This window comes from Carica papaya, chromosome 5 (genome assembly GCF_054855325.1).
Source record: "Carica papaya isolate Zhongbai chromosome 5, ASM5485532v1, whole genome shotgun sequence".
Lineage (NCBI taxonomy): Eukaryota > Viridiplantae > Streptophyta > Magnoliopsida > Brassicales > Caricaceae > Carica > Carica papaya.
The window spans coordinates 18,403,087-18,475,175 of record NC_142313.1 but is presented as its reverse complement, the minus strand read 5'-3'; the positions used below and the strand labels follow the sequence as shown (position 1 = coordinate 18,475,175).

The following is a 72,089-nucleotide window of genomic DNA, read 5'->3' as shown; positions in this document are numbered from 1 at the left end:
ATGTATTGGGTCCGTACACCATTTGTGAGATCCCAAGTGCTAATTAAGGCAAGTAGGAGTCAGATACAAATTCAAAATAACGAGTGCATGATAAAATTTATGTAGGAGAATCAAACCATAACAAATCCCTTACAAATATCGATAATGTTCCAAATACATACAAAAACTGAGGCCAAAAGTGGCTACAAAATATAAAACATAAGGGCCAGTTTTTTCACTATGCTACTGGATTGATCAGAGTGCAGGAACAGCCATGCACTCAGACTTATGGATCCATGGGATCCTCATAGATTTCTAATAGTAGGTCTACCTATGGTTCCTCATTTTTTCCTTCATCTGGGGGGAAATAGAAAGAGTGAATTCTATATGCTCAGTAAGAAAAATAGTATTAAATTAACATCGTAAGATTTCAAAAGTTCATTATTTTATCTTACCGTTTAACTTCCTCGTTTACCTATCTCACCATTATGAAAACCATTTGTTTGATACAAAAATGGTATGTTAGCACAGAAGATCAAATATATATCATGCCAAATAATAGAGAAAATCAAATAAATCATGAAATGCACAGATTTTTCATATCATGCTTTATGAAATCATTACAAACTTCTATCTCTGAGGGCAGGTACAGATTTTCAACTATCCAAGTGGAATGACTAGATCAAATACAAATACGATAATTTGCCCAGACCCACTTCCGGCTGACCAAACTATGATACAATCTATGACCATGATCGTACTAACTATAGTGGCTCTAACATACATCTATAGTCATAACATTACTTGGTCATGGGTGACCCCTACAGATAGTGCGATACCACTATTGTCAAAGGGCATGTCATCATCCACTGGGAGTGGTTCTCTTACATCTTTCTAGACCAGATAAGAGAGGAAAAAATAGATACCCTAAAGGGCAAGGAGAACAGATACCCCTTAGAGATAAAAAATCTAACGAGACACTTGATACAATACGCATGTCAATATAGATACACTACGGATCATACAGGCTTCATTCTACTTTTTTTCTTTTTCTTTTCTTTTTTACTTTTATTATTACGGGTTATATATTACATTTATTACATGCAAATTTATTAAGTATCTATAATTCACATAACATGCTTGAAAAACGAATCAATTCGACTCATTTAAATACAAAGGTATACAAAATAGGCAAAATAAAGATTATATAAAATTTGCTTATCTAACAATACTCTTTAAGACATTGAAAATAATACTAGATTCCTTACCAAAATCTCAATGATTTCTTCTTCACCGTTTTCTTTTCTTTCTCTTTTTCTTTCACTAATCTACTATCTTTCTCTCTCTCTAAACCTTTGAAAAATGAAAGAAATTGAAGTGTGGAAAGAAAGGGAAGAAAGGGTAAATTATAAAATTTTAGAACCGTTGGATTCGTGACAAATGGAAAAATCCAATAAAAAGATAGGAGAAAAAGATGCTCGACACGAAAAATGAGATAGGAGGACCTCCTCCACCTACGGTGGCGGCACACCGCCCAAGGAAGCGGTGGTGCACACCTGAGGTGGCAGTGCTTCAGTCGACGCGTTGCAGGCTAGCCGGCTGGCGCACAGGCTTATTGCTGCATGCGCAGGGCCTAGGACACACACGCAGGTCTTGACCCTGCACCGTGCACGTGGACGGGACGTGCCCGCTGTGCGCATATCCTGTTCGTGTGTGCGTGCAGAGGGGTCGTGCGTACTGACATGCAGATGGGACGTGTGCACTGTATGCACGCCCTGGGCCACTCTGTACCCATGATGCGTACACAGTGCCCAGCACCCACGCGGGCAAACTATCCTCTCGCGGAATTTTTCCCGCAGGTAGTTTTTTCCCATTTTGTTATTTTCTGATTTTTTTTCTAATTTTCCTTTTAATTTAAAAATAAATAAAATAAAAATAAAAATAAAAATAAATCAAAATCATGAATCATAAGAAATGTTAAATAACGTAAATTAATTAAGTTTAAGGCGGCCAAAGGCCTGAATAAATAGAGTTTCTAGATTATTTTAGCACAATGATGGACGGAGCGTTACACCGTTCCTCAGGGTACTCAGTAAGCCTTTCGTCTATAGATTCACATCATCAACCGATCACTAGTCACATATCAATATCACATTTTTACCAATCAATAATAAGTCATGCAAATAGACAACACATAAATAAATCAACAGTAACTCATGCAATTAGACAACACGTAAATCAATAAAACATGATTAAGACATTTATTGCAATCAAATCAACATATGAGGGCAACTTAGTTAGGTAAATTAAATAATTGAAAAAATAATTAAAACTACTAATTTAAAGTACACAATATAACAACAAGCGTTTTAGGTAGTATAGGAGAAAATAAACAACAGGCTATGACAAATATACACTTACCAGTTCTACCTCCACTAGTGACCTGTAATTAATTTTAAAATTTTTTAATTTTGACAAAACACATTATTATTGATTATTAAGCTTCAATTTACCATAACAGGAGAAAAAGGTAAGACATTCTTACTCCGAATTGGTGTTTGAAACACCATACTTTTCACTGCACCTCCTGACGGTCCCTGGGTTTCCTCAATTTTTCCTACAGAAATTAAATATACCCGTCACGTATCCAAAAAAACTCTAAAAGGCCAAAATAGGTGTTTTAAATTTTTTTTAGCCAATTTAGGGTTCCAGCATGGCGCTGCCGCCATGTTTCGGTACCGACTCCATCGCCTACGACAACTGTTTCTCTTGGCCTAACCGTTTTCGGTCGGTTTAGGCTGATTTTGGCCCATTTTGCATAGAAACCTATGAAAAACCAAGTTAAGGAGCCTCTATTGGCCAAATAAAGCAAAACCTGAAACTCTACCAGTAGGAGGGTCTCTGGGTACGGCATGTCTGCCATTCCTCTTTCGCGGCCGAGGTTCTCCTTTGGCTAATCTGCACCAGAAAAAGATGGAGAATACAATGGTAAAAAAAAATGCAAAACGAAAAGTATGAAAGGGGATCATGGGAGAGGGTTTTGGATTTTGGCAACGGTGGCTCGATCGAGCTTTATTCGTATTTTTTGGTTCACCCGTCGGCCTTTTGGCTCCGATATGGGTATAGGGAGATTCAGGATTAAATTTTGAGCGAGGAAAGGAAAAAAAGGTACCTATTCAGCGTCGGTGGTGGCTCCGGTACGGTGACAATGACAGTCGGTTTCTTTTTTAACTGCCCTTCTTCTTCTTCTCCAGCGAGGACTGATGCTGGTAGGGTTAGGGTTTCCTATAGTGCGATGTTTAAATACCCTCACCGAGTCAATTTGGGTCATTCGTGCGGGGACACGTGGTCCTCTCCCATCCGTTGGATCTCTCTTCTTCGAGGAATGAATCTGGGCTGCATGATCAAATTGAATCTAATAGTCTGATAACACCTGAAGGAAAAACGCATATGGGTTGTCTATGTACGGGGATGTAATCTGGGCTGTTGGATTCGTGGGCACACGGATCGCCCCCGTGGCCTCCCACGTGAAATCAATGTCAACGTGTCTGCCACGTGACATGTTTTGAGTCAATATTGCTGCTGACATGGCCGTCTCACATGGCCATATTTTCTTTTTTTATAATTTTACCCCATGTTTTTTAATTTTTTTTTCAAAAACACCCATTTATTCACAGTTTCACCTTTTTTCCTAAAATTATTTTTGATTTCGTCTTTAATTTTATTTTTCTCAAAAACTTAAAATAAAATAAGATTAAATTATTTAAATGTATAATTTTATTAATTGTAAAATTATCTCAAGATAAATTTTCAGGTCCGGGTGTTACAATTCTCTCCCATTAAGAAGAAATTTGGTTCTTCAAATTTGTCACTTTCTCACTAATCAAACAATTGGGGGTACTGAGCTTTGAAGTCCGATTCTAGCTCTCAAGTGGCCTCGTCCCTTGCGTGATTCTACCATAAGACCTTGATGAAGGAAATTTCTCTATTGCGAAGTACTCTGTCCTTCTAGTCTAAAATGTCTACTGGTACCTCATCATAAGACAAATCCTTCTGGAGTGAAAATGGCTTGTGAGATAGGATATGCGAGGGGTATGAGTTGTACTTGCTTAACATAAACACATGAAATATGTTATAGACTCTAGATAGCTCTAGAGGTAGTGCTAGCCTGTAGGCAGACATATCAATCATTTCCAAGGTCTCAAACGGTCTAATGAACTGGAGATTTAATTTTTTTCTTTTACCAAACCTACTGATACCCTTGAAGGGGGTGACCTTAAGAAACACCCAATCACTTTTTTCAAATTCTAAATCTCTCATCCGGGTGTCCGCATAACTTTTTTGCCTATTCTGAGCTATCTGGATGTTCTTCTTGATTTTAACTATCTTTGTTGTGGTCTTCTCTATAAAATCTAGGCCAAACAATTTTTTATCACCTACTTCTTTCCAACAAATTGGTGACCTATAGGGTCGGCCATACAATACCTTATACGAGGTCATGCCGATACTTATTTGGTAACTGTTATTGTAGGCAAACTCTATCAGGGGTAGGTGATCATCCTAATGTCCTCCGAAGTCCAAAACACAAGTTCCTCCAGTGTATGAATTGTTCGTTCTGACAATCCATCGGTTTGAGGGTGGAATATTATGCTGAGAGATAGTTTTATTCCCATTATTTGCTGCAAACTAGACCAAAATCGAGAGGTGAACCATTATATACCACTGTCACCAGAACTTCATGTAGCCTGACTATCTCCCGGATATAAATTCTTACTAATTTGTCTAAAGAGTCAGTCATTTTAATAGCCAAGAAATGAGAGGACATAGTGAGCTAGTCAATAATTACCCAGATAGCATCATGTCTCGAGTGTGTCTTAGGCAACCTTGTTACAAAATCCATAGTGATATGTTCTCATTTCCACTTTGAAATCGGTAATGGCTGAAGTAGCCCACTTGGGTGTTGATGCTCTACCTTAACCTATAGACATACAAGGCACTTTGAGACAAAATCGACGGTTTCTCTTTTCATCCTACTCCACCAAAACCGATATCACATACTTTGATACATTTTAGTACTTCTAGGATGCATGGTAAACTTTGAGCTATAGGCCTCTGTCATGATGTCCATTTTTAGTTTACTTTATCTGGGACACACACCATATCCTATAACCTGAGCAATCCATTGGCAGAGACTCAGAATTCTAGAGTCACTCCTTGTTCTATATCCTTCATAAGTGTTGTTAGGGTAGAATCGGTCAATTGGGCTTATTTTATTATCTAAATCAATTTAGGTTGGACAGTTAGATGAGTTAAGCATGTAACCCTTTGCAAGTCCTGAAGGCATATCTGTTGCGTAGCCCCTATTACCTTGTATTCAGAAATCATTAAGTAAGCCAACATACCTGCACTTTTTTTGCTGAGCACATTGGCTACCACATTGCCCTTGCCCAAGTGATACAAAATCTTACAATTATAGTCCTTGAGGAGCTCTATCTAATGCCTCTAATGCATGTTGAGATTCTTCTAAGTGAATATATATTTTAAGCTCTTATGGTCTGCATAAATCTTAAAATTCTCCCATACAAGTAGTGGCGTCAGGTCTTCAAGGCGTGGATAATGGCAGCGAGTTCTAAGTTGTGGGTGGGGTAATTCTTTTCATTACTTTTTACTTGTCTGGACCAATAGGCTATAACCTTTCCATGTTGCATTAGAACACAACCTAATCCCAAGTAGGAGGCATCACTATATACTGTGTATCCACCTATTCCACTCGGTAGAGCTAAAATGGATGCAGTAGTCAACCACTTCTTGAGTTTTATAAAGCTTCTTTTGCAACTTTTGTTCCAATTAAACTTGACATTCTTATTTGTAAGTCAGGTTAAAAGAACGACTAGGTTAGAAAATCTTTCTCCAAACCTACAGTAATAATCTACCATTGCTAAAAAGTTACGAATCTCCTTAACCGAAGTCATTTTTCTCAACTAATTACTGCTTCAACCTTCTCAGGATTCACTGACACCCCATCCTTTGATATTATATGTCATAGGAAGGTAGTTTGCTCGGGTCAGAACCCACATTTGCTCAATTTTATATACTTTTTTTTCTTAAGAACCTGTAAAACTTGAGTTAAGTGATTAGCATATTCTTCTTTAGTCTTTGAATAGACTAGGATGTCATCAATAAATACAATGACGAATTGATCCAAGAATTGCCTTAAAACCCTTTTCATCAAGTCTATAAAAATGGCTAGTGCATTGGTTAACCCAAATGGCATGACCATGAACTTATAGTGTCTGTACCTAGTTTTAAATGCTGTCTTGAAAATGTCCTCTACCTTAATCTTTACCTAATGGTAACTCAAATGCAAGTCTATCTTGGAGAAAACTTGTTGTAACTGATCGAAAATATCATCAATCCTTGGGAGGGGGTACTTGTTTTTTATTGTGATTTTGTTCAATCCCTTGTAGTCAATACACAACCTCAGGGACCCATTATCTTTATTTATAAATGTGACTTCAGCACCCAAAGAGATATATTGTGTCGGATGAACCCACTATCTTGTAATTCTTTTATCTGTTTCCTCAACTCTTCCATCTCTACACGACTCATGCGGAAAGGGGTAACTAAAATCGGTTGGGTGCTAGGCTAAAAATCTATGGTAAACTCAACTTTCCTATCCATTAACTGTTCAGGTAGTTCATCAGGAAATACATCATGAAATTCTCGAACCATAGAGATATCTTGAATACAAATTTCTTTTTTAGCTTTGCCTAATGTAGAAAAGACAACCGAGTTAGAACGTCATATAAATAATGCAATTGCTATGAATGAATAATATCTAAAAATTTTATTAATTTGTGAATAACTCTTCATTAAAAAAATTGAATACAAGCTTCTTATGGAAACAGTTTATGGTAGCGTCATACGCTGCTAATTAGTTCATCCCCCGTGTCTATTTATATTATGTCTACACTCAATTTTCTATCTACTATTTTTATGATACAAGTTTTGTATGAGACTTCCCCTAGTAGTATCTCTTTTCTAAGAGTAGACACAAACAACACAAAATCAAGATTCTCAGGTAACACATTCAATTTTTTTATAAAAGCATGTGAGACAAAAGAATGTGAAGTATCAGTATCAATCAAAATATGTGCAAGATGATTACAGATAGTGTACATACCCTATATCATGTCCAGGTTAGCTTCAACATCCTACTGGGTGAGGGTGTAAGCTCTGGCCTAGATAGAAGGTCTGGCCTAATTCTGATTTCGTGGGCACTTTCTCGCGTAGTGTTGGGTATTTCCATCTATGCGGCAGATATTATTAAGATGATAGCATGGTCGGTCTCCATGATCCTTACCACAGTACTGACAAGTCCTACTATGTCCTGTTACTAGAGCCTAAGAAGGAGCTTGAGTCACAAGCCTAGGTCTCTTGTTTTACTGAATCAGTACAATAGGTGATGGTCTGCAGTGTGGGACTGGGGGTTTGGAATTTTCCACTGCTGGAGGGAAGATACAAAAGTTCCTCTCTATTAGTTTTGCCTTGGCAGAACTACTGAGTAAGTGCTAAACTTGAATACATACAGCTATTACCTGATTTCAGGATAGAGGCCCCATTTAAATTTCTTCGCCTTTTTGCCTTCATCCATCATACTCTCAGAAGAATACCAGCCTACCTCTAGGAACTTTCGGGCATATTTATCACTGTCATATCATCTTGGACCAAGTGTGCAAACTCCATTTTCTTTAGATGCCGAAGATGCTCTGAGAGATACTCTGCATTGAAGACTACTAGAAACTGTTTTTAAGTGACTAAAATGGGCAAGGTGGCCTGCTTCAGCTGCCACCAGTGACCTGTCTCACCCACGAGCATGTAGGTGGCAAGTACAACCTTCTGTTCGAGAACCACCCTGAGAGTCGCGAATGCCTTCTTTATCTCTGCTAATCAATACTCGGTCTTTTCGAAGGAGAATACTCTTATAAAGGTGAATGAGTTTAGTCTCTCACATCTCTTAATGTAGCCTGGATCCATAATGGGTGGAACTGGGTCCTGTTGAAGAGGGATTGGATTGTGTTGGGGAGGGACCGGCTAGTCCTGTGGCGGCACCTGGTTGTATGGTAGGGGCACCAGATTGTACTATGATGGTGCCGGATGATATGGTGGAGAAGCAGGGCTATATTGGGATGGCACTAGATCTTCTCATTATAGGGGTGACTCAAAATATGGCAGTGGTGGAGGGTCAGACAACTCCCTCCTTTCTTTTCGAGCTTATTGGGTGGAGATAAGTCTCTCCACCATTTCAAAGAGTCGATCGACATCCTCTCGAAGTAACCCATCTTAGGCTGCTCGGTTCAATGGGGGGTCTTCATCTCCTCATATCCTTGTACCTACATTTCACAAGAAAGCATTGAGTGTCAGGTTACATTATAGTATTTTAAATCTTTGTGTAAGAAATGGTTTCGAGGAACGCGACTCTAATACCAACTGTAAAAGCCCAAACCTAAAAGAAATGAAAATATTGAATTATAGCAACTATAAGCAGAGATAATTTAGAATTTATGGTTTACATTTCTTACATAGTAAATTAGAATGCCCAATAAGGTTACGAGAATATTTCTTTCATAACAGTTCATAACAATAAAATAAATTATTAAAATTAACGAGATAGAAATCCTATGGGGTTAACCTCCGCTGGACAACTCTGATAAGCTCTAAGAGGTAACCTTTACTCGCAACTCTCCTGCTGTTAAAAATTTGGGTCTTGGTCTTCTTGATCAGAAATGGTTAAAAAAGAGAATGAGCTACACTAACCCAATAAAAATATCACACTTATCACTGATACGAAAAATTGAAGGTTAGTAAAAAATTATAAAACAACTCATTGAGTCATTACTTTAGATAAATTCATTTAACATAAAAATCGTTTATTCCATACTTACCCGTATGAGTTTCCAAAATCGACTTATAAAAATAATAACTCGAATAACTTTTATGATTTTATATCCAAATGAGCAAGAATAACAACTTACCTATTTATCAGTACCTCTAGAGGTCTATAAGGATCCCTCCTATGCGTGGGCCTAATATTCAAGTTATCGATTAACCAACCGTTCCTATACTCCGTATGGTAATGGACACTAAAACATACCACCGCTTTAATACCCCATCTGGTATAAGGGTAAATTATACCTCCCAACTCCTTCCGATATGAGACTTCTCAATCTCGTTCGACTGAGATAATGTCCACAGTAGAGTTTTTTTTATGTATTGGGTCCGTACACTCTTCCTTAGGGTACCTGGTAAACCTTTCATATATAGATTCATATCATCAGTCGATCCACCAGTCACATACCAACATCACATTTTTATCAATCAATAGTAAGTCATGTAAATAGATAACACGTAAACCAATCAACAGTAAGTCATGCAATTAGACAACCCGCAAATCAAAAAAACATAATTAGGACATTTATTGCAAATAAATCAACAGATGAGGGCAACGCAGTTAGGTAAACTAAATAATTGAGAAAATAATTAAAACTAGTAATTTAAAGCACACAATATAACAGTAAGCATTTTAGGCAGTATAGGAGAAAATAAACAATAGGCTAGGGCAAATATACACTAACCAGTTTCGGCTCCACTAATGACTTGTAATTAATTTTAGAATTTTTTAATTTTTATACAACACAATATTATTAATTATTAAGCTTGAATTTACCATAACAGAGAAAATAGCGAGAGATTCTTATCCCGAATCGGTATCCGAAATACTGTACTTTTCACTGCACCTCTTAGCGGTCTCAGAGTTTCCTAAATTTTTCTTGTAAAAATTAAAAATACCTGTCACGTATCCAAAAATACTCTAAAAGGACAAAATAGCCGTTTTAAAACTTTTCCAGCTAATTTAGGGTTTCGACACGGTGGCGTCGGCTTCGCCACCCATATTGGTGGTTCCTCTCGGCCTGACCATTTTCGGCCGTTATAGGTCGGTTTTGGCCGATTTTGCATGAAAACCTGCGAAAAACTAAGTTAAGGGGCCTCTGTTGGCCAAAAAAGGTAAAAACCAAAACCCTACCAGTAGGAGGGTCTTTGGTGCGGTGGCTCCCCCGTTCCTCCTTCGCGATCGAGGTTCTCCTTCGGCTAACCTGCATCAGAAAAGGACGGAGAATACAACGATAAAAAAATCATGCAAAACGGGAAACAAGAAAGGGTCATCAGAGAGGGTTTTGGAATTTTGCTACAGCGGTTCAGCCAAGCTTTGTTCGTGTTTTTCGGCTCACCCGTAGCCCTTTTGGCTCCGATATGATCATAGAAAAATTCGAGATTGAATTCCAAGCGGGAAGGGGGGAGAAAAAATACTTATTCGACATCGGCGGTGGCTCCGGTACGGCGGCGACGACGGTCGGTTTATTTTTCAGCCGCCCTTCTTATTCTTCTCCGACGAGGACTAGTGTGGATAGGGTTAAGGTTTCCTGAAATGCGATGTTTAAATACTTTCTCCGAGTCGATTTGGGCTATCCGTGTGGGGACACGTGGCCCTCTTCTGTCTGTTGGATCCCTCTTTTTCGGTAAATGAATCTAGGCTGTACGATCGGATTGAATCTGACTGTCCGATCGTGCTTGAAGGAGAAACATATCTGGGCCGTCCATGCGCACGGGATGTGATCTGGGCCGTTGGATTTGTGGGCACATGGATTGCCAGTGTGGCCTCCCACATAGAATCGGTGTACGTGTGTTCGTCATACAACGTGTTCTGAGTCGTCGTTGCTGCTGACATGGCCGTCCCACATGACTGTATTTTTTTATGATTTTACCCCTATTTTTAAATTTTCTTTCAAAAATACCATATTATTCACAGTTTCAACCATTTTTTCCGAATTATTTTCAATTTCGTACATAATTCTATTTTCTTAAAAATTTTCACAAAAACTAAAATAAAATAAGATTAAATTAATTAAATGTATAATTTTATTAATTATAAAATTATTCCGAGCTAAATTTTCGGGACTGGGTATTATAAAATTAAATAAAATTTCATGGATGTATTTGTATGCAAAACTAATATTTTAATTAAAAAATAATTAATGCTATTTTTATACCTAAACATCAAAACTTCTATATAATAATTAATATTAATATTATAGTGCTACTAGAAATTCTCGAAGCCTAATAGATAAGTTAAAATTTAAAATATATGGAAATAATCTCAACTATTAATGAATGTGGGTTAAAACCTTACTAATTAAAAATCTCAAGGTAGAGCTTCATACCATAAGTGCAAATATGTAGCTTGTAATACAAATAAACCTAACTATATATCATGGATGCATGTGAAGCATTGAAAGGTCAACCGAGAACCACATATTTAATTTCAATATAGCACATATTAAGCTGTGATGATTTTGTTTTGGTGGGAATTGGGTTGCCTTCTTCACATGTTTGGATCTAGCCGCTTGAAATTAAGGATGGTCAATTTTACAATTCACAAATTCAGTAAATTTTGGATAATTATAATCTTCAATATCCATAATCTTACTAAAAAGTATTACATTACATAGAAGCTTAAAAAACAATTGAAATCAACTAGAAATGTTAAGGTTTGAAACTTTGGAGCTGAAAATAGGAGAGAAATTATCATAAATTCTTGTACTTGTGCAAGTAATCCTTTTGGGTTTTGTAAGATGAGAATGTCACAGCTGTTTTGTCTTACTAAATTGGTTTTTCTCGGAGGAAGAAGATGGCAATCTCGGGTGTTTACGTTTATATATATGTAGGTAGCATGTTTTGTCTAGGTGGGAGGTTTAGCTGTATACCCAATTCTCTAGTTCTCTTCTTCCCATTTTCCTCCTTCCTATCTCCCATACACATTACTCTCTCTTTCTCCTTCTCTCATCGAATCAAGGCAATATTTGGAAGAGAGAGGTAGACACATGCCATTGGGCTTTTGGCTTTGCTTTCTCTCCCATTTACCCACCTCAATACTCTCTGGACTTTCCTTGCTTCCTTTTTAATCTGCTTCTATCTTCCCAATCCTTTCAACACCTTCTTCACATCAAAGCATAGGGATTTAAGATACAGACTTCAAGATTTAAGGGTTTTGTTGCAAGTCCACAATAGCTTCGTCCTTCTCTTTGACAAAACCCTTTGATTTTACTTTATAATGCATTCGAGCTTGTAGATTTTATTGGCTTTTCAATATCGGATGCATTTGATTTGTATCTTACCAAAGTTTTGATTTCTTCTCATTTGTATATGTGTGTCTAAGCAATTTCTTTGAGGATTAGGGTTTCTTTGTTGCTGGGTTTCTTTCCTGTTTGTCTTCCTTGGATTTAGGTTTTTGAGGTTCAGTTATATACCGATGCTTCTTCAGTTTTTGTAGGATTTAGGAATCGGGTTGAAGGGGGTTGGTGTGTTTCTATATTAAATTTGATTGAGATATGAGCCGTAGGGTTCGGCGAAAAATATCAAGGAAGGGCAAGGATAAGTTGGTTTTGCCAGGTTATCAAGAAATTGAGGATGAGATTTTGAGTTCTGAGGTCAATGGAGTCGTCGATTGGACTAGCTTGCCCGATGATACAGTGATTCAGTTATTTTCTTGTCTGAATTATCGCGACAGAGCAAGCTTGTCATCTACATGTAGGACATGGAGAGCTTTAGGAGCTTCTCCTTGTCTATGGAATTCTTTGGATCTTCGTGCGCACAAATTTGATGTTTCCATAACAGCTTCTCTAGCATCAAGATGTTCCAATCTTCAGAAGCTTAGGTTTCGTGGAGCTGACTCTGCGGATGCAATAATTCATCTTCAAGCTAGAAACTTACGTGAAATAAGTGGTGATTACTGCAGGAAAATAACTGATGCTACTTTATCCGTGATTGTGGCTCGGCATGAGGTTCTTGAGAGCCTCCAGCTTGGGCCAGATTTCTGTGAGAGAATCAGTAGTGATGCAATAAAAGCAATAGCTCTTTGCTGTCCAAACTTGAAGAAACTTCGGCTATCTGGAATAAGAGATGTTTTCGCTGATGCTATCAATGCATTGGCTAGGCATTGTCCAAATCTGACTGACATAGGATTCTTGGACTGTCTGAATGTTGATGAGGTTGCATTAGGAAATGTTGTATCAGTTCGTTTCCTTTCCGTTGCCGGGACATCAAATATGAAGTGGGGGGTTGTTTCACATCTTTGGCACAAGCTGCCTAAATTGACTGGTTTGGATGTTTCAAGAACTGATATTGGTTCCACTGCTGTTTCTAGGTTGTTGGCATCCTCTCAAAGCTTGAAAGTTTTTTGTGCCTTGAATTGCCCTGCTCTTGAAGAGGACAACAGCTTTACTACCAGTAGAAACAAAGGAAAATTGTTACTTGCATTATTTACTGATATTTTTAAAGGACTATCTTCATTATTTGCCGATACCACAAAGAAGGGAAGGAACGTGTTTTTTAATTGGAGGAATTCAAGGAACAAGGACAAAAACATAGATGAGATTATGACTTGGCTTGAATGGATCTTGTCCCATACTCTTCTGCGAACTGCTGAGAGCAATCCACAAGGTCTAGATAATTTCTGGCTAAAGCAAGGGGCTGCACTGTTGCTTAGTTTAATGCAGAGCTCCCAAGAGGATGTTCAAGAGAGGGCAGCCACTGGACTTGCAACTTTCGTTGTTATTGATGATGAAAATGCTAGCATAGATTGTGGAAGAGCGGAGGCAGTTATGCGAGATGGTGGCATTCGCCTTCTTTTGGACCTTGCAAAATCTTGGAGAGAAGGGCTTCAGTCAGAGGCTGCAAAAGTATGCTTATTCTTTTGGGATGGGCAGGGAAAAGGGAGAGGAAATATTTCATTTTATAGCTTGATTTCTGTAGGAAATGAAACATAACTAAATCATTCATTTTGTTAAAACTGTAGGCTATAGCAAACTTGTCTGTGAATGCCAATGTTGCAAAGGCTGTTGCAGAAGAGGGGGGCATCAATATCCTTGCTGGTCTGGCGAGGTCAACAAACAGATTGGTTGCTGAAGAGGCGGCTGGTGGATTATGGAATCTCTCAGTTGGAGAGGAACATAAGGTTAAATAGTTTTTCTACCAATTGCTCTATTCCCACGTGGCATGTCCTCATATTTACTATTCCTTGTAGTAACTCTTATTTATTCTTAAATCAGAGCGCTATTGCTGAGGCTGGTGGTGTGAAAGCATTAGTTGACCTTATATTCAAATGGTCTTCTGGAGGTGATGGTGTTCTGGTAATTTCCTTTTCAGCATGTACTACGTCATGTAATGCTGTCTTTTCTGGAATATATTCGATAAAGTCCTCTTGCTGTGGGATTAACTTAGTGGGTTAATTTCATTTGTGTTTCCAGGAACGTGCAGCCGGTGCATTAGCAAATTTGGCAGCTGATGACAAGTGTAGTATGGAAGTTGCAGTTGCAGGAGGTGTACATGCACTAGTGATGCTTGCTCGAAACTGCAAGATTGAAGGAGTGCAAGAGCAGGTGCTTCCTTACCATCACTTGGGAATTTGTATTATTTCTGCTTTGTGATGTCACCACATGCATTTTATTAAATTTGGTTTTTGGAATATGAAGTAACTTATGATATATCTAAATCTGTTGGAATCGTCGGATTATTACATCTTTGATATATTCACTACATTCTTAAGCTCCTCATGAAAAAGGGTTAATGAAGGCACCCCTGGAGTCACCTCAAAAGTATTTTGCACATTATTAATTAGAAGTTTAGATCACAAGCACACTTCTATTTTTTAAGAAAAAGAGTTTAGATCACAACCATAGTGGTCTTTTTGTAGTTTATATACTGACGTAAGCACTCTCTGGTTCAGGTGACTGGTAGGTCCCATCTTGCTAATGAAATTATGATCTTTATTATTGCGATGAAGAACCTATATAGGTTTTGGATTCTTTTCTGCTTTATAAGATGCGCAAAAAGTAGTTTTCATTTCTGGTATGCATTGTGGAGGAATTCAGGGAACTACATAAATAAAAAAGAACTAAGTTCAGGGAACCATTTATTTCAAAAACAAAATCAGTGAACCACATTACATATAGTTGTACTGGACTATAATTTGTTTTCTCTCTTTCTATGCACATTTACTCTTCTCCATGTGTATATAGTGCATCTATTTGCAGTGTGTTTTTCACTTGATTTTTGTAACTTAATTGAGGTGAATTCTGATATTTCTAGGCTGCTCGTGCCTTGGCCAATTTGGCTGCTCATGGTGATAGTAACAGTAACAACGCTGCTGTTGGACAAGAGGCAGGTGCTCTTGAAGCCCTTGTTCAACTTACACGCTCTCCCCACGAAGGTGTCAGGTAGCTCATAAAAGGTTCTATAACTTGGCTGTTTTCAACTGCCGTTACACGTGTTCAATTAAAATTTTTCTTTCTTTTCGATTAGAAAACACAATTACTGAGCATGTCACGTTTGGTGCAATGAGATGTGGATGGAATGCGTGCAATATGATGTACACCAAACTCTTGTCATCTTTCAATTAAAGCATAATTCAATTTTTCATATTCTTTTTCAGGAACGTGTTTTATGAACTTTTAAGCAGACTACGTTAATTTTCCAAAAAAAAGAGGGGATTGTCTGGTTTTGTCTTGCCCTTTAGACATCTGGACAACTGTCCGTTCCATTGAAGCTGTATTTTCTTCTGATTGCTGAAGATGTGATTTTATGTTGAACAATTAGAGGCTCAGATTTACTGAATCTTTCTTTTATGATTTTATACCTTTTAAGAATAATTATTATCATATCCATTTTTCTTTGTTAGCAACAATTTTACCGTGCACAAGTTAGTTTTTATTGGCAAAGTTATATGTGATGCATAATTCTAGTATCAAATTTTGGTTACAGCTCGGGTTGAGAATATTAATGGAGAGTGTAGGTTTCCTATGAACAAAACAAAGAAGTTAAGTAACAAATTATGCAAATTCTTACTGATGTCCATACACTTTTAGCCACTATATTGTGGGGAAATGACCATGTGCAGTTAATGCCATGAAAAGTGGGCACATGAACATGGCTGGCAAAAATAGGAAGATGGACTCATAAAACAAAATGTACTTAGCCGCATGTCTTACTGGTACCAAACAGTGCTTGGTGATCTTGGCGCTGCTACAAAATGCTGGCTTATTAAGGGTTATGTTTATGGCCAACATAAAAAGTTGGCAAAGGCCCTAAACATAGAAAGATATTCATGTTAAAGCACCGAGTATGGTAATTTAGCGTCCATATGAGATACTTTGAAGGATAATTTTGGGAATTTGGTGGATTTTTTCCTTATCTTTTTTTTACGTTTTTATCATTTTAAGAAACTTTACAATTATTTGCTTTTCTGCATTTAAGATGGAAATCAGATTAAAATATTTGGCTTTAATACTTATGTTTTTGTCTGAGTTCAGATAAAGTTGCATTTTGTAGTTGTCTACTCGTGTTAGTTGAAGTGGATATCTTTGACCTTGAGTTGTGATTTATGACAACCTAGGGTTTGATGGTAATTTATGTTGGATGGATAAAATTAGAGGACTTTGCTTGAGAAGACAGAAGAATAGGAAGGAATTTATAGAGACACGTCAAGGATGGTTGATAGGGAGATAAAAAGAATAAGAGAGGATAGATAAAACAGAAGAACTCTATCCTCTTGGTCACTTGGAAAGATAGGAACAGTAGAGAAATGTTCCCTTCTGCTTCTCTTCTTGACCACTCAAAGGTCGTCTTGACTTTGTCTCCCCTCCAAGACAGTGTTGATTTTGTTGATATGTTTGCTCTCTTCTATTTGAAAGAATTATAAATCTCTACACATGGTTTGCAAACCCTTGGTAACTCTTTAATATTACTTCTTTTCTCTCAAAACAACAAGAAAAAAATGAAGAACTCTTCATATAGAAAATATTATTCAACTCATATTTGTTCAATATCGTCTAAGTTAGTAGCCTTTATATAGGCAGAACTAGAATCAAAGTAGGAAACTCTACCAGTAATAAAATTTTACAACTTTCTACATCTTAATCAAACTCTAAATCTAGCTAATTTCTCCCGAATACTATAAACACTAAATAATAATAATTACAGCAACGTTCCCTAATATTAAAACTATTTTAATATAACTTCATTTTGTTTTGCATCATTTTTCCCCACTATGTGAAACCTCAACCTTGATTTTTGAAGCAACAAAGAATCAACAATTGCAAGGTTGAAACTTGAGACTTCTAACATTTGTACTCTCCATAATGAAATAAAAACTTCTCAATGTTGTAAGTTCTCATATAGGCATGACAAAATCAATAAAAAAATGGAGGCAATGGTGATAGATCATAGAGTTATTTTGGTTAATGAACAATCGAGAACGGAAGCGAAGGGTTACTTTAGCAGGCAGAGTGGAGGCCTAGATTGGATGACATAGACTTTAGAGTTCTTGATGAGACTAGCAGGCTTGAGGCGAGAGATTTCACGGAAGAGATTCATGACAATCTTATGTTGTGCAAGAGGGACAAAGCTCTTGGTCCGGATGACGTCAATATAAGTTTCATTTAGGAGTTTTGGTTAGTTATGAAGGAAGACATAGTGCTTTCAGGAGTTACATGAAGCTAGGTCTTTTGTTTATTCTCTTAATGCTTCTTTCCTGGTTCTTATTACAAAGTTGAGTGGAGCTTGGGACATCAAGGATCTTAGACCCATCAACCTTGTGGGCAATGTTTACAAATTAATTGCAAAGGTTCTTGCGAAAAGGATGGCTAAGATAATTGATAAGGTGATCAGGGACAATCAACATGCTTTTGTGGGCGGTAAACAGATTTTGGATGCAGACTTGATAGCAAATGAAGTAGTCGATGAGCTGATCGATAGAAAGAGAGAAGGGATGTTATGCAAGCTCAATATAGAAAAAGTATATGATCATGTGAATTGGAGTTTTCTTGACTATATGCTTCGTAGGCTGGGTTTTGGTATGAAATGGAGGAGGTGGATGAAGGCATGCATCAATTCTACTTCTTTCGCTGTACTTGTTAATGGAGGCTCTGCATCTTTTTTCAAAGCTTTTAGAGGACTGAGAGAAGGTGATCCAATTTCCCCCTTATTCTTTATAGTGGTGATGGAAGGTCTGAATGGTATGTTGTCTAGAGCTAAGGAGAGAAGACTTCTCAGAGGACTAAAAGCAGGGATAAGGGATCGGCTGGGGGGGGGGGGGGTTAACTCATTTATTTTTTGCTGATGATACTTTGCTTTTTTGTGAACCAAAAAGAAGTGTTTTGTTAAACATCAGATGTATTTCGATGGGCTTCTAAGTGGTTTTAGGGCTTCATATTAACCTAGTCAAGTCTGAATTGGTAAGATTAAGGTCAATAGGTGACGTGGAGAGTTTCAGGGCCCTTGGATACAAACAATTAATTTACCTATCAAGTACTTGGGTTTGCCTCTTGGTGCTAAATCCAAAGAGGTAAGGATGTGAGAATTTGTTGTGTATAGATTTGAGAAGAGATTGGCAGGTTGGAAGAGGGGTCTATTATATAGAGGAGGTAGGTTGACACTTGTCAAGAGTACTCTTGGTAACCTTCCTATTTACTATGTCTTTGTTGCCCATTTTGAAGAGCGTGGTGAAGAAGTTGGAAGCCTTGCAGAACAAATTCTTGTGGGGAGACAAGGAGGAGAGTCAGAGGTGCCATTTAGTGGCCTGGAGTGAAGATCAGAAAGCCTCCTTTTCTTGGTGAGTTAGGTTTGTGTTCTCTATTGGAGATGAATGAAGCTTTACTAGTAAATGGTTTTGGAGATTTTTAACAAAGGAAGATGCATTGTGGAGGAAAATAATTATAGCAAAATTTGGCATTAATGACTTAGGTTGGTTCACCAGAGAGAGTTCAAGACCATATGGTAGAGCATGAGGAAGAAAATTAGCAAAAGGAAAGCCAACTTTTACTAATGTATTAGGTGGAAGGTGGGAAGGGGGAAAAGAGTGAGGTTTTGTGAGGATAAGTGGATGGAAGGGGGGCACTTTGAGAGCATGCTTTTCTCAGATTTATGCAATAGCACAATAGAAAAACATTAAAATTTGTGACTCTCTTGTGAAGAATAGTAGTGGACCGAAGGTTCGGCAGGTCCTTGTTTCGAGATTTCTCAATAATTATGCAATAGCACAATAGAAAAACATTAAAATTTGTGATTCTCTTGTGAAGAATAGTAGTGGAGCGAAGGTTTGGCAGGTCCTTGTTTCGAGATTTCTCAATGATTGGTAGATTGGCGAATATGAGAAGCCACTTCAGAATTTATCTTGCATCTCATTGGATGGTAGCACTGACTTACCTCAATGGTGCCTTACATCCAATGTGTCTTTTTCAGTTAAATCCTTCTACAAAAAGTTGTACAAGTATAGTGATGATGGTACTTGCTTTCCTATCTAGCAGATTTGGAAGATTATAGTTCCTCCTGGATTTCTTTTTTTGCTTGGGAGGCTAGCGGGGAATGTTTTTTAACCATTGACAATATGAAGAAAAGGGGAAAGATTTTGGTTAACATCTGCTTCCTTTGCAAGAGGGATGAGGAAACTTGTAAGCATGTGTTACTGCATTGTCCGGTGGTGTATAAACTATGAACTACGATATACAGACAGTTGGGTATAAGTTGGTTGATGGCGGGTTCGGTGAGGGAAGAAATTTGGACGTGGAATGGTATTAGGGGCCGGAGAAAACAGATGGACATAATTCCGCTCTCTACATTTTGGATTGTTTGGAAGGAAATACATAGGACAGATTTTGAGGGGGGTTGAGGATGTTAATGGTTTTGATATCTTAAAGAATAATGGTTCCAAACCCTTGGCTTTTTGTTACAGGGTCATCCTCTGATTACTTTGGAGGATTTTGCAGAACTCATTGATTAATTAATAGACTTGTGAATGCTGTAAATGCAGCACTTCCTTGGTGCCTTATTAATTTTTTTTTTGAAATAAAAGTTTGAAGTATATTAATGTGTTGGTGCCAAGGGAGTACCACTCACGTACAAAAGATTTACAGGTCAATTAGTATATCTACAATGGAGTCAAAATCATCTAAACTATCAAGGTTGTGTTCTAAATGAATAGAGCCAAAATAGTGAAATTATCTATCCTGGAGAGTAGCAAAATCTACTTTTTTACTCTCAAATGCTCTATTGTTTCTTTCTTTCTAAATAACCCAGAAAATAATTAAAGGAATAAGTCTGAAACATTTATTCCTATGGCTAAGTCCCTCCCAAGCAAGAAGCTTGCTCATTGCCGATCCATCTATAGCCCAGGAGATACCCAAGAGCCCAAAAACCAGAGACCAGAGTTTGTAGGTGACAGGACACCAGAGTAAAAGGTGGTTGCAGGTTTCCGAGCAATTTTTGCTAAGGAAGCATCTGTTGGCCATAATTACATCTCTCTTCATGAGGTTATCCATGGTAAGGATGCGTTCCTTCACTGCTTCCCTAGCAAAAAAAAGAGATCCGAGGAGGAGCATGAGCATGAGCTTTCCAGATTAGTTTTGTAGGGAAGTCCCTCTGCTTGTCAAAACTGTGGCCATCCAAAAATTTGTAAAAGGACTTAACAGAAAAGTCACCATTTTTTCTCAGTTTCCAGCATAACTTCTCATCTTTGTTGCAGAGCGGTAAATAGGCTGAAGTTTGGAAGAGATTTTCATATTCATCCACCTTCCAATCCTACTAGTTTCAATTAACCACCACATTCCAAGCCATGTTACTGCCTTCCCCATATGCCTTCTCAATCAGCATCTTCTTGTCACTGGAAATAGCAAAGATAAGAGGGTACCGAGACTGGAAGTTTTCTGGACCGCACCATACATCTCTCCAGAATGGCACTTTGTTTCCTTTCCCGACAACCCAATTTAAGTGGTTGAGGACAGAATTACTGCATTGCATACAGCTTTTCTAGAGACTCATACTAAGTGCTGCTCTCCAAGATCGAAATATCATATTTATCTTCACCAAATCCTTTGCAGTCAATGACAGATTTCCATAAACAGTTTCTCTCATTCTAGAATTTTCATCCATTTTCCACTTGGTGCCTTATTAATACACGTTACACTTTATATTTTAAAAAAATCGATAAAAGATATATATTGTTTGCGATTCTCAAAATGTGCATTTTGGTGAGAGAAATCTTCATTGTCAGTGAATGTTTCTTCTGCTAAATAAATTGGTCTGCTTGGAGAAACCACAACCTTTTGAAGAATGAGAAGTATCAACTAGAACTTACGTAGATAAGAAGACTTGTATTTATCTTGACATTTTTAAGCACAATCCCCTAGATCTAATTCGTACATAATCTATAACTGACGATTATGATCGATGCAATGATCATTTGGGAGCTTGTGATGACTAGATTTAAACAAAGTATAAGACCATTTAAGAAACTTTAGTGGCTATATTTGAGAGAAGCTTGTTGGGTAGAAGGGCTTTTCTTTCGAAATAGGGAGGCTTGACCCTATAGAATGCATCTTATATTATTTTTTCTTTATTTCCCCTTCCAATCAGTGTGGCAAAATGGCTGGAGTCTCTTTGACGTTGGTCCTTCCTGGGTGAACTGGAGGAATAGAAGTGACTATCTGCTTGCAGTGGACAAGGTTAGGCAACCTACGAACATGGGTGGTATTGGCATTAAACCTCTTATATGTTTCAACAAGGTGCTTCTTTGCACATGGTGGTGGAGATTCATATCTTCGAAAGTTGCCTTTGGTGGAGGCTCTTAAGAGCCAAATCTGTGTTGGATTCAAGGGGTTGGAGCATATAGCCTCCTAGAAGTCCTTATTGGATAGGTCTGTAGAAGAGTATTAGTATGGGGTGGGATGAGCTTATTAGATTTATTAGTTTGAAAGGTGGGGCTGGACATAAGGTGAGATTTTGGATTTGGTGAGCAGTGTGAATGCAGTCTGTAGCAGTATCGATTCCCTATCCTGTATTCTTTTGGTAGACGAACGGGGCCTGTGGTTTATTAATATTTTGTTTGGACATTGGTTAGATAGTGTGGAATGCCAATAATGAGAGAAATTTGAATAATTGGGAAGAATAATATGTTAACCTCCTCCCCACCTCTTCCGTTGCCATGTGGATCCCTTGGGGATAGGCGAACCAATTTAGAAGTTGGGAAGTAATGTCAACGTTAAGTCCTATCTTTGCCTTCCCTGACTCTATTCCATTCATTGCATGGGAAGTTAGAAGAGGATAAATTCTCACCACTAAACCTTTGGAAGAGGGGGCAGATCTTGTGGGTTATTTGGAAGGGGAGAAATAATAGGTCTTTCAAGGATGTTTTTCTTTTTTTCTTTTTGACAGAATTAGAGGTTCTTAGTTATTCAACACATCCATAATCACTGAAACTCAATCAAATACATTTTCTGTAATTGGTTAAATGACACTACGAATTGTAACCAAAAGATAGTTGGATTCCATCCTAAAACTATTCAATTTCCTTTTCCTCCATTTTAGATATTTTTGAAAAAAAAGAAAATCACCTAGTGGTAACTGGCTTGAAAATGACCCAAATTAGCACAAAAACGGGTCAGAAGCAATTTCAAACAGCTCAACATGGTTAGATTGTCTTCGTGCCTGGGTTTGCTTGACTTGATTACTTTACTCGTAACAGTCGACACATAGTCTAACATGCAGCTTTATGGTGATCGAAGAATAATCATTCTTTGGTAGAAGAATTTTAAGCAGGATGTGGTTCAAGATTGGAAGTTTTTTACCTTGAAGCTACTGTAAGCAATCTGTAGTTTTGTGAGAACTACAAGAGTCAGATTTCCAGATGTCATCTCTCTGGTGGGTTTTGGCAGAAATGACAGCAAAGCATGCAAAGGGCCAAACGATCTTTGGTTTTGGCTGCTGAACATGAGGGTTAGGTGGTTGGAAAAAGACAACAGACAACATAAACTTGGATTTAGTTTTTCATTTTCGTTTTTTATGATATCTTTCTTTAAGAATTAACAGTGTAGGGTGAGTGATGAAGAAATCTGTTTTGAGGCACAATGTCGAATTCATAATAATGTTTGCATAATATTCACAATGCTCAGATTTTCCAATTTAACTTGTTTCTTTCATCAACTTCTTCCTGTAACAATTGTTTTTTTGGTTTTTTTTCCTCTTTTGATACTACCGTTTTGTCTACTTGTGAAACAGGCAAGAAGCAGCTGGTGCATTGTGGAATTTATCATTTGATGACAGAAATCGGGAAGCAATTGCAGCAGCTGGTGGTGTTGAGGCCTTGGTATGATGATGCCATTGTTGACTCCATACTTTTATATGATCGGTAATGAGTGGTATGCTTGACACTAATGCTATGTAATAAGAAGGCTTCCAATAATTGCCTTCCTAGATTTGCTTATAGAAAAGTAATATTTTAGATGTCTATTAGAAGGTCCTTTAGATTAGGTGGTGGGTTTTTAAAAGGGGAAAGGTCGTCATGAGTGGCTACTATCTATGTAATAGAACTGTAGAGTTTGTCAAACATCTCCTCCTATGGTTTCTTTTTTTTCCCCCTCTTTCTCTCTATCAGCATTGGTCATTGGTTTATAGTTTGTTGGGGGTGAAGTGGCTAGTGGCTGGCTCAATCAAAGAGGATATATGGGCTTGGAGAGGCATCCATGGGTTAAGCTACAATAGGCACTTGAATATTATTCCTTTGACTACATTGTGGGTAATTTAGAAAGAAAGAAATATTAGTTTTCAGGGTATAGACTTGTCTTTTTATATAATCAAAGATACTTGGTTCCAAATCCTAGGTTTTTTTTTTTCTTTAATTAAGAATCATCCTTTATGCACCTATGAGTATTTAGGGATTTGACTGATGTTATCATATTTGTAACTATTTCCTATATGAGCTTCCACCCCATTGGTGCTCTTTAATACTTTATTCTTTTCTTTAAAAAGAAAAATTAACCGGTAGTTTTAAGTAATACAGTTTCTTATAGGCAAAAATTTGATGGGGCCTCTCCCTAGTTTTATCCATGTCTCATAGCATACTTGTAATTGAAGGTTTTGCTAAGGAAGTGAACCTATATTTAGAATTTCATGTGGAGTAAATCCTTTACTTGCCTTATTATTTGATTTGTATCTCTGAATTACTTATTTCCCTTTCAATTTCCAAAAGGAGCATGGTTATGATTTCTTTGGAGTTTTGGTAGAGGTGACCTCCTGATTTCCTCACATAATGGCCTCTGTTGTATTTGTACACCTAGTCTTCATCTTGAGCCTAGAGCCTTTGGGTGTTTACACCTATAAATCACTTTTTGAGTTCCTCAACAGTAGTGTTATTACCCATATCAATTCTTTGTCCCATTCTTTTGGAAGTTTAATGTCCTCTAAGGTAAGAGTTTTCGATTGAATTCATATTAAATAGGATTAACACTAATGACAATCTTCAAATCTCAGGACCTCATAAAGCTCTCTCTTTCAATGTTTCTATGTGTTTTATAGTTGAATGGTAGTCACATAGAAACATTGTCTTTGTCTCATTTTATCTGCATGATGAGAGAAGTAAGGAGCATAAGATTTTATGCAAATGTGTTGTCTTTCTAAGTTCATGGGTCATTTGACTGCAAATGAATACTAGGAATTTTAAGCATCAATTACAATTGCCTGATATGGCCTGGGATATGGTATTTCTCTTTGCTTCCCATTTGGCAAAGGCTCATGGTCCTTTTTTGGGAGATGTTTTTTTCTTCAAATTTTGAAGATAACAAAGTTTCCGTTTGAGAATAGATGGTTAAGGTGGAAGATTGCCAGGACTTAATTCGTTTATACTAGGGCGAGTCACATGAGGAGGGTTTTACTAGTTTCAAATTGTCCAAAAAGTTGGCCCGTGTGAAGTCACTCCCAAGTCACCGAGGAAATTGATGATCTTAACAAGAAGGAACATGCGGGGGTTTATCAAAGTCTGACAAAGAAAAAAGGCAAGTAGCGAAGGTTTTGCTTGCAAATTACTCACGGAAGTGTTGGCTTGGATGTAGAGATACAATCTTGTGGTTCAAGATGGGGGACAAACTCAACCTTAACAAAATCATTAGGAAACTGAGATCAGAATCCCAAAGGTCTGCTCCAGAGGACCGATTATCAGATGCCCTTTTTGTCTCGTGAACTTCTACTAGAGGTTCTATTCAAGATAAAACATGCCATTTCCATCAGTTGTTTCACATAGTCTGATGCCAACCAATGGAACTTCCTATGCTCATAATATTTCCCACAAGAACTGGTGCCAGATATCCTTTAGCCTCTTGGCCACTTTGATAGGGATCGGAAAAGGAACAAAACGTATATGGGGAGATTAGAGAGACACTTTTGGGTAGATTCAATATGCTCGCTTTAGATATCTGCTTCCATTTGGCTTGTCTCTTCTCAATCTTTTCAACAATTAGATCTCAAATACTTGTCTCCTTAATGGTGTCATTAAGATGCAGGACGGGGTAGTTAACAGTGAATTTGCTGACCTTCTAGCCTGAAATCTTTTCCATTACACTGTAATTCATCTCTGATAAATTGGAACAATCTCTATTTTCCCTTATCAACCATTAGCCCTAATACTTCCTGAAAGCTCAACACTATACATGAGGTATCCGTATCTTGCATGAAAATCCATGACTACTTTTTGGATCTATAAGATATGAATTTTTGAATGAAACTTTGTTATATTCAAAATCTTAAGTATGTGGTATATTTCATACGTGATAATTCAGTACTTGTTCGAGCAACATCTGTTTTGTGTTATTCAGGTTGCTCTTGCACAGTCTTGTTCTAATGCATCCCCAGGTCTTCAAGAGAGGGCAGCTGGTGCTCTTTGGGGATTGTCAGTTTCAGAAGCAAATAGGTACTGTGCTTGTTCTTTTATCTGGGCATGTGGGTGCATGTGTGCATTATTTGTTTGAGATTATATTTTGTACTAAACAATCAATAATATCAGCCTATTAAGTTGTTTTCCTCCTATTAGCATGAATCCTAACACATGCTTGGGCCTAGATAGGGGAGAAGGACTGTCTAATAAGTTGCATGGTTTTAGATTGAAACAATTAACTATAAATTGCGTAGTAGGCATGCCCCCTTAGTTTGTATTTGAGTGTAGTGGACACAAGATTTTGTTTTCTCACTGGACAACATTTATTAGTTTTTTGTTGTGCGTTCATTTCTTTTGAGAGGATGTCTCATTCTTCTATTTTATATTTTCTTCTCCCAATCTTAATACATTCTTCTTTTTTTTAATTAAAAAAAAGTCAAATTTTTTTCAATAAGAAAAAGTAAACTTCTTTATATATATATTTTGGGGTGGGGATGAAGAGAGTTGAGCCTCTTGAGCTAGGTCTTGGATTTACTTGAAGGATGCAACTATCTTTAGATATTTTCTCGATTTATGTAAAATTTTCTGTGCAAGTCTATATGGAATGACTTACATGAGATTCTTGTCTTTACATAAAGTTATATTTACTTTGCATTCCACGGTTACATGCTTATTGTTGAATGGACTTTGTTGGTTTTCAGCATTGCTATCGGACGAGAAGGTGGTGTTGCACCTTTGATTGCGTTGGCACGCTCTGATACTGCAGTGAGTATTTTTCATTTTCCTTGATGATGAGTGTTGTTTTTGGTAGAAAAAAAAAATTTCTGGATATTTTTAATATTATCTTCTAACCTCATTCTTCGATTTATAGTATATACTAGAAGGAAACTTTGCCTTTCAGTTACGAGCAAGTCTCGACAATCTTCTTAAAACTTTTGGTCATTTTTGGTTGGTTAGTCATAACCATGTTGCTTATATCACCAAGATCTTGAAAAGAAGTAATTTGTATTGTGCTAAAAGGTAGTTTAAGGATATTCTCTGACTGTGGGAGAATAGAAAGATTATAGATATTTTATCCACTTGTTCTGTCTAGAAATCAAGTGGTTCTTTAGATCCTTGTGTGAGTTTTTCTGGGACAAAGGCCACAATTCATGCATCTTACACACAAAGGAGAGGATGAGACCTATTGATCCTCTTGGTCTAGAATTTGTTGGAGTTGAGAGGATGACACCAAACATTTGTTCTTTCGAAAAGTAAAAGAGGAAGATGGTTGGTGGGGGTTACAATTGCTGCTGCAGAAGTCTGTGAAATCAAGTTGGAAAAGGGAAAGTAAGTGCAAGCAAAACCTTTTTTGAAGCAACAAGGAGCACAAAACATATTCAAGGTTATGAAAATTAGCTTTGATACCATCAAAGCTTGACGAGTATGTGAAACTCATTAAGAAATCTTGGAATCTACCAACACGATATAGAAATATTTTTAGTTTCTCTAAGAAAATAAAAAATAAAACCTTAATAATTTTATTCTCAAGAGAAAACTCTTTGAACTCTATAACATCCTTGGATGAATGAATGAAATCAATTGGAGTCACATGCGCTTACGGACTTAATCATTCAACTAGTCTCGAAAGAGTGTAAATTTGTGGGTTAACTAATTAGACTGAGAATTAAATCACAAAATCTAATTAGATATCCTAACTAAACTAGCAATTAATAAAATCTTTCATAAAAGAATTATGCATAAATCCCAAATTTAAACCAGAGGAGGTGTAGCCTTGATTTTTTGATAGAATGCTGGTGTTAAGCTTCTGTTTGATGCTTGGCGTGAAAATAAAAGTGAAGTTGCTGGTGATCAGTCTTGTGAGCAGCAGAACTTCAAGGGCTACTAGGTTGTCACATGCCTTAGCTTCGGAACTTTTGATAGGTATAAAGTCGGATAAGACATGTGAATTCAAAATTTAGAGCTACTAGGATTGGAAAATAAGGATGGTGGGCTTCGGTCCTTTTAGAGAAGGCTAGTCCTTTAAAGCCTAGGTATTTTATCCTTGAGAGAGGAAAATGTGGTTGTTGCTCCAATGGACTAGTGACAATCACAAGGCTTGCCCAAGAGAAAAGGGGTTGTTATTAAGGAGCTTGATCCAATGTGAGGGCTATGTTTAGCTTCGTAGGAGTCTTATATTTTTCCAATGTTGGGTTTGGGTCTTCAAGTGGTTGAATGTGGAATTTAAGTCCCAAACTAATCTCTAGGTCAAATGAGATTTGTGGTTTGGGGTTTGTTAAAGAGTTTGTTCGCTAGAGAAATTGAGTCTAGGAGATATTAGACCTGGAATGGCAAGGAGAAGGATGAGTGTTGGTCCAGTGGTCTGGTGGTTAATTGTTGGATTAGACCTGGGAAGATTATGAGTTTTGCAGCATCAATTTCCTAACTTAAACCTTGAGGACAAGGTTGTTTAACAAGGGGAGGGTATTGCCAGCACCAGTAAACCATTGAAGGTTTACTACCAGAGAAAGTGTCAGGGAACATTTAGGTTACTGTTGTGGTTGATTTGACTTGTGTGGATTAGTATTACTGTTGTGTGTGAATTGGTTGTGTGAACTGTTATCCTGTTATGGTTAGTCCTAAGTTGTTTCTATTCTGTTATGCTCTGTTAGAAGTATCACAATGGGATGATGTATGACAATTCAGACTCTGGAACTAAGAAGTCGAATCAACACTAGCTCTTGAAAAGTTCATCTAGATTTCCAAATTATTCTTCTTCTCCCTACTCTATCCAGTTCTCATTTCTCATCTGACTCCCTTCCTCTCTCTGGGTATTCAACTTCTAAATTTAGGTCAGAGTGAATACAGGTCTAAGACTCCTGACTGATGATTTTGTTCACCTGAATACGTAAGATGGTCTACGGGTGCCAAAAGGAGGGAGGGGTTTGAATTTCACCGAAAATAAGTTGAAGAAATAGCTAGCTGAGTGGAAGAGGGTTATAGATCCACCTTTATTGGAAATGTACTCCAATTTGCCAATCTATCTCTTCTCCCTCTTCCATTACCCTAGCTAGGAGAAGAGAGGGAAGCTATATGATGCATTGAGGTGGACTTGAAGGAGCAAAGGAATCATCTAGCTTCTTCAAATTCTATTAAGTAATCTCTTAGTGGTTAGGGATCGGGAATTAGATCTTTGTTGAGTTTTGATTGGTCCGTGTTGGCAAGTGATTATGGAGAATATGAATTGCAAGAATTGTCTTCCACGGGAAGTGATACAAGCAGAGTTTGGCATTTCTCAGAAGGGTTGGAGGTTAAGCCCAGAAGGAGGCTTATTGCTCGTCTTGAGGAGTGAATCAGTAAAAAGTTGGAGTGCAGGGGCTGATATGGTTTGCTTCTGAAATAGAGTGGCTAGTGACTCAATCAATAAGCTTTTGAGAGGTTTGTTGGTGATGGCATGCTCTTGAAGACTTTTTGTTGATGGTATTTTTAGCATTACTAGACTTTTGTTGAGAGTAGAGGTGTGCTAGATTGGGATATTTCCTTTGACTTGGAATATTAATGTTTGGGAGGTTGATGAATTGACTTCCTTGCTAGCCATTCTCCAATGATAGAGATCGACCCATGTGGATGTTGAGGAAGGATTGTTCTTTTACTGTGAAATCGTTCCGTCTCTATTTCTTGGCACAGAATCAGGTTGCAAGTGGGTTTTGTTGGAAGCAAATATGACAGATGCTTTGCCTCGTCCTTTATAGACTTTTCTTTTTCTTGCATGGGAAGCAACTTGGAGCCAGATTCTGACAATTTGCAATGGCAAAATGATGAGAAGACACATAATACAACTAGATACTTTCTTGGTTCAGAGAGAATGAACCCTGTAATCTTTACTTTTTATGGTGTGAAAGCTACAGAAGGCTGCAATCCCTCAATCTTCTTGTTATCATTTGTTCTGTTGGCGGAGGTTCAGTAGCAGACAAGCAGTTGATGTGGATGGTCTGAACATGGATGAAGCTAACCTCTCTCATTCCATTGGTTATTTGTTGGGTCATTTGTAAGGAAGTAGTAGAATAGCTTTTTAGGCATTTAATCTTCTTTTGATATAATGAGAAATAATTGGTTGCATCACCATCATGGTATGATTATTAATCCAAATGTAAGCACTAGTCTAATGAAGAGAAAATGAGTCCAAAAAGTCTACAGGATGGACTCTTCTCTTTGACTGTGTTTGGAGTGCCTTGGCAGCATCATTGTCACAGCTTCTAAATCTGTATTTTGTTCAAAACTCATTATCTTCTTGATGGAAAAGATATTGGGGATTTTGTAGATATTTGTTTCTAAATTTCTTTACATGGGTGTCGCCCCTTGGTGTCTTGTCAATGAATTTTCTTTTTCTTTTCAAAAAATAGTGCTTCCTTCTTAATGGGGTTCTTCTTAGTGGAAGGTGTACATTTCTAAATTTTTAGAAATCTAGCAATGGTATTAATTTTATAAGTTGCTGAGCATGTTGTTACTTTGCGTATATAATTTTTTTCTTTCCTTTAGAAGTGATAGATATAGAGTTTCTATCTAATATTCAGCTCTGATAGACAAAACAACTGTTTGATGATATAATGGCTGAAGCTGTATTTTTGTACATGTCATGTTTGCTTAGTAACATGTATGGGAAGACAGCTCAAAATTGTTTGCATAAGAAAAATAGCAGTTTAATTGTTTTGAGGCCTTCATGGCTTCACCATAGAAGCTATTTATCTGTTTTCAGAGTCATTTCTTGCTCATTACCGCTTTGATTGAGATTTTTTTTTCTAAACATTTAAACTGTGTTTGGTTTATTTCTCATTTAATTTTAATTTTAACCATCATATTAGTCTCAATAAGCATAACTAGAACATAATTTGTTATGTTTGATTTACCATTGTTCCATTTTGAATTCTTTGATGCTGGACTTCCAAACCGTAGTCAAAGGTATAAATTTAGTTTTCACCATTAAAGAATTGAAGGTGGGGATGTGTTAATTCAGCACAGTTAATTATATTCTGACTATGTATACTAATGTGATAATTAGTAATATGAGAATTAGAACTAAGAATTGGCTAGTAATTCAATGTAAAATGAACCAAAAGCTACCTTAATGTTTCCTATAATTTATTGGGTTGCTGACTGCCGATATTCATTTTGAACAATGGTTTTCTTTTTGGAAATAGTGGCTGTTGGAGATTTTGATTGAAAAACGGTGGATGTGGATATCTTTTTGAAACCTGTTTTCATTTATAGAATGAAAACCTGTTACTAAAACTTGAGTAATTCTTACCTGCTTTGGGTTTTCCTCCCACTTCAATCATTTTATTTTCTTGTTTTCATTGTATAATTAAAGAAGTGGTCCAATATAGATTGTTTTTAAGTGTTTTTTGTGATTTTCATCATACAATGCCACTTGATTTCTTGTGTAGCTTTATCTTTGGTTTTTCTCCTTGTATATACTATTTATTTATTTATTTTTTTCGGGGATGAAACTTGTGTGTGCTATTTATATAGTCTTTTCAAGTTCTACTCTGGCATATGAAAACTTAAAGGGAAAAATAGCTGGTGAGGCTGAGGTTCTGCCTGTCTTTGCTGTCAATATGTTTCTTGTGACACTATAACCAAATTTGATCTTTTTGCATGCTATTACTCCCAGGATGTTCATGAAACTGCAGCAGGAGCTCTTTGGAATCTTGCTTTCAACCCTGGAAATGCTCTCCGGATTGTGGAAGAAGGGGGAGTTCCTGCACTTGTCCATCTCTGTTCTTCGTCAGTGTCAAAGATGGCGCGTTTCATGGCTGCATTGGCACTGGCATACATGTTTGATGGGAGGTACTTTATTGCCGCTCCAGTGTGTAATTCTCTGTAGTTCATTTTCCATCTATATTACGGTTAAGCCTTTTTTCATTCATTTGACAACAACTGAATTTGTTATACCTAGTAGGAGGGGATTCAAAAGCTAGAATTAATAGTTCCAGGGCTTGTGATAACACCAGAAGAAGGTATCTAATTTTGTTAGATGGTCTTGTGTCTATGTTTTCTATGATAAGAGAAAGACGGCTTCAGATTTTTGAAGGTCATCCTCGTAAAATTAGAAAGGATCTTAGGAACCTGCTAGATATTTGGCCTTATCTTTTAAATTTTATACTTGTGTACTTAGGTGGCACCTCTGTGACACTTGTTGTCTATAATATCTCTTTTTTACCCAAAAAAAAACACGAGAATAAAGGCTCAACTGCATCATAGTCAATGCAAAATGTAGTTGAACTGATAGTTATGTTGTTTTGAGCAATAAACAGTTTATTACACTTAATTATGGTTTAATTAAAAGAACATCTCTCTTATATTTGAAACACTTTTCTGCATGTATATACTTTGAATTTGCAATTATTTTGCAGAATGGATGAATTTGCTCTGGTAGGGACTTCATCAGAGAGCATGTCAAAGAGTGTGAGCTTAGATGGTGCTAGAAGGATGGCCTTGAAGCACATTGAAGCTTTTGTGCTTACATTTTCTGATCCTCAAGCATTTGCCACAGCTGCAGCATCATCAGCTCCAGCAGCACTAACACAAGTTACTGAGAGAGCTCGCATCCAAGAAGCAGGGCACCTCCGATGCAGGTACCTCTCTCTCTTTCTCTTCCGCTATTTTTTACACAGACACAGATTCATGAAATCTCCATTTGGTTAGCCATCCCAGATAATCACATTTTCTGTGCCAAACGCCCAAGTAGTTTACTGCTCTGACCCTTTGAAGTTTTAAAATGAAATGAATCATTAACCTACAAGATAAGCATCAATGGTATAGTTTACTGATTTTCTACATTTTCTTTGGAAGTACAGTATCAGATCTGGCCTTCTGAATCAGGACAAAAAATTATTTAAAGAAGGGGGCTTGATGTGCACGTTTGTCTAACGTGGTGTATATTTCTTGCATGATTCTTGACATTTATGCTAGAAGAATAATTTAGGATAAACGTGTTATTGAAATCAACTCCGTGGATCATAAAAGATCAGATTTGGAGGTACTAGTGGCATGTGAAATTACCCTCTAGTTTAGCCCGCCTTTTAGTTTGTTATTACATACCTGGATTACATTTCTAAATAAACAAGCACATCAACTAGTACGTGTCAATGCACAAACATGTGCAGTTAGAGCTTCTCACAAGAGCAAAATGTAAATAAATTATGTTTGTTCTGTTTATTCTTACCATATGCGCTTTCTCTGTCTGCTTTCTACACTCTCTTCTTACCATATTCTTGCAAGAATATGTTTATGTATATTTTGGGTCGTTTTTACTTGTAAATCTTCAAAAGGGTAAAGCTACATGTACAAAGTACTCAAAACTTTATGAACTGATGCAGCAGCTGAGGTAGACACTCTTCTTCAATTAAACTAATCAAATAATATCATCACGATAGTTGCAAATTCAGCTTTTTATATAAATTTGTAAAATTCTTAACAGTAGTATTAATCTTTTTCGAATTTTTAGCTCTTTTCCCTGGCAGGATCTATTTTACATGCAACAAAAGGAGTACATTTTGTCAGAAAAGTGCAATGCTGGTAGTTTTTAGCTCTTCCCATTTGAGCAAATATTCACTTTTGTTTCTATATTCCTCAGTGGAGCTGAAATTGGGAGATTTGTGGCGATGCTACGAAATCCTTCTTCTATACTCAAAGCATGTGCTGCTTTCGCTCTTCTCCAGGTAATTAATAACATTGAGTCTCTTCGGATGTCTAAAGCTTGTGTGAGCACATTTCTTATGAAAGGGCAAAGATAGCTGAATTTTTTCTTGAAATAAGCAAAGGTGGCTGAATTGATTGAAGAACTTTCCCTTGGGTATTTTCAAATTGCAGTTTACAATTCCTGGTGGTCGGCATGCCATGCATCATGCTAGCCTTATGCAGAGTGCTGGAGCAGCAAGAGTACTCCGTGCTGCAGCTGCAGCAGCAACTGCCCCAGTTCAAGCTAAGATCTTTGCAAGAATTGTACTCCGCAACCTTGAGCACCACCAAGTTGAACCCTAAAATCAGATCCATCAGGATTACTGTCTCAGAACAGAGCAGGGCCTGATTCATGGAAGTACATTTTTAACCATTCTATTGGTCAGTAGCAGTGCTAGAGAAAATTCTGAAGAATATCTTACACTGTAGCCTCTGTGAGATCTGAGTGCGAGCCCTAGAGAAGAGAAGTTGTTGGATATTTAAAGTGGTTCTGTAACATGCGAAAGGTACTTACAACGAGGCGTTGATGCCAAATCGAATGTCCTCATCAGTTTTCATATTTGTATTCATCATGACAAAAATGTTCTATATAGTCATAAATATTGAAGCTATTTGGGATTGCTAGGCATTATCTGTTTTGTTGTAGTGATTACTACAGGTGAAATTAATAATAATTGTTTTTTTTTATTCATCAACTTGGATGCTGGATGTGTGGTTATCCGGACATCATTGAGGTCATCAAGACTTACACAGAAGTTTCGTTTTCCTTGATTGCATAGTCGAAGTTCTGTACTTGTATTTGCAACGGATGTTTCGATTGGATGGACTGGTAAAGTGTTAGAATCACATATATTACACACACACACAAGCTGGAGGCTAATGCACATTTTTTTGAAATGCACTTTTCTTTTTTTTTTTTTTTTGAAAAGCTGAGAACCTTAAACCATATAGATATCCATACTTCCAAAATGCAGATATATAAATAGCCTTTTAACTCGTAAATATTCACACTTCCAAAAAGCAGAGAGAGAAAAATTGATATCTTGGCACATCCATTATTCAATCTAGTCACACTCCTTTCCCTCCCCTAATTCTGGTAAAGCAAAAAATATGGGAGCAGGATGTTCTGTATAGGCTATGGACCATTGGACTCAGTATTATTAAAGAAAATTTTCTACACTTATGGCCAAGGACTTATCAGATAGCTTTGTTGTCGCAACTCCATGGGGAATTCCTCAAAATTTTTTTGCTCTCTTTCGGCCAGAGAAGGAGGAACTTGGAATGAGATCCATTTTAGATAAATTTGGTAGATTTGGACATTCGCTGGGTCGTATTTTTTGCTTGGAAAGCAGCAATAGAGTGTATCTTAATTCGGGATAAAATTGATGAGGGGAAAGATATGTTTCTCGTGTATATAAAAGATAAAGTCATGTAATTATATGTTTCTCGTATAAATGGGAGATAGAATCGTGTTAGCACATGCTCTTATGGTTTCCATTTGGTTTATCATCTCTGCACTTTTAGCTTACGATAATTTGAGGATTAGTTGGGTGATAGCAGGTCCTGTGAGGGAAGAGATTCGGGCTTCAGATGGTGTATAAAATGATAAGTTATCTTCAAGACTTATTTGGGTGCATACTTCTTGGATAATTTGGAAGGAAAGATATATATATAAAGCAATTTGGTAGATCAAGGACTCATGGTTTCAGACCTTAAATTTTTTTGTCCAAGGGTCATCCTTCTTTATTTTTCGTGAGGATTTATGAGATTTACAAATTTTTTTTTGGTCAAATATATAATGATTCATACATACGTTTCCAATAATCCTTTAGTGAGCAAAACATTTCTGGTCCAAAATTGATGTCTCCGGAGTCCATTTGTGCACCATCTACTTTTTACATATTTAATTAACAAGATATATAAAAAAATTTATACTGCTAATTTTCGGTTATACACTACTGTATAGTTCTTTCATAAAGATTTACAGGAGCAATTTGGAAATTACTTTAAAAGTCTTAAAGAAAATATCAACTCTTTACAAAGATATTTAATGTGTTTGTCAATCCTATATTTGAGTTTTTGTGCCAGGTATAAATATGAGCTTATAAGATTTGAGGCAATCTAATTGGTTGTTATCAGATATTTTTGAAGGTTATGGATATATAGGCAAGCCACTTATGGATCTTTCAAAGAAAACCAAATTTAATTAGAATTAGAAAGTTGAGATAGCATTTAGAAAAACATATGGTCATAAGAACTCCGATTATGATACCACTAAATTTAAATCAACCCAAGAAAACTGGAGCAACATTATTATACATGGGAGACTCATACTTTACTTCACAAAATTGTCAATTATAAAATTAATTTCTTTCAGGTGTATGAAAAAGAGATGTTCAGTATCATATTTATAGTGGTTAAGTAGAGATATTATCTGTAAGACTCCTTACCATTACTAAAATTTTTCAACAAAGCATTAAACATTTGTTATAACAAAAGTTGTACACTTTCGTGCAAATAATTGGACTTGGCTCTAACGGGTAGTTTTACTAGCATAGGCAATAATAAAATTACTACATTAGTAAATGATTTCGAGAAGAGCACATCCATGTAGAAGAAACTCAACGAACTCTTGAAATAACATAAACTAACCAGAAAGACGAGGACAATAGACAAACAATTGAAGTTAATCTAGCTCTCAGATTAGTTCGGAGATGAGTTAAAACTGTGATACAATTCTGTAAATAGGTACTGAATAATGAAAAAAACTTCTATATAAAAAAAAAAAAAAAAGACTGAATATATTATACTATTTAATATAAAATAAAAAATAAAAATAAACTACTTAATGCTCTCTCAAAGACAGATATATTGCATGCATAAGTACTAACACTGATGATTTTGATAATTATCCTAAACACGAGCTAAGTGATTTTTATGATGGTGATGAAGTAATAGAAATGTTTGTTGAAAGACTCCATCAATCCTCGGACAAAGCCACATTCATACTTAACTAAAATGAGTGTTGAAGTACTAAGGAAGATTGATCATCAAGAAGCATTATGGATTTGGGATAGAGGCTATGAAAACTTGCCATGATGTGACTATAAATGGACATTTAGGCATGAAAGGAACTTATGATAGTGTGTTCCTTACCAGGTATCAAGCAGGCAGTTAAATTTGGTGAAGCAAATATGACGCCTACCAGCATTGTAAGGCAGATAAGGTTCCCTACCTATGATTACGTCAGCTCTTGGGTTATCCTCTAACAATCTTGAGCATATATCAACAAGGTTATCATATAATGACTTATAAAATCTAATAACAAAAACACCATTTAATAATGATAGATTGCTTTACAAAATATAAGCATTTCCCAACTCTATAGCAGCCTCCCACAGTGGCTAAAGTAATTACAACTTACTAGATAACATACATAGGTTTCATGATATGCGTTAAGCTAATTATGTGAAATAAACATACAATCTAGTAACTTAATATATTAGGATCTCATAAATACTAGTTACAATTAAGTATGACTTACCATCCTAAATAAGGTGAATAGAAAAAAAAGGCGACTCAATGTACGAAGAACTATCTTCAATGCATGATTATTAGTTATTACGAAACCTTATTTATAATATTAATGGTTAAATCTAGTCGAGTGATGGTATAACTCCACTCGTAATTTGAAGATCTTCATGTTCCCATTTCAAGCCCTCTTTCGTTACCTTACTCCCTATTTTACGATAACAAGGGAGATTCGATCAGTTGCAACCAATATGCCAAATTTCTCAATGAAAGGCTGGCTCTAGGTGAGATGCTCTCCTGGAAGAGCACAACAGAAGCAAACAAAAGAGGTCTTTAAAGGTTGAGGACTTTTTGTAGAGAGGATGGGTTAGGGATAGATACTAGTAACAGAACTCTACCTGAAGTTCTATGAACCTTTTCTTCTAGTTCAGAAAATTGGTAGAGCAGCCTATAAGCTTCAAGTGTCAATAAACATTGAGATTCATCAAGTTTTCCATGTATCACTCTGAGAGAAATGTGGGAGAGACTCTGACAAGCCTATAATGTAGGTCTTATTTAAATGGGTGAATCCATATTGAAGGATGTAATTATTTTTTTGAAGAGTAGTTTCCCCACCTAAACATTGAGAACAAGAAAGTCTCTCCAATTGAGGGACATGTCATAACTTGCTAAATGGATGAGAGTAATTGATCCAGGGAGCTTCGTTTTCCTTAAATTGTCTAATTGTAGCTTTCTTTTACTTGCCTTTGTTTTATTAGCAAAAATAATTATGGATCACTAGGCTTACCTTTTTACCACCATGATTATTGTTAGTATAGTGAGTTAGAGTGTTGGTTAGGTCTAGAATTCATTTTAAATGATTGAGGTACTTAGATGTGAATGATGTATAAGGCAATCCAATATATATATATATATATATATAATCTGAAGCCATCGCTAGTTGTTCCGCTTGGGAGACTGGAACATCGGCAACCTCATGCATCTTGATCCTATAATTATTACTCTATGCAAAACCAAAATTATGGAGTACTAACACAAAATAAAATAATATGAATTGGGGCATAAGAACTTGAGATCAATTTTCAGTCATATTCTGTATTGAAACTTTCTCATATTTTCACATCATAAAGGCATACAGTTGTAACACATCATAGTTGGTGTTTGCGTCGTATAATACAGTTCTCACTTGTAATACTTATTCACTGAATGTAGCATCTTCGTGGTTTGTGGAAACAAATACAACAGAAATATTTTTAGCAGGATCTATTTGGAACCGTTACCAATTACAAGGAAGAAGTTCATACTTGCAAGTCCAATTAGATCCATGATAATATCTCATAGGGTTGAAAACCGTGCATAAGATGATGATTTTGTTATCTTTTGCTGGCTTTCCAAATAAGGCACCATATACTTTCTCATATCACTTCTTGAGATTTGAAGATGATTCCCAGGTACACTTATAAATTTAACTTTTCCAGCTTCATCCAAGGTTTTCAAACCAATCCAATCTTCAATGTAAAGCTTGGTCTACAAGAAACATAAAAATAATGTGACTGCAATTTGATATGCAGAAAAGTCAGATTTTTCTAACATTTTGCCATTTCTAGGGACCTCTGGGATTATGCATGTGTTGTTCTGTCTTTGCATGATTATTCTGACATTTTGAAGTCATACCCCCTTTTGCATTAAAAAGAAATCAAACAGTTCCAAATGCAATATTTTCTCGTCCTACTTTAAATGAAATAAACAAAACAGGATACAAGTTTAGATGTGAAAATGAGGCATTAATTACAAGCTCAATGCTTTAAGATAGAGACAGGTGCAAAATAAAAAAGGTCTTTAGTACTCTCATTTGCCAACAGAAAGATCACATTCAACAACCATGATGCAGAAAACAAAATTATGTTCAGATCAGGTAAGATTAAGATTTATGCATGCAGAGTACCTGTTGTGCAGGCAACACGGTCTCAAAGGTCCCATCTGGATAGTACCCAAACCAGGAGGTTTCCTTAGGTATCAACACAGTGTCCTGCTCAAACTGATTAGCATGCAAAGGAAGATTATGATTACCAAGTTATAAGATCAGTTCAAGTTATATAATCGAAGAGGGCCTATAAGTGTATCAGAAACAAAGAGACTACCATTATAAGCACCAAATTTTCCAAGCCAGAAAACCTCTCCTTATATGTGGAATTAAACATATATTTGATCTCATTGTTGAGTTTTGGAAGGAACTTACAACCTTCCATATAGTCATTAATGTCCTAGAGAAGGAATGAAAACAAATATAAACATCAGCTAAGCAACAATAGCAGACATATATAAAACCTCGTGCAAATTCAAGGACAACTGGAACCAGAATAAATTGTATAACATGAAAATTGAAAATCCAAGTATCAAAAAGAGATCTATGTTAGATCAGCATCACTAAACCCAAGTATTATACTCACAGTTGGGATTTTGATATAACCGCTGGGAGCCAAGTGTTCCTGCAATTTCAGGTAGGAATGTAAAATGGCATCAAATATTAACATAGGAAAACAACTGAAAGAAGAGCGGGGCCGCTGAAAGATTTTAGAGAATGATATAAGAAGCGAGTATACAAGTCAAATACAGTAACTTCTGTCCTTTTTCATAATGCAGAAGTTGCTTTAGCCTTCACATATGATAGCGAGAGAATATAAAGAGTAGAGAAGAAGAGAAACACAAAAGAAGGGAGTTTAGGTTTCTATCTTGTTGAACAACTAAGATCATTGTCCACATAGAATGAACATAGTATTCATACCCTACCTAATGGTTCTCTTCAATTGTCTGCTGGCATCACAACAATCATTTTTTACAATTTTAACTCATTGACATATTGACTAATGTTGGCAAGGTGGACTCATTACAGAATTAATACTTTCCATGTATATTTTAGAAATGTAATAACTGTACATATTTTTATAATTATGTTTAAATATTTTTCCTTCTTAGAGTATTATTTCAACTAGGAATAACAGATTTTTAAGTATGTAAATTAGAATTATTTCTATTTAATGGAAAGCCAATGAAGGGCAAAAGTATTCAGCTCAAAAACGTGATATGGTATCAAAGTCTGAATCAGTATTTTTTTCCCAAGTGTTTTGATATTTTTCATCTGTTTTTTTCTTCTAAGTGCTTTGATAATTCAGATATCTTTGTGATCTTCATCTTAGAATCTTCAATATTTTTTTGTTCTCTTTCATTATTTCAAAAAGATGACTTCCGAAAAGATTATGTTTAAGTATTTCAATGTTCGATTCACCAGAAAAAATTACTCTGTCTAGAAATTTAAGTTTCAACTATTTGTGATGGGAAAATAATTATGGGGTCATATAGATGGAAGTGATCCAACTCCTACAGATCCTAAAAAGTTACTTCAGCGGAATGTCAAAGATGCTATGGTGATTACTTGGATTTTATGGTCAGTTAATCCTCTTATTGTACTTAATCTAAAATCATATAAGAATGCAAAATTCGTGGAATTTCCAAATGTGTACACTCAAAACAACAGTACAATGCACTTTTAGTTGGAGCATGACATTGCTAATTACTCTCAGGAAAGTCTCTCTATTCAATATTATTTTTCTGAATTTCAGAATTTATGGACTGAATTTACTGATATTGTTTATGCTGACATACCTGATGCATCTCTATCTATAATTCAAAAAGTTCATGAACAGAGTAAGTGAGATCAATTTTTAATGAAATTGTGGCCTGATTTTGAGAATATTCGCTCAAACTTGATGAATCGTGTTCCTTCTCCCTCCTTGGATGTTTGCTTTGGAGAACTACTTCGTGAAGAACAACGTCTTTTCACCCAAATCACTTTTCAGCAAGACTATCAATCTTGCTTTTGCAATGCAAGGAAAAGGAAAATGTAGATATATGAGCAAAACGCAATGTTACAGTTGCAAAAACTGTGGTCATATTGCTACTAATTGTGAAAAGAAGTTTTGCAATTACTGCAAGTAATAAGGACATATTCTCAAAGAATGTCCCACGCGTCTTCAAAATCTCAAAGTCAATACTTTTCAAACTGACTTAAATAATTTTACTTTAGCAAGTATCAACAATCAATTTGCTGCTCCAGCTATATCTATAAATCCTACAACAACCCCATCAACAGCTGCACCAATTGTAGTTACTCCTGAAATGGTACAACAATTAATTGTTTAAGTTTTTTCAGCCTTAGGTCTACAAGGTAATGATACTAAGTCTCAATTTTGGCTTGTTGATTCTGCTGTTTCAAATCACATGACCAACTCACCTCATATGCTTAAAAATGTTCGTAAGTATCATAGTTCATCAGAAATTGAGATTGCTAATGGGAGTACTTTACCAATTACTAAAATTGGAGATATTAATCAAGTTTTCAAAAATGTTTTTATATCACCAAAGCTGTTTACTAGTCTTATTTCGGTTGGTCAATTGGTAGATAACAATTGTGATGTGCATTTTTCTCGTAATGGTGTGTCTTGTGCAAGATCAGGTGTCTTGTGCAAGATCAGGTGTCAGGGATGATAATTGCGAAGGGGCCTAAAGTCGACAGATTATTTTCTATCCGTTTTTCCATTCATCGTGTCTTATTTTTTGTTTGTACCACTATTGACAGTAAAAGTGAAATATGACATAAAAGTTTAGGACATCTGAACTTTAAAATTTTATCTCATTTGCTGAATTCTAGTTTGTTGGGTAATAAAATTTTTTTTTCGAATATTTCTTTTAATTGTTCTTCATGTAAATTAGGCAAGAGTAAAACACTTCTTTTTCCGTCTATTGGTCAGCGAGCTGCAAAATATTTTGATATTATTCATAGTGATGTTTGGGGCCTTACACCTGTTATTTCTCATGCTAAGTATAAGTACTTTATGACATTTATAGATGATTACAGCAAGTTTACTTGGGTGTATTTTCTTCATAGTAAATCTAAAGTGTTCTCTGTTTTCAAGACTTTTTATGCTTATATTGAAACTCAATTTTCTATACGTATTAAAGTGTTAAAATCTGATTCTGTTGGAGGTATATGTCTCATGAATTTCTTAATTTTTTATTTGAGAAGGGAATTATTTCACAAAAATCATGTCAATATACACCATAACAAAATGGGGTTCCTGTGCGTAGGAACCAACATCTTTTAAATGTAACTCATACTTTGCTAATCGAATCGTCTATGCCATCAAAATATTGGGTTGAAACTTTGTCTACAGTTGTTTATTTAATTAATAGACTGTCATCTCAGGTGTTAAAACTTGACTCTCCTTATTATAGTCTTTATAGTAAACATCTTACCTATCATAACTTACATACATTCGGTTGTGTTTGTAAAGTGCAGTTGCCTTCCCATGAGCGTCATAAGCTTTCTGCTCAATCTGCTAAATATGCTTTTATGGGGTATAGTACCTCTAACAAATTTCGTATTTCTAGGAATATTGTTTTCTTTGAGAATCAATATTTTTTTTCTACTTATATGGAGTCATCTTTTGTTGGTATTTTTCTACCTACCTTTGAGGACTCTCAATCTTTTGAGCGTTTCAAACCTAAATGTGTTTATCAACAACATCAACCAACTTTACTCCTTCTTGAGACTGCTCCGCCACCTGAAACTACTCCTAAACTTGTCTCTAGTATTTCTTCTGCGGCTGTCCCTCTAGAGCCTATCACTCAACGATCTACCAAGTATCTTGTCCTCCTAATTGGTATGGTTATTCCTCTACTTTGTCCTCTATTTCTGTTTCATCATGTTACTCACAAGCTGTTAAGCATAAGTGTTGATAGAAAGCAATGAAGGAGGAACTCCAACCTCTCCAAGAGAATCAAACTTGGGACATTCTTGTCCTCCATCTATTCGACCCATTGGATGTAAATAGGTTTATTCAATTAAACTTCATTCAGGTGGAACTCTATATCGATATAAAACTCGCTTAGTTGTTCTTGGAAATAAACAGGAATATAGAGTGGACTATGAGGAAACTTTTACACCTATAGCAAAAATGACAACTGTGCAAACTATTATTGTTATTGCTGCTTCACAAGGCTGGCCACTTTATCAGATGAATGTAAAAAATATTTTCCTCCATGGTGATCTCAAAGAAGATATCTATATGACACCTCCATCTGGTATGTTTTCTACACCTACATCAGATGTGTGTAAATTAAGAAAATCTTTGTATGGCCTCAAACAAGCTCCCAGAGCTTGGTTTGACAAGTTTCGAACTACTTTACTCCAATTCTCTTTCGTGCAAATTAAATATGACTCGTCTTTGTTTCTTCATAAAACAGTTATAGATTGTGTTTTTCTTCTTATATATGTAGAAGACATTGTTATCACAGGAACGGATTCTTTATTGATCACTAGTCCCTAACAATATCTTAAGGATTCTCTTCGTATGAAAGATCTCAGTTCTCTTACATATTTTTTGGGATTAGAAGTTCATTTTGATTCTTCTGGTGTGTTGTTACATCAACACAAGTACAGTCAAGATCTGATTGCTTTGGCTGGTCTTCAGGATTCTTTTTCAATTGATACTCTATTGGAATTGAATGTGAAATATCGTCGTGAGGAAGGGGATCCTCTTCCTGATCCTACTATGTTTCGGCAATTGGTTAGGAGCTTGAATTATCTTACTATTACACGACCAAATATTTCCTTTGCCATTCAACAGGTTAGTCAATTTATACAAGCCCCACGTCATCTGCACTTGGCAATTGTTCATCGCATCATTCGGTATCTTATAGGCTCACCTAGCCGTGGCTTATTCTTTCCGACTAGTTCTCCAATCTGTCTTGTTGCATTTAGTGATGCTAATTGTGCTGGATGTCCTGATACTCGTCGTTCTATCACTGGCTGATGTATGTTTCTTGGAGATTCCTTAATATCTTGGAATAGTAAGAAACAAAATTGGGTTTCAAAATCTTCCACCTAGTATGAATATCGAGCCATGTCTGCAGCTTGCTCTGAGATAGTTCTTCGTGGGCTACTTGCCGAACTTGGGTTTCCTCAATCCAATCCTACTCCTCTTCATACAGACAACACAAGTGCTATTCAGATTGCTACCAATCATGTTTTTCATGAGCATACCAAACATATCGAAGTGAATTGTCATTCAATACGAGAAACTATGAATACTGGTGTTATCTCTCTTCCACGTTTTTAGTGTTCTCCAAATAGCTGATGTGCTTACAAAATCCATGACTAGGCAACGTCATCAATTCCTAGTTGGCAAATTGATACTCTTGATCGACCAACATCAATTTGAGGGGGAATGTTAACAAGGTGGACAGTTCATTAGAGAGTTAATATGGGCAGCTCATTAGAGAGTTAATATGGACAACTCATTAGAGAGTTAATATTTTTCATGTATATTTTAGGAATGTAATAACTGTACATATTTTTATAATTATAGTTTAAATATTCTGTAATTATGCTATAAATTATTTTTCCTTCTTAGAATATTATTTCAGCTAAGAATAGCAGATTTTTAGGGATGTAAATAAGATTTATTTCTATTTAATGGAAAGCCAATGAAGGGCAAAAGTATTCAGCTAAAAAACGTGATAACTAATACTTTAACAATCAAATGTTTAATTTAAACAAAGAAGTTTTTACCTGGATATACTTGCTATAGATCTCCAACTTTATCAGACTATCCACAAGAATACATATCCATCCAGACTGCAAAAAGTAGAAATCTGTTCAGACTGCAAAAGTAATCTCCAGTATCATAAAAGTCTTAAGATTATCCTCAGATTAGTTTCTAAGTAGAAACTAGGTACGTTAACCGTGTTCAAGGATCAATAATTTAAGGATAAAAAGTAAACAAAGAACAGATAAAAGGTACTCACTCCACATAACGGAACGGAAGCAGTACCAGCATGTGGACCTGCCAACGATATGAAATTCTTAACCTGTTCACACAGAGATTAAAATTGCAACATTTAATTTTGATTGTGAAACTTCAAAAGAATGGTGGTGGAAGGAAAAATAAACATAAATGATAAGGCCTTCAAATGAAAGAAACAGAAAGTCAGCTTATATTCTAGATAAAGAACATTAATGTGTTTCCTGACTAAGCAGAGAAGGAAGAAACTAAAATGGAAAGACGACAATGTAAATAAATAATTATGTAGTTTATAATAGTTTATGAGTTATTAAGAATATGTAGTTTGTTTATGCAAGAATAAATAGTTTTCGAGATTAAGAATTGTTTAGAAAAATTTACTTTTTTTTCTACTTCAGCTTAGCTTCCTACTAGGAATTCCTATTCTGTTAGGTGTTTTATTTTCTTATTGTGGCTGTATAATTAGTGGCTATGTAAATGGGAACTCTATCAGAATATCATTCCTGTCTATTAATGTTTTCAGAAAATAAAGTAAAAACCTAGAGTTTACTACTAAGACCAGAGATTTTGTGGTTCTTTAATTTTTCTATAATTCCCTTTTAGTCTCTTTATCCTGAATGACCCCTATATTTTTGCCTTCACATTTTTTTTATTCTTAAATGGTAAGTTTAACTGTTTAACAATTTTATGGAGCAGATTATCAAATAATTAAGATAGAGAATCGATTATCTAAAAGCTTACTTGATACAAAGACTAATCTTATTATTATATTTTAACATAGTTCCTGCAAGCAACAATCCGAGCTTAGCACATAAAGAAAAACTTGACAATTAGCAAGCCAAACACAAAGTAGCCAAGTAACAAGCTTCCTGAGATTTAAACTTATGATCTCCTCTAATACCATGTGAAATGATTAAAGTGAATAATTATTTCCAAAAACTTAAGCTCATAAAAAAGAGTTTAACTTTATTACTTGTATTCTAACATACATATACAATCCTTTAACAACTAGTAGCAAATAAAAGGCCTCCAATTCTTGTTGCATGAGTACATTGTCATCCGTTAATTACTAGTATGGTACATTTCAAAGCATGTGTCAATAATTTTTTTCTACCTACGAGATCAAGTGGTGTCTGAGTCAATTTTACACGCAGTTCAGCTAACCCATCTCTCCCATCTGGTCAAAAAATATCATCTACGCCACGACTTGAGAATTATAAAGAAATTAATTTCTCATATGCCTGCCAAGATCAAACCCCAGGTGGCCACTGGGAGCACATATAATAACCACTTGACCTACCCTTTTGCTGACAAAAATTATGAATAGCATGAATTTGCAGCTATAAATTGCAGTATCATACTAAAGATGATAAAGAATGTGTCTGCTACAATGACTATTCAAACAAATTTTTTTATTGAACTAAGTTCTTACAGGAGGTCCTTCATCACAAAACTCAACCAGCCCACGACCAATCAAGTTACCCTGTGAAAAAAGATTGTAAAGAATGTTAATCAAAAGGCAAAAAGTCTCCACAGAGAGAGAAAATTTCAAACTTGAATGTAGAAATTAAATGAGAAAGACATTACACTAGACATCTCTAAATATAAAATCAAAAGCAACATCAGAAGAAGTTGAATTGTACCATATAAACTAGGTCGTACATATGTTGATTAGTCCCTCAGCTGTAGAAGGAACTGGTGAAGGAAAATCTGAAATTATAGGCTACATAAAATTTTCTAATTACCTGAGAAAGTCCAACTATGTTGTAACCCTCATTGAGAATGCTCATACTTTTTACCTGTGAGTTGAAATGGACACATTTTGGGACTGAGTTACTTTAATGCAAAAAAAGAAATAGGAATATGTCCTGCCAGGTAGCTTAGTAACCTTCTCACACGCAATTTCTGTCTGCATACCACAAGATATATGGTGAAGTATCATTAGATTACTAAAATAAGCAAAACTGTAGATTATAGGCATTCCTCATAAAATCAGTTGACATTACCTGCTCCATGAGGGGCATGGTCCAGGAGTCCCATGATCCATTTCCAATTTCTCTATAAAGATAAAAGAAAAGACAAGATAATTCAGAGATTTAGTTCAGTGGATTTGAAAAATAGAATTTTCCTTAAGACTAGCTTGACTGTAAAAAGGGTGACTACACAAAGCAACAAAAGCTGCAGGATAGCTTAAGGATGTTTTCTGTAAATAGAGCTTGTAAGCAGACTAAGCTAAATGAAACCTCTTCATGTCTAGGTGACTAGAAGTATATAGTCCTGAACAATTTAGCTATTGTTTCATGTTAAATATAAATCGATAAGAGTACGCTAAGTAGCCAATTTAACACAGCTTCCAACTGTCTCTTCCTACAAGGAATCCTAATCTTATGAGTCAATTCATTTTGTCTCTAGAGCTATGGAACAGGTTGGATCACCAACATATGAATCAGACTATGGGTTGGGAGAGACCACTAAACTTAAAAAGGAAGGTATATATGTATAACATATAAACAACTATAGAAACAGTGCATACAAGCAATATCCTTGTGAACCAGTCCAATTGCTCAAAAGCTCAGTGAACTGTGTGATTCCTTGGTTGCTGCATTTGTCACCAATACCTGTCGAATAACGCACACAGAACATCAATATTGGACAGCAGAAGCTTATTTATATACTACCATCTATTAAAAGGCAGAATCTACAGCCTGCACTATGAATAAAATTGCAATTAGATATTTAGAGAAATTGAGTCCTATTTAAGAATTGGAAAGAAATTTTCATTAAATTTATATTATTCATTTGTTAGAAAAGTATAATGCACTACTAAGTTTTAAAGATGGAAGGTGAATTGGTGAACCAGAGCGATTAATCACTTCTTAGGTATCTGCTGCTATTACAACTGAAACTGGCAATAAGTTAAAAGTTCTCTTGACCATCCAAAAAAAATATGTAGATCTTGCAATTTAAAGCCCAAACCAACCCCGGTATGGTTAAGTCTAAATATTTTCTGCCACTTGTTAGTATAGGAATAGCAACCTGCCAATTACTGTTTGCAAATTTCAAGTTTTAGATGAACTTACTGTCCTCAAAAACACATTGGTCGTTATCATACGCCTTACTGATTTTCAGGAAACTTAGTTTAGAGCATTCTTACATCTCATGGAAGAAAAATGATCAAGGAGATGTTTTCTATTTTCCACGAACTTAATTACAAACGCAACATAATTACGTTCTATTTATTTTGATGAAAGAGCTAACGAATGTTTTTATTTGCATGTTTCTCTTTCTCCAGAAATGAACACTCTATTAGTTTGAAGGAAACGAACTAGAACCTAATATCAGCTGAAAAATAATGTAAGAAAATTTTGTTCTTACAAATCTAGCCACTGTCGTTTCATACAGAAAGCCGAAATACGCGGGATTGATTAGTCATAAATCTTTATATAACACGAGTTATTCCACTAGAATACAAGAGGAAAATTCAATTCATACTTTCATCTCCTGGATTTTATTTTTGTCTGTCCTCTCCAACACTCCTTAGCAACCTAGGAAACCAAACAGTGACTCTATGCATTCAACGTCTAGAAAAGAGGAAAAAGGAAAAAGGAAAATTACAGGTAATGTAACAAAGAAACAAGAGATCACCAAAAGACTAATACATAACAAAGATGAAAATGATCATACGAATTCCAGATTCCAATAACAACCACGATTAAGTCCAATGAGTTGCAGAGAATAAAAAGAAAAAGAAAGAAGATAAGAGATAAATACCATGCAAAACCACGAAAGGAAGAGAATAAGTGAGCGGGATGAAGATGGAGATGATGAGAATCGAAAAGGTTAAGGGAAGCATTGGAGATTTTATCTGTATATCCAGGATCTTGGGATGAACCAGCAGTTTCTTCTTCAGGATTCACAGACACGACGAAACCAACCTTTCCATTTTGAGAACTTCACTGGCTGCGGGGGTTGCTTCCAGAGCACGAGTGTTGCTACAGCTAGCCCTTTATTTGTCACGCTCGCATCAACACGTGGAGCCACGCGCCATGATTAATTCTTTTAATTTTTTTTTTTGCCATAATTTTTATTTTTAAAATCTATATATTTATTTATCCATGATTTTAATTATCAACCAAAAATTAGTTTGTAGTAATATTTATTGATTGAATTTTTTTAGATATGATTCAAGGAAGTGGAACAAATAGAAGAAGAAACACAATTGAAGATTAAAGAGTAATTATTTTTCATTTCATTGCTTATATTAAAAGTCTCTTTAATATTAAGTGTCAATATATTTTGGAAAACAATATTTGAAGAAAATGCAAACCTTGAAAATCCTATTTAAATTTCTTTTAATTATTAAAAGTTTATTTGAGCTCTTCTACTAATATTTTCAAGTGTGAAAATATTTTGAAGAAATGATATTGGATGAATTTATAAAGGAGGCTAAAATTTTTTCAAGTAAAAATATCTTTTATACAATAATATATTATACAATGTACTGCAATAAAAATATATTCATAAATATATGGAGAATAACATTGAATTTAAATATGTCATACAATATATTATGATAAAAATATATCAAGATATGCCACTAAACTTTAATGTATTGTACAGTACGTCATAACAAAAACACATTCAAAAATACATCAAAAGTTATTTTTGAACTTTAATACGATGTAAACCGTGTTTCAAGACTAATATTACATTATTGAAAATATTTTTGAGAGAGCCCAATGCTTATTTCTCTTTTTAGCCTTTAGAAGACTTACATCTCCTTTATTTTGAAACAACTTTTAGGGGAGACAAACTTAGAAATCAAATGAGAGGGTTTTTGTCCCTAACTTGATTCTCCTTTATAATAATATTCCGAAACTTCTTTAAATTCTTAGCTATTACTTTATCTATAATTTTTGAAAAAATTATTTAAAGAAATCAAGGGTAAAGTTCTATTTTTTATTTATTAATCCTCAAATATGCATTTATTTGTATATTCATTCTTTAAGAATGATTTTGCAAGAAAATCTTCCAAAAAATTCTTTAAATTCTTATATATTATTTTATTCATAATTTTTGAAGTTTTTAAAGAATTATTTTAGAAAAATCGATTTAAAATCTTTATCTCTTTCTCTTGGACATTGATTAAGCTTTAAGTGAATTTTGAGTTATAAATCTACTCTTCTACAGGGAAAAATCAAAATTTCATCTTATATATTATTGAGTTTCTTAAAAAAAGTTTGGACAAACTTCTTAAAAATCTGATATTAAAATGTATAAGTTTTATGTTCAATAGAACATGTGATAGGTGAAGAAGCTATGCACCTTGATAAATAAGCATCTTGGAATCTCTCAAGTAGTTGACTTAAAAAAGAAAAGTTAGGCATAAGTGATAGCCGAACCTTTATAAAATTGAGTTTGTCCTCTCTCTTTCTCACTCTTATATTTACTTTCATTATCGGTTCCTTAATTATCTGAGACTAGCAAAATTGGTTGAAGATTTATTACTTAAGACTTGAATGTTTGCTAGTTCAACAGATTACTTGGAGTCATATGTTTGTTATGATATTGATTACTTAAGACACATTCTTATTAGATGGTGTACGGATTGGGTATATAGGGAACCCTACCGTGAACGTTGCTTCATACCGGACGGGGTATCGAGGAGTGAAAATTTTGGCACTCATATCAGACGGGGTATGGGGGCGGTCGGTTAGTTGACAATGTTGGATATTGGTTCACGCGTAGTGAGACATCCTTATGGGCCCCCAGGGATACCAGTAGGTAAATAAAAAGGGAAAGTGGTTACTACTACTCACTTGAAAATGATATTGGAATATTATTTGAATTATTGTATCTTTATAAGTCGATTTTAGAAATCTCGCAACAATAAATATATTCAATAAATGGTTTTCCTTATGATAAACGAATTTACTTAAATCAAGAGCTCATTGGTTGTTTTTATGATTTTTACCAACCTTTAGTTTCTATATCAGTGAATAGTGTGATATTCTTACTGGACTAGTGTAGTTCACCCTTTCATTAACTATTTCATATCAATAGGACCAAGACCCAGATCCCGATTAACAAGAGGATTGTGAATAGTTCACCACCCGGACTTGCAGTGAAGGTCATCCTAAAATACTCAGTTATTTGCTTTTTGTTCATTTCATTGATTTTTGTTTGTTCTTTTAGAAGGAAGATTCTCATAACCCTTTTAGGCATTCTAAATTATTGTGTAAGGAATATAAACCCTAAACTCTATTATTTTGTTTTCGCACTTAATTTATGACTTTATTTCCTTTTAAGTTTCGAGTCCTACTACACCGAGTAGCCTGAGAGGGTTCATTTCGAGAGGATGTTGACCGACTATTTGAAATGCTTGAGAGACTCATCACTGTCCAGCAGGCCTGGGAGGAAAGGAGGGAGCTACCTGATCCTCCTCTGCTGTCACAGTTTGAGCCACCCCTACAACGGGAGGATCCTGAGCTACCCCGATACGACCCTACTCCTCCACAGTACCATCCGACACCACCACATTATGGTCCGATACCCCAACCGTATCACCCGGCACCACCACAGTATAGTTTGGTACCCCAACCGCATCACCTGATACCACCACAGTACAATCTGGTGCCTCCATTATATCATTCAGTACCACCACAGGGCCATCCAGTCCCTCTCCAACACAATCCAGTCCTTCTTCCACGGGACCTATTTCTACCTATGATGGACCCAGACTACATTGAGATGTACAAAAGACTAAACTCATCTACTTTTGCAGGGGTATCCTCCTTTGAAGAGGCTGAGTACTGATTAGTTGATACGGAGAAGGCTTTCATGACTCTTGGGGTGGTTCCTGAACAAAGAGTTATACTTGCCACTTATATGCTGATAGGAGAGGCAGGTTGTTGGTGGCAACTCAAGCAGGCCACCCTGCCTGTCCCAGTCACTTTGTAACAGTTCCTGATGGTCTTCAATATAGAGTACCTCTCAGAGTATCTCCGATATCTAAAGAAATGGAGTTTGCACACTTGGTCCAAGGTGATATGACTGTATCAGAGTATGCCTGAAAGTTCCTAGAGTTGAACCGGTGTTCCCCTAAGAGCATGATGAATGAAGGCAGAAAGGTAAGAAAGTTTAAGTGGGGCCTTCGTCCTGATATTAGACAGCAGTTGTATGTGTTCAATCTCAGTACCTACTCAGCCATACTGGCTAAGACACAATTAGTAAAAAGGAACCTTCGCATTTTTCCTCCAGCAGTGGGGAACCCCAGGCCCCTGGTTTCACATCGCAAACCAGCACCCATTGTACCTGCTGAGTAGAACAAGAGACTTAGGCCAGTGACTCAAACTCTTCCTCAAATTTCGGTAACAGAACGCGGTAGAACTTACCAGTACTGTGGCAAGGATCATGGGGACCGACCCTACTATCACCTCAACAATACTTGCCATATATGTGGGAGTACCCAACATTATGCGAGAGAATGTCCGAGGAATCAGAAGCAAGTCAGACCTCCTATTCAGGGCAGAGCTTACAACCTCACTCAGTAGGATGCAGAAGCCAACCCAGACGTGATTTATGGTACGTACACTATCTGTAATCATCTTGCATATGTTTTAATTGATATTGATGCCTCACATGCTTTTACACCAAACTTAAATGTATTACCTGAAAGACTTGATTTTATGTTATTTGTGTATACTCTTAGGAGTAGGACACTACTAGAGCAAGTTATATACAGAGCCTGTATTATAGATATATCATATAGAAAATTGAATGTGGACATAATAGAGATTAACACAGGGGATTTTGATGTAATCTTAGAAATAAACTAGCTAGCGTCGAATTACGCCATCATAGATTGTTTTTACAAGAAACTTATATTCAACCCTCCTAATGAAGAGTTATTTACAAGCTAATAGAAGTCTTGAATATTATTCTCTCATGGAAATTTTTCTCTTACCAAGTAGTTTAACTCGGTTATTTTCTCTAATTAGGCAAACCTAAGAAAAAAATTTACATTCAAGAGATTTCGGTAGTCCGAGTCTTCCCGGATGTATTTTCTGATGAACTACATGGACTACCAGTGAATAGAGAAGTTGAATTCACCATAGATCTTTAGTCAGATACCTAGTCTATCTCGGTTGTCCCTTACCGCATGAGTTGTATTGAGATGAAAGAGTTGAAAAAATATATCAATGAATTGCAGGATAGTGGGTTCATCCGACATAGTGTGTCCCTTTGAGGTACTGGAGTCACATTTATAAAGAAGGGGGATGGGACGTTAAGGTTATGTATTGACTACAGGGGACTAAATAGGATCACGATCAATAATAAGTACCCTCTCTCCAAAATCGATGACCTTTTTAATCAGTTGTAGGATGCCCCACTCTTCTCCAAGATAGACCTGCATTCAGGTTACCATCAAGTAAAGATCAAAGTAGAAAACATTCCTAAAACAACTTTCCAAACCAGGTACAGATACTATGAGTTTCTGGTCATGTTATGTGGACTAACCAATGCACTAGTCATCTTTATGAATTTGATGAATAGAATTTTCAGACAATTTCTGGATCAGTTGGTCATTGTATTTATCGATGATATCCTAATCTATTAAAAAAGTAGAGAGGAACACGTTCACCATCTGACTCAGGTTTTGTAGGTTCTTAGAGAAAAGAAGTTGTATATAAAGTTAAGTAATTATGAATTCTGGCTCGAACAGACTACCTTCCTAGGGCACATCATATAAAGGGATGTAGTATCAGTGAATCCCAAAAAAGTTGAGGTAATGCTTGGTTGGGAGAAATTGACATCGATCAAGGAGATTCGTAACTTTCTAGGATAGCAGGTTATTACCGCAAGTTTGTAGAAGGATTTTCTAGCCTAGCTGCTCCTTTAACTCAGCTCACAAAGAATAACGTCAAGTTTGAGTTGAACGAGAATTGTGAAAGGAGTTTTTCATAACTAAAGAAGCGGTTGACTACTGCACCTATGTTGGCCTTGCCGAGTGGAATAGGTAGATATACAGTTTATAATGATTCCTCCTACCTAGGGTTGGGTTATGTTCTAATGTAACATGGGAAGGTCATAGTCTATGATTCTAGGCAGTTGAAGAGTCATGAAAAAAACTACTCCATCCACGACTTAAAATTTGTCGCGATTATCTACACCTTGAAGACTTGACGCCTTTACTTGTATGGGGAGACTTTTCAGATCTACATCGACCATAGGAGCTTGAAACATATATTCACTCAAAAGATTCTCAACATGCGTCAGAGACGATGGATTGAACTCCTTAAGGACTACGATTGCAACATTTTATATCACCCGGGTAAGGGTAACGTGGTAGTTGATGTACTCAGCAAAAAAAGTGCAAGCATATTAGCTCACCTAATGGTTTCAGAATGCAGGATAATAGGGGTTGCACAACAGGTATAACTTCAGGACCTGAAGAGAGTTACATGTTTGGCCCACTTAATTGTTCAACTTGAGTTGATCCAAAGAATAAAGGAAGTCCAATACGCCAAATCCACCCTAGCAGCCCAGAGGAAATATGCAGAACAGGGATTAAATTTAGAATTTCAAGTATTTGCCAATGGGTTGCTCAGATTTCAGGACAGAGTGTGTGTTCCATATGACAGTGAGCTGAAAATGCACACCATGACAAAGATTCATAACTCAAAGTTTGTCATGCATCCCGAAAACACCAAGATGTATCAAAGTATGCGACATTGATTTTGGTGGAACATGATGAAAAGATAGGTGGCAGACTTTGTTTCCAAGTGCCTGGTATGTCAGCAGGTCAAGACATAACATCAATGCCCAGGCGGGTTACTTCAACCGTTACCGATTCTGGGGTGGAAGTGAGAACACATCACAATAGATTTCATGACAAGATTGCCTAGGGCACGCTCGGAACATGATGCCATTTGGATAATTGTTGACCGGCTCACCAAGTCTTCTCACTTCTTGGCCATCAAGATGACTGACCTCTTGAATAAGGTAGCAAAAATGTATATCCGGGAGATAGTCAGGTTACACGAAGTGCTAGTAACAGTAGTATCCAACAGGGACCCCAGGTTTATTTCTCGGTTCTGGTCTAATTTTCAGCAAACCATAGGAACAAAACTGTCTCTTAGTACTGCATTTCACCCTCAGATCGATGGACAATCAGAAAGGACGATCTGCACACTAGAAAATATGCTCCGAGTTTGTGTTCTTGACTTTAGGGGCTATTCGGATGATCATTTACCCTTAATAGAGTTTGCGTACAATAACTACCAAGTAAGTATCGACATGGCTCCGTACGAGGCATTATATGGCCGCGCATGCAGATCGCCAATCTGTTGGGAAGAGGTGGGTGATAGAAAATTGTTCAGTTCAGATCTTGTGGAAAAGACTACAGCTAAAATAATTAAGATCAGAAAGAACATCCAGATGGCTCAGAGCAAGCAGAAGAGCTATGCAGACACTTAGAGGAGAGATTTGGAATTTGATAAAGGTAATCGAGTGTTCCTTAAGGTCACTCCTTTCAAGGGAATCAGTAGGTAGGACAAGAGGGAGAAACTAAATTCCCGATTTATTGGGCCATTTGAAATCTTAGACAGAAATTCGTACCGCCGCCTACAGACTGACACTACTTCCAGAACTATCTAGAATCCATAATGTGTTTCATGTGTTCATGCTATGCAAATACAATTCAGACCCCTCTCATATCTTGGTTCACGAGCCTCTTTCACTTTATGAGGATCTGTCCTATAAGGAGGTACTGGTGGGCATTATGGACCGAAAAAGCAAAGCACTCCGCAACTGAGAAATTCCATTTGTTAAGGTCCTATGGTAGAATCACACACAGAGAGATACCACATGGGAACTAAAATCAGACTTCAAAGCCCATTATCCCCAATTGTTTGATTGAGTTAGAGGGAGACAAATTTGAGGGACCAAATTTCTTTTAAGAGGGGAAGAGTTGTAATACCTGGGTTTCGAATTTGGCCCAAGATTAATTTTAAAATTAAAAAATGTATAAAAATCTAATTTTAAAATTAATAAAATTTAATTTAATGTTGAATTATGGAAAAAATAGGTTGAAGACGAAATTGAAAATAATTTTGAGAAAAAGGGGTGAAAATTTGGGGTCGAATGGTGTTTTTGAAAGAAAAATCAAAAACTTGGGGTTAGAACACAATTAAAAAAAATTACACCACATAGGACGACCCAGTTAGTAGCCTCGACGAATTAAAGCACGCCGCGGGGCAAAGCACGCTAACTCGGTGCCATGCGAGAGGCCACACTGGCGATCTGCGTGCCCCGCGAACGGACAATCCGAAAGCGTTCCCGCGCGCATGGACGGTCTGGATCCGTTCCCTCCTCAGACACGATCGGACAATTGCGATTAAACACAACGAACGGTCCAGATTCGTTCTATCTTTAAACACGATCGGACGGTCTAAATCAAATTGCGATGAATGGTTTAGATTTATTTTCTCTTTAAACACAATCAAACGGTCGAGATCAAACGTTATGAGACGAGTATAAATATTTCGCATCACACTGAACTCAAACCTTAACCGCCAGCCTCCCACTGGAGAAGACGAACTAGTTGCTGGAGAAGGGAGCCGACCGCCGTCCGCCACCGCGCTGGAGTCACCTCCGACTGCTTAAAAAAGTTAAAAATTCTCCTATCCACTTGGAATTTTATTCTGAGCACCCCCATGGCCATATCGGTGTAAAAAGAATGGTAGATGAGCCGAAAATAACGGTAAAGCCCGGCACCACCACCGCGGGCAAAACTAGCAACTGCCTCCGATGAGCCTCTTCCTGTTTTTGGTTTTGTGCAATTTTTCCACCATTGTGTCCACCATTCTATTTTCTGCAAGTTGACCGAAGAAAAATACCCAACTGTGAAGATGAGCCAGCGGAGCTGTCGCATCAGAAAATCTCACCGCCGGTAGATTTCTATTTTTTGACTTTTTTCGGCCAACCAAGGTCCCTTAACGTGCTTTTTCGCAAGGATGGGTACAAAACCAGATGAAATTGGTCAAAACTGGCCAAAAATGGCTGAGGCACATTGCCGCTAGGGGCAGCGGTGCCATCGTTGGAGCACGACAGTGCTGCCGTGCTGGAATTTTGAAATTGGCCGAAAAAGGTTTTTAACATCGATTTTAGATTTTTTTTGGGTATTTTTAGGTATATGAAGCGTGTTTTAATCTCCGCACAAAAATTCAGGAATTTCGGTGACCGTTAGTAGTCGCAGTAGAAAGTTTTGTGTTTCAGACACCGATTCGGGTAAGAATTCCTCGCCTTATTCTCTACTATAGAATTGAAGCTTGTAATCGATAATATGATATTTTGTGTAAATTAGAAAACTTTAAGAATAATTATAAGTTACTAATGGAGCCGAAGCCGATTAGTTATTTATTTGTCATGTTTAACTGATTATTGAATTTATAGCTTTAAATATATGATGATATATTGGAATAGTTAAATGATTCAATTGTGCTTCCTTAATATATATATTGTTTGTCTTGCGTGATTTACGGTTAATTTGTGAAATTAAAAATTAATATGCAAACGGAAAATTATTTGGTCATATGGATTAATGAATGGTAGCCTTACTGGATATCTTAGGAGATGGTGGACCAACCGGATACATAGAGAACCCTACCGTGAAAGTTGCCTCATAACGGACGAGGTATCGAAGAGTGAAAATTTTAGCGCTCATACCGGACGGGGTATGAGAATGACCCGATTTACCCTCATACCAGAAGGAGTATTGAGAGATGGTATTTTTGGCGCTCATACTGGATAGGGTATGGGGACGGCCTGTTAGTTGACAATGTCATATATTGGTTCACGCGTAGTGGGACATCCTTATGAACCCTCAAGGATACTAGTAGGCAAATAAAAAGGGAAAGTGCTTGTTATTACTCACTTGAAAATGAGATTGGAATGTTATTTGAATTATTGTATCTCTATAGGTCGATTTTAGAAATATCGCAACAGTAAATATATGCAATAAATAGTTTTCTTTATGATAAATGAATTTACTTAAATCAAGAGCTCAATTGGTTGTTTTTATGATTTTTACTAACCTTCAGTTTCTGTATCAGTGAGTAGTGTGATATTATTACTAGGCTAGTATAGCTCACCCTTTCATTAACTATTTCAGATCAAGAGTACTAAGACTTAGATCCCGATGAACAAGAGGGTTGTGAATAGTTCACTACCCGAACTCCCTTCAAAAGCTAGTGAATGTTGTCCTAAAATACTCAGTTATTTACCTTTTGTTCATTTCTTTAATTTTCATTTATTTTTTTTAGAATGGACATTCCGGTAGCCTTATTGGATATTCTAAATTATTACATAAGGAATGTAAACTCCAAACTCTATTATTTTGCTTCCGCACTTAATTTATGACCTTATTTCCTTTTAAGTTTCGGGTCTTTACCGTTGTTTTTATTATTATTATTATTATTAGTGTTATTATTATGAAAAAGACCAATTAAAAAAATAAAAAATTGAAAAAGTAAAAAAGATAAGAAAATGAAAAATATAAAAAAGAAGAAAAAAGAAAATAATTTTTTTTTAAAAAAAAGAGGGAAAGAAAAAAAAAAGAGAAAAATGGGGTCCAAGCTTTTTTTTTCTATTTAAAACCCAAATTTTTTTTGTCCTTTTTTGGTTTGAAGTTTTCAATCAAATTTTGATTTAATTTAAACCCAATATTTTAAAGCCTTATTAAAATAATAAATTTAAAACCCATCTAAACCACGCCGACAGAGTCCACTTCATATTTAAATCCAATAGACACTATTTAAGGAGTTCAAAAACTCGTGCAGTCAAAGAAAATCCAACCTAGCCCAGGGCCTCTCAAAGCAAAAACAACATTATTTTTTGTCCACAAATTTTCAGCTTTCTTTAAAGCCTAACAATGTCGTTTTGGCATTTATTTTGCTTCAATCCAAAAAAATGTTGTTAAAGGGTAAGAGCTTTTTGGGTTGTTGCTTCAACCTATTTCTTTCTCCCACTAGCAAAAGTGTGATGGTAGATGTGGAGGGAAGATTGAAGATGAGATGTGTGAAACAGGGTGACTACTATTTGGAATTCAAGTAATCATCTATTGTAATAAAAACTCGTGAGGGTTAGTTAAGTTTAAGAACAAAAGTAATAAAAATACCTAGTATTAGCTGTAACTGTTGGAACAATTAGAGAAATAGAGTATTAAAGATGAGAATTTCTACAAATCAAGAGAATTTCTGCAAATCAATGACATAAAATTGCAAAAAACTTGTTACAAATTATTGCATTTTATTTCAGAACTGTACATGCTATAGGCTTACAACTAAATTAAAAAGGGTAAAAATTATCAATTAATCATTAGAAAATCTACCGCTAATAACAAATTAACAAAAACTAAAATTAAGGAAAACTATTCTGCATAAAACTAGAAAATATCTAATAATATATTTATACCAATTCTTGAATCAATCTTCAACACTCCCTCTTGATTCAAAATTGCACCCACCAAATAGATTTTTGAAATAGATGAACTTCTCTTTGGACAATATATTAGTAAGTATATTAGTCAATAACAAGTTTGTGCTGCAATACTTCAAATAATCTCCTCCGTAGCCACTAAATCACAAATAAAATGGAGTCGAATATCATTATACTTTATTTTGTTGTGAAAAGTTGGATTCTTTGTCATGGAAATTGTTACTTTATTGTCACAGAATATCTCCGTGGCTCCATACTTTTGTTGTAGTTCTGATAGCATTCTCCTTAACCAAATGGCTTGACAAGCTACTGAAGTGGTTGTTATATACTCAGCTTCTGAAGAATATAGTATTGTTGTGGCTTATTTCTTAGAGCTTTAGTGATTACTCGTGATCCAAGAGTAAAAATATTTGCTGAAATACTCCTCTTATCATCCAATGAACTAACCCAATCATTGTCCGTGAACCCACATTAACTGAAATTAGGAACTTTTGAGTATTAAATGTCATAATGTATAGTTCCTATAACATAATGCAAGACCTACTTTGTTACTTTAAAATGAAACTTTGATGGACTTTGCATAAAGCTAGAAATTGTACCAAAGAAAATGCAATATTGAGGCGAGTGTAGACTAGATAAATTAATCCTCCAACTAGGCTTTTGAACCTTCTAGCATCAACCATCTCTCCCTATTTTCACACTGCAATTTTTCATTAACATTCATGGGTATGGTTATATATTTGCAATTAATCATGCCAAATTTCTTTAAAATATCCTTAACATATTTTTTTGGGAAATAAAATCTAATCTTCAACCTGTTGAACTGCAAGTTGAAGAAAATAATGAAGTAGACCCATATTTGACATTTCAAACTCATGCATTATAAGTGATTTAAATTCAACCACAAGAGAACTAGAGGAGATTGTATAAATGAAATCATTGTTATCTTCCTTCTTCAAATAAAGAGTGGGTTCATTCTCACTCATCAAGAGTCTATTTTGTTGAAACCATATATCAATTTTACTATACCATGCATGTGACGCTCACTTCAAACTAACAATGCCTTCCTCAACTCATACACTTTCTCTTTTTTGCCTTCAATTATGAAATCCTTTGGTCGGGTTACATAAACTTCTTTTGTAAATCATCATTGAAAAATGTTAATTTAGCATCAATTTGATAAACAAACCATTGTAATTATGCAATTAATTCTAAAACAATTCTCATAGTTTCAAAGTAGCCACTGGAGAAAAAAGTTTCTTTGAATTCAACACCATGTTGTTGTGCATATTCTTTTGCCGTCATTACTCTTTGCCATTCTTTTTTTTTCACCTACTTCTTCATAGATTATAGGATCTGAAATAGTGAAAGAAAATTGGTAGGATTCATATATTTTTTCTTAAGCATCTAAACTTCTTGGGTGGTGTCTCATCTAGTGATGAGAGAAATAAAATATTAAAGAAGAGAATTTATGCAAATGAATGACACAAAAATTGCATGAAACTTGTTAAAATTTACTACATTTTCTTCCAAAACTGAACATGTCTTTGTATACACTTACAACCAAATTGAAAAAACTAAAAATTCCCAACTAATCATTAGAAATTCTCCCGCTAGTAACAAATTAACAAAAACAGAAAATTAAGGAGAACCAATCTACTTTCTTCATCTGGATCTGCATAGCCATATTATACCAAGTCTTAAGATCTTGAGATTTGAGTAGAGTTCTCCTTATAATATTCTACTAAAAATAAGAATGAGTGGTTATGCAGCATTCATGTATTGCCATTGCTTGTCATAATATTCTTTTAAGCGTTTCATTACCTCACGTGTTTATATCTCTCTACTCACTAAATATTTTTCTGCTTTGATACCAAGAATTAAAGTATTAAATAAGAGAATTTATGTAGATAAATAACATAAACTTGCAAAAAAACTTATCGTAATTTACTATTTTATTCTAGAACTAAATATGCTTTTATATAAGCTTATAACTAAACTTAAACATAAAATCAAAATGAACTATTTTACATAAAACCAGAAAATATGTACAAAGTATCTATAAAATATTGATAAAATATTTTGATAAATCTTGAATCAATTTTTAATCAAATATTCTTCTCTTGTAGAATTAGGCTCTCCCCTCACAATTTGTTTTTCTTTCCTATCTCTTTGATTGTCTAACCCTCAAACCCTAAGTTTTTTTTTAAAAAAAAGTTGCAAGACAGTTTAGTCTTTAATCCTGAGCCATGGCCATATCCAAGAGCACGAGAGCTTAAGAAGCCAAAAAATGGAAAAAATTATGAATCAAGAAGCAAGTAATGCAATGAGCGACAAAAAAAAGCTGAAGAAGGAAATGTTGGGATTGAGACAATTGATTTTAAACATAGGAAAGACCAAAGAAGCTGAATATGAAAAAGTTCATTTTGGAAGTAATTTGAGAGACCAATCAATCTAAAATAAAAAAAAGGAGAAAGCTATTAGTGGGCTACTAAGTATGAGTTAGAATTCCTAAATTTTTTAGAAGAAAATTCAAAGAGTTTGACATATAAAGTGGAAAGATTCTTCAAAACTGATAATACTTTTAAATATGTGAAGGTTATATTAGTAGCAATACATATGAAAAAAGAGATGTTGGAGCAGTATAAAGTATTTATGAAGAATAGAGGGTCGAGAGCCTGGCTAAATTAAGCGAAGTAAGTTGCATGTCTAGATGCATATTTTGAAGATGATATGTGTCTCAATCCTCTATTAGATTTAACCTAATTAAGACAAGAAGGATATTTGAGCAGTTACTTCATTTCTTTTAAGTTACTATTACTCAAGTTGCAAGCATTAGTTTATAGCTAATATTCCATAAATATATAACACAGAATATAATATAGCCTGCTTATAAAAAAAAAATTCTTTACTATTATTTATGGGTGTTCTATAAACTACATGTTTAGACCAATGATTATTGTCACAAACTTGTTAAACTAAATGTTATTTTTTGGGATCTTGAACCACCAATAATTCAACTACTATCTGAGTTAGAACTAAATTTTTAGACCAATGATTAATGTCACAAACTTGTTAAACTAAATGTTATTTTTTGGGATCTTGAACCACCAATAATTCAACTACTATTTGAGTTAGAACTAAATTTTTTTGGACCATCTTTCTTGACAAAAAAAACCATATAATTATTGGAAAATAAGAACAAACAAGCAAAACAAGTAAAACTAACATATGAGATTTTTCGAAATACTGAAGAAATTTTTCTGCATATATATCAGTAAAGGAAAAATGCCTATTTATAGGCTTACAGAGAGACTGTTGTATTGAAATCAATTCATAACTTCTACCACTATACCCACTATGCCTACTATATAATTAAGAGTTACATGCCTAACAACAAGGAAAAAATTGATCACAACTTATCCAACTAAGTAAAATATATTTAATTGTAATATTGAATTATTTGAAGGGATCTAAACTTTCTTGGTGGAGTCTCATCAGAAGTAGTGCTTGAAAATGATGCTTCTCTTATACTTAAAGATGAAGATATGGAGTTACCAATTTGTTGTGTTGATGGAGTTGTAGCTGTAAGAGTTGCATCTGCTTCTATGTTTGAATAAACCTAAGTTTCATATGGCAATACAACTGTAGAATATGCTTCTTTTTTATTCCAATTGTAGCTTAAATTTTCATCAAACATCACATTCCTACTTATTATCACTTTGCCACTCATAGGGTTATATAACATATATGCTTTGGATTTTAATGAAAAACTGGCAAAAACACATTTTTATGACTTATTGTCCAATTTTTGTCGACTTTGTGAATCAATCAAAACATAAGAAATACAACCAAAAAACTCTTAAGTGGCTTACCGAGGTCTTGTACTTGTTTAAGCTTCATTAAGGGTCTGATTTAGGACAACTTTTGCGGCTAAAATATTCAGTAAATAGACTGTCGTTGTAACTGCTTTTGCCCAAAATTCATTTGGCAATCCCTTTGCTTTCAACAAGTTTATTGTTATTTCAACCACCATACGATTTTTTCGTTCAACCATGCCATTTTGCTCTAGTGTATATGGTGCTATCAACTCCCTGCGAATACTATTTTCTTCACAAAAATACTAAATTCATTAGATAAAAATTCACCACCCTTATTCATGTGAAGAGCCTTTATACATCCACCATTTTGCTTCTCAATAAGTGCTTTGAACATCTAAAAATGTTCAAAAGTTTCTGATTTGAATTTTAAGAAGTATACCCAACTCATGCGGCTAAAATTGTTAGTAAATAGCAGAAAATATTTACTGCCACCAAAAGATTTTATATTTGTAGGCTCACACAAATCAACGTACACTAAATTAAGATAACATTTAGGTCTCAAGGATTTTCCTATAGGAAATGACTTTCTACTTTGTTTTCCATAAATACACCCTTCACATACATCTATAGAATCAATTTTAGGTAGCCCATTAACCATTTATTTTCTACTCAACAATTTCAGCCCATTGACATTTAAGTCCCCATATCGTAAATGCCATAACATCGACTCATTTGCCGAACTAATGGCAATAAGAGTATGATCTTTTATGGTAGAGATAGTTAAAAAAACACTTTATTTGCTATCATTTCAACATTAACTATAGGTTGTCCCGATTCTTTATCCATAATAGTATAAGAAGAATAATCAAATAACATTGAATACCCACTGCCAATTAGTTGCCCAACACTCAAAAAGTTATGAGATAGATTATGAATATAAAATTCACCATGGAAAAGCTTAATATTACTAGTGGAAGTAGTGATGGTAGTTGTACCCTTACCTTCAGCTTGAAGTGGCTTATTGTCTCTAACTCTTTTACTTTTGTCTTTTGAGACTCATCAAGCTCTTTAAATACTGATTTTAAACCTGTCATATAACTTGAACAGCTATTGTCCAGATACCAGACTTCATTTGTAGTTAAATCAATATGTCATGAACAATACCTCTTTTTCTTTGTCTTCTGCAGCATAACTTGCTTGTTTTTCTCATTTCCAGCATTCAGCCTTCATATACCCAAACTTCTTGCAATAGTGGCATTAAATATTGCTTTTATTATAGTTTTTTTTATTTGAAGATTGTCCATGATCAGCTTGCCCATTTTTACCATTACTTCTTCCTCTACCACAGCCTCAACCACAATATCCACCTCTATTGACTACTTTTGTTAAGTCATTATCAAATGAAGTTATGTAACTTTTAACTTGAAATGCCTTTTCCTCAATCTTGTCAAATGATCTGCTCAATCTTGCCTCATGTGCTTGTAAAGAACCAATTAGTTCATCAAATAAAAAAATAAAAAGATCATTTTATTCTTCAGTGGTAGCAACTACACGATCAAACATAAGAGTTAAGCTCGTTAAAACTTTTTCAACAATAGTTTAATCATTAAGTTTCTCTCCATAGGATCTTATTTGACTCACAATTTCTATTACTATTGATAAAAACTCTTGCACAGTCTCATTACTATTGACAGAAACTCTTATATCATGAATAACTTGCTAGATGAAGAATTAATGCCTTTGTGTCCTTTTTATTTTCCCTCAACCTATTCTCCTCATATGGGTTAACATACCCACTTTCCATAAGGCCCTAAAGATCTTAAGATTTGGATAACGTCATCATCTTGATGCTCCAGAACTCATTAGAGTCTTCTTTAATGACAGGAATGAGGGGCTGTGACGTATTCACACTACTCCCATTTGCTGCCATGAAAGCTTTCTCATAGAACTTCTATCAAACACCTAGTGAACAGTGAATTTGGTTTGCTCTGATACTAGTTTTATTGGAAAATAAGAACAAACCAGCAAAACAAGTAAAAATAAAAGAGGAGAATTTTCATAATACTAAAGGAATTTTTCTGCATATATATCAGCAAAGGAAAAATGTCTATTTATAAGCTTACAAAAAAACTGATGTGTTGAAAATTAGTTCTTAACTTCTACCACTATGCTTACTATACAACTAAGAGTTACATGCTTAATAAATAGGAAAAAAACCGATCACAACTTACCCAACTAAATGAAATATACTTAACAGTAATTTTGAATCATTCTTCAATGATAACCTATGACCATATTCTCAATCATTCTACCAGCCCAAAATGATCAACAATCAACAAAAGGACATATTACCAAAACTCAATATTTCATTTGTATGAATGACTCACCAACAAATGGAGAACATGAGGAAAAAAAAGGTCTTTGTTACTTTTATAAATAATGCTATCATTTTAGACATAAATACAAATAGAATAAATTACTAATGATGACAATATAGGAAAAACTAGAAGTAAGAAACGATGATGAAAAAGTTATAGAAATAATAGAGGATGAAAAAGAAAACCCTTGCATGTCTTTGTTTATACATTGCAAGGATCATACAGCAATACCAACTCTATACGTATTGAAGAAATGTATGGCAAAAGGAAGATCATGTGTTAGTGGATTCAGGAAGCAGACATAATTTCATGGATGTGAGTGGCAAAAAAGTTGAGATATAACCTACAAGCAACTAAATTCATTGTCATACTTCAATTTTTTTTTATGATAACGAAAATATTTATTATAATAATAATAGTGATAATTGAAACGATAAAGAAAAGATTTAATTTGTATATACTCCATAGTTTTATTATTATTATATTTATTATTATAACTTTACTTTTCTATTTTATGGTACTATTATTGTTATTTTTATTATTAGTTTATTTTTATCTTGTGCAATTTATTTTCCATTTATTGTTACTAAAAAAAAAGGGAATAAAGAAAAGAAAGAAAACGGAAAAAAAAAAGGAAAGAAATAGAAGAATTAAAAAAAAACAAGAGAAAAAAATTTAAAAAAAAACTAAGGCAGGTGGGTTTAAAGCGTGAACTAATAGGATCAGGCCTCTATCTATTTCCCTTTTATTGTGCCGAAAGCAACTCTTAAGTGGATTTAAAACGCAGTCTAAAATCAAGTCCCAAAATTAAGGCCAATCGAAAAGGATGTTAAATACATCATACATTTCATTTGTCTAACTGAACCTGACACCATCAGATGCCCCACTCCAATTAGGGCCAGTTTATGAGTTCACCAAAGAAAGACAATCACAAGTCATCCTTAATCACATATTAGTAAAAAGTGTTAATTTTAGCAATTAAGTGGATGACAACTAACATAGTGTTTTATTTTCTCATTCACTTATAATGGTTGAAGCCAACTTAAAGGATAACCAAAATAATAAATAACCGTTATAAAAGGAAAAATACTTTGATGGAGTGTGGAACCTTAAAATAAAGTATAGAATTATTGTATTTTATGGGTATTAATTTTCTATAATAGAAACAGTTATCAACACATTTAATTACTTTGAATGTATTTTGACCTCTTCTCTCATCTATAAAAGGAGCACAAATTCTTATTTCAAGGTATTTTTCATAAGCTAAAGTTATAAAGTCTTGTGCATAATAGTTAGATAGAGAGAAGAAGTGAGTTAGAGAATTAAGATTTTTTTCAAGAGGTCTCCCAATCACGCTATGACTGCATCATCTCAGAACGGTATGTAGCTCTAACTTTTTGCTGTCTTTCTTTTCTTAAGATGTATTAAATTAAATAAAAGATGACTTCAGCATAAAAGTTTCTTACATTTGGTATCAGCGCAAGGTTGAATTCACACATCTTAGAATTTATTTACATATATATTATTACTAACAGTTTATATATATATATATTATACTAACATTATATATATATATTATATTAACAATTTATATTTATATATATATTAAAAGTTTATATATATATTATTATACTAACATTATATATATATATATATATATATTATACTAACACTATATATATATATTATATTAACAGTTTATATTTATATATATATTAAAAGTTTATATATATATATATTATTATACTAACATTATATATATATATATTATACTAACAGTTTATGTATTTATATATATTATTACTAGCAGTTTATATATATAATTACATTAATAGTTTATATATATATTATTATACTAACAATTAATATATACATATTATTGCACTAACAGTTTATATCTATATTATTACTCTAACAGTTTATTTATATATTATTATATTAACAGTTAATATATATATTATTGCAATAACAGTTTATACATATATTATTACACTGACAGTTTATATATATGTGTATATATTACACTAATAGTTTATATATATATATATGTTAAATTATAGTTAATTTCATAAATGTAAATATATATGTTATTTTATACAAATTATGGTTTCATAATTTTATGACTTAAGATTCATTAACATGGCGAGTTACCAAAGTAACCAAAGTTGATAAGTCTTACGTTAGTTAAACTACATTAAAGAATTAAGAGAGACTTATAAAAAAATAATATATATTTTTATAATTATAAGATTAAGACTAACCCAAAAGATAGTCACTTTCTACTAATTATGAATTGATAGTTTACTTTGTGTTATTTAGATGGATACCCAAAGATAATATGTAAATAACATAAAATATTAAGTATTTTAAGCCATTTTGAGTGAACACTAGATATGTTAATGTTTTGCCCAAAGGAAAAACTATAGTGATATCAATAGTTCATCGTTTATAAATTTAATATTATAAATATACTTGAGGCCTTACTGTGAGCATTGTTTCATTTTTACAGTTCCCACTTCACTGTATTCTCTTGCATCTGGAATGATAACTTTTGATGAGTCAAATTTTACGAAGTGTTATAAAAAGATCCAATTCTCACTAAGTTTACTAGAGATTGATCTGACTTTGATAATTGAAATACCTCCTGAAGCTATCGATGATAGTACTCTGGAGCATAAAGAACAATTCAAAGCCTGTACAAGGTCAAACAAACTCAGTCTTATGTTTATGAGAATGATCATTGCTACTAACATCAAAACTTCCCTCTCTCAAAATGAGATAGCCTTAGAATTTCTGAAATATTTAGAGGAGCATTTCAAACGTGCCAATAAGTCTCTTGCAGGTATATTGATAGCTGAATTAACCACCATAATATATGATGGTCAGAAAGGAATCCAACAATACATTTTGAACATTATTGAAAAGGCTGTAAAACTTAAAACATTGGGCATAAACATGGATGAGTCATCCTTAGTTTAATTTATCTTTAACTCACTTCCTTCGTAGTTTGCTCAATTTAAAATTCACTATAACACTAATAATGAACAGTGAAATATGAATGAGCTTACTAGCAAGTGTATTCAAGAAGAAATGAGATTAAAATAAGATGGACATAACTTTGCCCCGTAGTTTCTCATGGAACTATGAAGAATAAAAGCAAATCCATAAACGTAAAGAACATTCAACCAAAAAAACAGAGTAGGCTTGGGGAGAATAACTAGAGTCATGATGGAAAATTTATCCGGAGTTGTTATTTTTTGTGGCAAAAAAGGTCATGTGAAAAAGGAATGTTTTAAATATAAGGCTTGGTTCAAAAAAAGAGGTATGAATCTTTCTTTTGTATGTTATGAATCGAATCTTGCTGACATTTCTTTTAATACTTAATGGATTGATTCCTGAGCCACAACTCATGTTACTAATTTAATGCAGGGATTCATTACAACCCGAAAACCGAAAGAAAGTGAAAAGTTCCTCTATATGGTAAATGATCTCAAAGTAGAAGTGGTAGCTGTAGGTACCTATTGCTTGCTATTAGAGACTAGTCATCATATGGATCTTTTGAACACTTTTTATGTTCCTTCGACTTTTAGAAATTTAATTTCATTATCCAAATTAGATGTTGTTGGATATTTAGTTTATTTTGGTTGTAGAAAAGTAAGTTTAGTGTTTAATTCAATGACAGTTAATTCTGGTATTTTATATGAGAGTTTATATAAAATTTACCTAAATCATGAATTTGCACAAGCTTTAGTTACCTTGCATTTAAATATTGGATCAAAACATGGCTTAATTAATGAAAATTCTTCATTCTTGTGGCATAAAAGGCTAGGGGATATCTTTAGGGAAAGAATTGAGATATTAGTGAATGATGAAATTTTTTAAAATCTTAACTTCACTGATTTCCAAGTATGTATAGATTGCATAAAAGGAAAGCAAACTAGACATACAAAGAAAGGTGCCACAAGAAGAAATAAGCTTATTGAGATAATTCATACAGACATTTGTGGACCATTCTCCAGTCTTTGTTTCACGGGATAGAGATATTTTATCACTTTTATAAATGATCTATCTTGATATGCTTGTGTATATCTAACGCATGATCTCAAGTCACTGATATCTTTAAGTGTACATTACAGAGGTTAAGAGACAATTAGATAAAAAGGGTTAAGGTTGTGAGATCTGATTGAGGTAGTGAATTCTACGGTAGATATGATGAGTCAGGACAAAATCTTAGTCCATTTGCCAAATTCCTAGAAAATCATGGTATTCGTGCTCAATACACAATGCCAGGTACACCACAACATAATGGTGTTGCTGAAAGGTGTAATTATACTTTAATAGAAATGGTTAGGAGTATGATGAGTTACTCTTTTGTACCTATTTCTTTATGGGGTGAAGCCTTAAAGATTGCAATGTATATCTTGAACAGAGTTCCTAGTAAGCCAATATCTATAACTTCTTTCGAGTTGTGAACTAGTAGGAAACCAATTTTAAGACATTTACATATATGGAGTTGTCTAGTGGAGGCAAGAATCTTTAATCCTCATGAGAAAAAGTTAAATTCAACGACAATATCTTAATATTTTATTGGTTATCCAGATAAGTTCAAATGGTATAGATTTTATTATCCTAACCATGGTACGATAATAGTTGAAATTGGCAATGCCAAATTTTTAGAAAATGGTGAAATCAGTGAGAGTGAAGAACCAAGAAAAGTATACCTTAAGGAAATAAGAGTGGATATCCCACCACCATTTTTGCCTCAAGAAACAATTCTTGCTCATCCTTTTCAACAAGTTACAGAAAATGAGCTACATAATGGAAATGGTTCATTACCACAAGAAGATGTCTTCATTGAAAATATTATAGAACAACCTCAATCAATACTTTTCAGAAGATCTCAAAGGGAAAAGAAATCTACTATATCAGATGATTATGTGGTATATTTACAAGAATCTAATTTTGATATTAGGATAAGAACAAATCTGATTACATTTTCATAAGTCATGGAAAGTGATGATTCTAATAAATGGATAGAAGCTATCAAAGAAGAGTTGAAATCTATGGACCATAATGATATATGGAATTTTGTCGAATTACTTGATAATTATAAAAGTATCGGTTGTAAATGGGTCTTCAAGACCAAACGCGATGTTAAAGGTAGTATCGAACGATTTAAAGTCAAACTAGTTGCCAAAGGTTTTACTCAAAAGGAAGATATAGATTATCGAGATACCTTCTCTCCAGTTTCTAAAAAGGATTTCCTTAAAATTATTATGCCACTTGTAGAACATTTTAATTTAGAGTTACATCAAATGGATGTAAAAATTGCTTTCTTAAATGGGAATTTGGATGAAGATATCTATATGGATCAACCTGAAAGGTTTGCAAAGAAAGGAAAAGAATACTCAGTTTACAAATTAAAAAAATCCATTTATGCTCTCAAACAAGATTCCAGACAATGGTATATAAAGTTTAATGATATCATTACATCTTCTAGATTTAAGAAAAATATTATTGATCAGTGTATATATATAAAAATTAATGGGAACAAGTTTATATTTCTAATACTATATGTAGATGATATTTTGCTAGTTAGTAGTGATCTTAGTTTGTTATAAAAAAACCAATGAACATCTCTTTAAAAAATTTCAGATGGTTAAAATGGATGAGACAATGATAAGAACCAAGGGTATATTAAACTTGAGACCCAATATTTTTACGCTTGGAAGCAACTCCTTAGAAAGCTAAATTAGATTTACCAAGTTTTTGACTCAATTCAATTCATGAAAGAGAACCTTGGAATAAATCTGCAACCCAAATTCAACCCTTGAAGAGAACCTTGGAATAAACTACACACAAAGTAATTAGCTTTGCTCGTAGGAACCTTGATTCAAACAAGAATCAGAACAAGAAAAAAACATCTCTTAAGAAACCTTGCAATAAGTAAATTCATGTATCAACTTTTGTTTACAAAAGAGAATACTACCTATTTATAGATCGAACAACCCTTCAAGATAAGTTTTAAGACTTCTAAGAGTCACAACTCTTCATATTACTAAGTAAATATTTCTATTTAATAAGGAAAAGCAAAAGTCTAGATACAATAAAGGAAGACAACTAGATCTAATGTATCTAAGTCAAAATTTGTTCTAAATTTGTGAGCCAATTATCTATCTAATAAAATCCAAATTTGATTGAGTTTCTCCATGAAAATTGTAGGCCCAAATGTGTAGATAAGTTTAGGCTTTTGAATCACTTAATTTGGATATCAGAAGCCCAAGTTATGGCCCATCCAAGCAAACTGGTTCAATTTCATATTGGGCTAGTGTAACTTCCACTTGAGTTAATGTGACCAAGTTTTGATTTATGTTATTCAGCCTAAGCCCAATACATGCTTCTTTGTTGCATTCTTGAATTTTGTCAATGTCATTCCACAAGCCTTGAATCATCCTGTTTAATGCGTTCTTAAATTTCTTCAACCTCACTA

At 34.9% G+C, this 72,089-nt stretch overlaps 3 protein-coding genes across 5 annotated transcripts in view; 1 reads left to right on the top strand and 2 right to left on the bottom strand.

Annotated features, from left to right (window-relative positions):
- Nucleotides 1–11,582: 11,582 nt before the first annotated feature.
- ARABIDILLO-2 lies at nt 11,583–34,199 on the top strand. The gene is made up of 12 exons (XM_088220643.1): nt 11,583–13,775; nt 13,892–14,050; nt 14,145–14,225; nt 14,343–14,474; nt 15,184–15,311; nt 23,143–23,230; nt 25,731–25,825; nt 26,491–26,554; nt 31,440–31,615; nt 32,182–32,403; nt 33,405–33,489; nt 33,641–34,199. Exons 1-12 carry the CDS (start codon nt 12,426–12,428, stop codon nt 33,809–33,811), a joined length of 2,751 nt encoding a protein of 916 aa, XP_088076769.1. The 5' UTR covers nt 11,583–12,425; the 3' UTR covers nt 33,812–34,199.
- Nucleotides 34,200–38,108: 3,909 nt separating this feature from the next.
- Nucleotides 38,109–48,892, bottom strand: LOC110810764 (alpha/beta-Hydrolases superfamily protein). 3 transcript variants are annotated; one of them, XM_088219515.1, is made up of 13 exons: nt 48,673–48,889; nt 48,394–48,446; nt 47,435–47,519; nt 46,908–46,959; nt 46,790–46,810; nt 46,647–46,700; nt 46,334–46,384; nt 44,906–44,968; nt 44,670–44,735; nt 39,490–39,528; nt 39,181–39,303; nt 38,985–39,077; nt 38,109–38,566 (listed from the first exon to the last, which is right to left on the bottom strand). In XM_088219515.1, the coding sequence occupies exons 4-13, from the start codon at nt 46,923–46,925 to the stop codon at nt 38,375–38,377; spliced, it is 720 nt and encodes a 239-aa protein (XP_088075641.1). In that variant the 5' UTR covers nt 46,926–46,959; nt 47,435–47,519; nt 48,394–48,446; nt 48,673–48,889; the 3' UTR covers nt 38,109–38,374. The 3 variants fall into 3 exon arrangements, with proteins under 3 accessions (XP_088075641.1, XP_088075639.1, XP_088075640.1); XM_088219513.1 differs by lacking the exon at nt 48,394–48,446 and having other exon boundaries at nt 48,673–48,892; XM_088219514.1 differs by lacking the exons at nt 39,181–39,303; nt 48,394–48,446 and having other exon boundaries at nt 48,673–48,892.
- A 22,991-nt stretch (nt 48,893–71,883) lies between these two features.
- Nucleotides 71,884–72,089, bottom strand: part of LOC148253812 (uncharacterized) — a 4,723-nt gene continuing 4,517 nt past the window's right edge. Inside the window, exon 8 of the mRNA XM_088220504.1 lies at nt 71,884–72,089. This exon is cut by the window's right edge and continues 272 nt beyond it. Coding sequence (XP_088076630.1) covers nt 71,884–72,089 — 206 coding nt within the window.

Coding starts and splice junctions, on each gene's coding strand:
- ARABIDILLO-2 (XM_088220643.1), top strand. CDS start 12,426: ATGAGCCGTAGGGTTCGGCGAAAAATATCAAGGAAGGGCAAGGATAAG. Junction 23,231..25,730: donor CTGGTGGTGTTGAGGCCTTG/GTATGATGATGC, acceptor TGTGTTATTCAG/GTTGCTCTTGCACAGTCTTG. Junction 33,490..33,640: donor CTGCTTTCGCTCTTCTCCAG/GTAATTAATAAC, acceptor TTCAAATTGCAG/TTTACAATTCCTGGTGGTCG.
- LOC110810764 (XM_088219513.1), bottom strand. CDS start 48,754: ATGCTTCCCTTAACCTTTTCGATTCTCATCATCTCCATCTTCATCCCG. Junction 46,960..47,434: donor GGTTCACAAGGATATTGCTT/GTATGCACTGTT, acceptor TTATCTTTATAG/AGAAATTGGAAATGGATCAT. Junction 46,385..46,646: donor ACATAGTTGGACTTTCTCAG/GTAATTAGAAAA, acceptor CTTTTTTCACAG/GGTAACTTGATTGGTCGTGG.